Below are 72,089 nucleotides of genomic sequence, written 5' to 3'. Positions count from 1 at the left end.
CATTCAAAAGAAATCAGGGAGTGAGGCATTCCCAGCTCCCAGGAGGTCAAAGCAGGGTTCTTGATTTCTCAGCAATCTGCAGTCACAGATTTCAGTCTAAAAGGCCACTTTCCCTGTGTGTTCTGAAAAAAAAAAAAAAAAAAAAAAAAAAACCTTTTTGGTATATATGTATTGAAAATCACACTGGGCCTGGGAGTGGATCTCAATGATAGAGCACATGCCCAGCCTGCTTGAGGGGCTGGGTTCCAACCCCAGCACCTCAGAAGGAAGGAAGGAAGGAAGGAAGGAAGGAAGGAAGGAAGGAAGGAAGGAAGGAAGGGAGGGCACTGCAGAAAGAAAGAGAAAAGAAAGGAAGCAGGAAGGAAAGAAGATCACACCGTACCCCATAAATATGTGCAATTACTATGTGTTAATCAAAAATTTAAAAAATATTTCAGGAGATGGAGATGTTAACTATCTTGATTTGATCATTACACACTGTATACATGTATCAAATTATCACACTGTACAACATATATTTGTACAATTAAAATAATAATTATTAGAAAGTTGTTTTATGAAAGGGTAATGGCTTTTATTTGCTCTCTTGGCTCATCTTTGATTGTCCCTTGCATGTGGTCGTAATTGCCTCTGAGCCTGGATTCTTGTGTCCCTTGCCAGATTACAAGTTTCTTGGGCAGGGGAACAACCCTGTTAGTTTTTCTGTGCTTAGCATTCTAGACTGAGCAATGCCTGCCAGTACTGATGTGTCGGCCTGTGCATGCGTGACCAGAGCACTACAGGGTAGGTGCCTGGTAATTGATTAGTAACCATGACGGTTACATCGTGGGTGCTCCTCGAGGGTGATGGTGGAGATACGAGGAGGGTGTGTTTGTGGCTGCCCTGCTTGGTGCCTGCCTCCCTTGCCGGACTAGAAGCTCTTTGATCCCCGGGGCTCTGTCTCTTGCACCCAGGCCTTGCTCACAGCTGATGGACCAGTGCCAGTTGAGGGTCAGCAGAGGCAGTTGGGAGGCCAAAGGAGGAGAAGTCCTGATTCCCTCACAGGCTTCTGGAGACACTGTTTTTGGATTATCTGGAAATAGTGATTGCATGATCTTTCACCCAAACTGGGATACTTTTAAGAGCAAAGGGGGCACTATTAATAGCCACATTGGAACAATAAACTGGGACTGCCCTCCTACAAAGTCGGGGAGGCCTACTTCTTAGGCCACCTCTTCAGCCATCTCTTAATTCCCATTCAGCTCATATTTACCGCTTTCTTCAGCAAACATTTGCTAAAGTCTGGGGAAAGGGTGGTTAGTGGCCAGAGAGCCTCAGTAAGGCCATCAGTGAGATCTTCATAGACACCCAGGAAGCCCCTGGGTTCTGCATCTGCTGGGGAAAACATATTCCTGGCTTTCCCCGAAAGATACTAGAGACCTTGAGCAATGACCTTGACCTTGTGAGTGCCTAGTCTGTTGGGAGCAACCCTGACCTTCTGTTGGGAGCTCACATCCTGCTGAGCCTGCCTGGACACTCTTTGACCCTCAGTCCCTCAAGTCCTTTCTCCAGGGATGACCCTGGCCTCCGTTTCTTGTGTCTCTCAGGTGAGCAGGCAAAGCAAACACAAACTTATCCAATTTGACGTGTGTGTGGGGGGAGGGAGTGTCTCCTGCGGTGTGATCAGCTGCTCCATCAAGCACCCACAATGGTATTCACTGAGATGTGCTGACCTCAAAAAGTCATGTGATGGCTGACCTCAGGATTTTCAGAATCAAGATTCTGCCCTGGGTGGCCTTCCACGCTAAGCCCAGACATCTCCCTCTGCCCAAGTCTGGTCACCTAGACCCCAGCTTTCTCCACATCACATGGGAGTCAGTGGAGTCTGAAGACTGCCCTCAGTTCACCCTGTCCTTCACATGTGGCCTCTGCCACTCCCCAGCCAGGTAGGATGTGACAGTGTGACAAAGGACTGCCATCTCCCTGGCATGTCCTGGAAAAATTGCGCAAGGGCCCCAAGATTATCTGACCTCCCATTGCAGCTAGTGGCACCCTAAATGGGACCAGAAGCTGCCCTTTTGGACACTCTTACTATCACAGGGACTTAGAGACTTCCTTTGCTAAAACCAGTGACTCTTCCCTTGGGGCCTGCAGGCGCCTGGTGGGAAATTAAAAGCAGGATAGCGCTTGGCATCTCTGCCTCCATTTTGTATCTATCTTCAGATTCCTGTTCAGTTCTGCAGGTAGGCTTGTCAGTCAAGGAGTGTTCATCTGAAAACTGGCAATATAAGGTTTATCAGCCCTGAACTTACCTGACCTATCTAGACCCCTTCAAGCCTGGGAACCCCAAGATAAAAGGATCTGAGGTAGTTCCAGAGGCGTGGGGACATTCCTGCTCCAGCCTTTACAATGCCTATTCCAGCTCCCTGGAGAGGGGTCTAGTAGTCTCAGGTCATGGCCTCATACCTTCCAGGAACAGCAGAGCCTGGCATGCAGAACATCACAGGACGAGACTGTCTTCCCTCAAGCATGAGCAACTGTCTCCTGCGAACCAAATTGTCCCCTTCCAGGATCACAGGTCTGATGGATAAACATTCCAAGTAGCAAGTGGAGATTGCCTGTCCAAGCGATGAGGGTTTGTCCCTGCACTGGGCAGCCTTCTGCCAGTGTCTCCTGGCTGGCTGCCCTTCTGGCACCAGCGGGGGTCACCCTTTAATCATTTCTTTTTGTCATTTCATCCTCTGTTATTTTATACCTGCCCTCCAAAATTTGACTCTTGAAATATGAAAATCCAGCTGTGAAAGTTCTGAAAAGCACCCCCTTTCTTTTTCTGGAAAGGATGAGTTTTCAAGATGGTGGTTTCTTTCTGATTCTTCTAAATTCCAGAAATCAAAGCTGAAAAATGACTTTTCCTTGTGTTGCATACCTGTAATCCCAGTGGCTCAGGAGGCTGACAAAGGAGGATCACAAGTTTGAATCTAGCCTCAGCAACTTGGCAAGGCCCTATGCAATTTAGCAAGACCCTGTCTCAAAATTTAAAACATGAAAAATACAAAGGGCTGGGAATGTGGCTCAGTGGTTAAGCACCCCTGGGTTCAATGCCTGGTACAAAACACCAACCCATTCTAGGCTGTATTAGCTTTCCCTCATCCCAGGCAAGGCAAGCCCCTACCACAAATCTGGGCTGCAGGCTGAACATCAATGGCCCAGGGGCAGAGGAAGAGGAAAGGAAAAGGAAAGAAGGAGGAAAAGGAAGAGGAAGTTTATTATGACTTAGGAAAGTACATTAGATGATATTTCAAAAATATTGTGCTAGAATAGTGTTCCATTATATAAATGGATCATAATTTATTCAACCTACCTTCTATGAAGGGACATTCGGGTTATTTTCAGTTTTCTTTATAGATACTGCTTCATAAATACCCTTGTACACATGTACAAAAACCTACAACATTAATGCTTAGAAGTGGAATTATTGAGTCTAAATAGAGTTATTTTAATAGATATGGCCAAGTTACTCCTCAAAATAGGTGCAAAGATTTATAGTCTTATCACTTTTGCCACAGAATGCCTACTCTTTTTATCCTCTGCCGATAATATTCTGTCAAGTTATTAATTTTTTTCTAACCTATAGACTTCAGAAATGTAAGTATGACTTATGTTATCAATTATGACCCATTTCCCACCCTACACACTGCCCATTCATGTGTTTTGTTCTCCTATGAAAGAGTTTTATTTATTTCTATAGACTCTTTACATATTATGGAAATTAGCCCTTTTCATAATTTGTTTTAAATATTTTTCTTGTTTTATTCTTTTTAAAACAAACCTTAGTTTTAAAAGTTCGTTTTATTTTCTCCCCACTTAGCTAATTGTAGCTTTTATGTGATCAAACTTATAACTCCTGTGTTTTGGTTTTGCTTGGAAAGTCCTCTATAGGCTAAGTATGCTAAAATATACTAAACAGATTACCTTTTCTGTTTTTTTTTTTTTTCCCTTCTTTTGTGCGTGCACTTTCATCAGTATTTAATTTCTCATGAAGGAGCTGCTAACCAGTTGTCTCAACATAATTTATTAAAAGGTCCATCCTTTCTTTTTCTGATATGAAATCTACCCCTCTTTTATCCTAAATTTCAATGTATATTTTCATTATTTGTGGACTTTCCTCTATCATTGCTATTGCCTCATCATAGATAGACAAAAGCAAAGTTATTACCGTACTTTTTAAAAGCTGGTAGGTAATATTAGTTCCTCTCATAACCTTTCACCATTTTTTTTTTGGTCATTCTTGCATGTTTATTTTCTACACAAACTTTAGAAAGAACTTATCCAATTCCCTTCTTTCAAAAAAGAATTCTGTTAGTATTTTTATTAAGCTTGCATTAGATTCTAGGTTCATTTAGGGACAATTCACATTGTTGTAACAGTAACTCTTCTTATCCAAGACATCTATTCAAGTCTCTTAAAAATGTACTTGAGTAGAATTTCAAAGTTTTCCTCACCTGGGGAGTTGATATTTTTTCTTGCACTTTTTCCTTCATCTCTTTGCCATATTAATGAGATATGTTCTTAATTTATTATATTTTCTAATTTATAGTTATTTTCTCAAGAAAACTATAGTTGTGTGTTTATTTTGTTATCAACCTCCTTACTGAATTTTTAAAAAGTGCTTTTTATTATTTTGTTTTGTTTTTGGTACTGAAGATTGAACCTAGGGGCACTTAACCACTAGCCACATTCCTAGCCCTTTTTACTTTTTATTTTGAGATAAGTCTCACTGCATTGTTTAAGGCCATGCTAAGTTGCTGAGGCTAGCTTTGAACTTGCAATCCTCCTGTCTTAGTCTTCTGAGTTGCTAGAATTAAGTGTGTGTTCGGCTAATGTTTTATTATTATTTTAGCTGATTCTTTTGAATTTTCCAAGTATATGAATACAAATATGCTAATATGATAGTGCCTTTGGAAACTATTGCTTCAGATGTAAGACATCACTAAATTGTCCCTCACCTGATACCAAATCCACTTAGATTCTATACATTTTCACATAAGTTTTAGAATAAGTTTATAATTTTGACTGAGATTGCACTGAATCTATATATTAATTTAGGTAGAAATAACATCTTAACTATATTGAGTTTTCTGATCCATGACCAAGTGTATCTCTCTATTTAGGTTTTTCTTTCAAAAACAAGTTTTAGTCCATAGATCTTATACATCTCTGGTCAGATTTATCCCTAAATATTTTATATTTATGATGCTATTGTACATTAAATAATTTTAAAGATTTTAATTAGCAATTTCTGTTATGGTTTAGATATGTATCCCCCAAAAGCTCATGTGTGAGACAATGCAAGAAGGCTTAGAGTTGAAATGATTGCGTTATGAGAGTCTTCATCCAACTGGTGAATTAATCCCCTGATAAGAATTAACTGAATGGTAACCATAGGCTGGTAGGATGTAAGTGGAGGAGGTGGGTCCATGGGGTGTTCCTTTGGAGTATTTCTTTCAACTTTGATGAGCAGAGCTCTCTCCTGCTTCCTGATGTGATGTCTTAAGCTGCTTTGTTCTACCACACTCTTCTACCATGATGTTCTGCCTCACCTCGAGCACAAGAATGGGCCCAGCTGTCTGTGGACTGAGACCTCGGAAACTGTGAGCCCTCAAATAAACTTTTCTTTGTTTTTGTCAAGTCTTTTGGTCATAGCAACAAAAAAACTGACTAAAATAATTGCAGTACTAGCATATAGAAATTTAATTGCTTTTTATGTATTGATTTTATATTCTGCACTCTTGCTAAGCTTACTTTTCAGTTTCAGTAGTACTTTTATAGAAAACATTGAGATTTCCACATAGATAATCATGTTATCTGTGGATAAAGACAGTATTACTTTTTTTTTTCAATGAAGATTTATTTTATTTATTTTTCTTGCCTTATTTCCTGGCTAGAACCTCTAATACAGTATTGGGTAGAAAGAGGGGATATTGAATGTAGAATTTTCATGGATGCCATCAGGTTAAAGAATTTTCCTTCTATTTCAGATTTGTTCAGAGTTTTCATCAGTAATTGACACTGATTGTCATTGGATTATACCAAGTGCTTTTTGTGTGTGTGATCTGGGTGCAAGTACCTTCTCCTCTAGGTGTCAAGTGTAGCACAGTGGTTATGAGTCTGAACTCTGGACCCTGATGGTTGAGCTCAAATCCTACTCTGGCAGTTAATAGTCAGATGGGGTATTTAACTTCTCTGTAATTTCACAGACTTACCATGAACTTAATTACCTTACAATTCATAAAAATCTCAGAACTGTGCAAAGTGATATAAATATAATATAAGGGCCCACAAATCCTAATACAGAGTCATGATAATAAAAGTTCATATTTCAAAATTCCTCTCATCCAGTCTCTTATCTCAAAGATCTTTGTATATTAGTCTACTTTTAAGAAATGTTATAATTAACACAGTGTGCATATAAATATACTTTTAATTTGTATCACTAGAGTCATATTACTCATTTGCTCTGCCCCTTTTTTTCCTTCTTAATAAAAACTTGCAATTGTCTCCTGATTAACAATCTGACCTGCTACAGTCTTGCTAACTATTGCATGATGTTTCCTAAAGTCTGATTGTGTCCCCTACTGCTAGTCATTCAGGCTACTTGCAGATTTTTGCTATGCCAACAATGCTGTGATGTATCAGGTTCACAGTGCATTATGGGAGTCTCTTCTTCAGGTAAATTCTGATTATGGAAGTGCTGTGTGAGCAATTTCTTTTAGTGGGAGATTGAGGACCTCCAGCAAGGGAAAGACATCAAGAAAGGGGAGGTGGCATGTCAAAGATACACAGCTGTCCTTCGATATCTGAAGGAGGTTGGTTCCAGGAACCCTAAAGTTATCAAACCCTCAGAGGCTCAAGCCCTTTATATAAAATGGCATAATATTTTTATACAATCCACACAATCTTCCCATTTATTTATTTTTTCATTGGAAGTACTAGGGATTGAACCCAGGACGTCATGGATTCCAGGCAAGCACTATACCATTGAGCTATACCCCCAGTTCTCCATGTATTTTAAATAACCTCTACATGACTTATGATACTCAATGTATTAGGGAAGGATGGTAAGAAAAAGTCTATATGTGTTTAATACAGACAGAATGAGTTTTTTTAAGTAATATTTTCCATCCAAGTTTCATTTCATCCACAGATGCAGAAACTGTGGATACCAAGGCCATCTGCATGATGCAGAATTCAGACTTTTCCTGTGGGCTCACTGGCTCCTAATTCTTGTGTTTCTTATATCTACACTATTGCTTCAGGCAAAAATTCTCTCATAAAGGCACCATATAAATAACTCCAGCTTCCCTTCAGTGCCCAGAGACTCCAGCATTCAGTATGACATGGTGGCCACATCTGAGCTCTGTAGTCAGCTGGTCATAGGACCTTGAACAGGTATCTTTTTTTAAAAAAATTATGATATATATGTATATATTTTTAATTTATTTATTTCAATTCACTACACACATTGTACACAAAAGGGGTACATGAACAGGTATCTTTTAATGACCCTGGGCCTCACATTCTTAGCTGTAAAAGGGAAACAGTGACATTTACATGAAGGTGGATTGTTATGAAGAGGGAGCCTGGGTAAATGCCTAACCGCCTGGCCCATGGTGGATACTAAGACGTGACAGTTCACTTTCCTCTTCTGAGGAAATGATTCTCTAAAATCTACTATTCTGGGAGCAAGCCTACAGGAATTCAAATACTTCAGCTTGCCTCCACCCAGCTCTTTAAAACTGCATCAGTACTTTGTGTCCCTCATTTGTATCCTGTTTGCACAATCATCATCAGTTCACTCCCTTCTGCAATCCAAAATGACACAAGAGAGGAAACAAAAGCCTGGGAATTTTGCAGACTAATAATATAACTCCTCACATTTATGTTTTAGACAGTTCACCATACTCAGCAAGTTCTTAGAACCATGAGCCCCTGGATGTCAGCCTGGTGCAGGACAAAGCTCAGGGTCAGATCAAATGGTGAAAGCATCAAAGTGGGTTGCTTCTGGCACACTGAACCACTCAACAAATGTTTAAAATGGGGGAGGGGCAGAATCTGGCTTTGATGGTTGGAAATGCCCCAGTGTGTACACTTGATTTCCCAGCAAGCTCAGGGGAGAGAGGAGATACAGTATTAGTGAAGGCTTTCGGTCTGCTTCTTTCTCCTGTGCATAAGTTTAGTTGATTTAGTCTAGGTTCTGTATTAAAGTGTGCAATTCTTGGAATGTTGAATCTCAGGGTGAGTAATAGCTGTTAAAACCTAGAAGCTGAGGTCAAAGACCTTGAACAATGAATCTCAGGGGTACTTGGCCATCAAATTCCTTAGAGTCTTCATGGGATCACAGAGCCTTTCTGAATGGTCACTCTTTGCAATTCCATCAAACAGTCAGTAATATAGTAAAAGGGCCTTTGTCCTGCCCTTTCCTCCTCTCTCCTCCCTGACCTGGGAACACAATTCTGGGTGCTGCTGGAATTCAGCATGGGAGCAGCTCCTCAGCTTCTGGATATTTCTCAACCATTTCTTCAGTTTTCAGTTTTCATTTCTGCTTGAAGTGAGGTTAAAGAGAGAGCCATGTGTGGTTCCTGCTCTTGGACAGCTCACAGTTTAGGGAAGAGCCCTGGAGATACGAGTGCTGCAGGGTTCTTGGAGATGTGGGAGGTTTTCTGTGCAGAATACACATTGAAGAGAAAGAGGAGGAAGCTGGGGCCAGTTCCGCTTGGCGGTAGGCTTCATGGAAGACACGCTAGGCTGAGTGATGGCATCCACCTGATGAGATGCAGGAATGGGAAAGTGTCTTCAGGCTAAAGGGACAGTTATGGCAAACTGTGCTAATTCAGGAAAGTCAGAGAAATGCCAGTCGGATAGAGGAAAAGGCAGCAAATACTAGTGGTGAGGAGCTTGCACAGAGGCCAAAGAACTCAAAGCTTTTTATTCTCCAAAAACCTAAACATTTGGGCCTCCTGAGGTATGTTTGTTGTTTTACAGATGAAACTCACAGCTTCCTGCCTGCTAGGCAAGTGCTCTACCATTGAGCTTTATATCTCAAGCCTACTGATGGCCACTCTTTCTCTCTGTAGCAGTCTGCAGTATATTGCAAGCAACAATGGATATCTGGCTGATTTAACCTGAGAAAGAAATTACTAGAAGACTATTGGAAGCTCACAGAATTTCTAGAAAGACTGCTAAAACAGGTCTTGGAAAAGGTCAGGGACAGAATGCCAGGCCACAGCCAAAATCATGTCACAAAATTGTTCTATGAGGACCCAGCTGCTATGCCTGGGGTGGGGCACAGGGGAGGACCCTTGGCCTCATCCAGCTGCTGTCTTTTCCCTGGAGTGTGGTGACCCCTGCTTCTCCTTTAAAGGAATATGATGGATGTTTTTGGTGGCCACATGCTATGTGTACCATACTTGAGGAAAAAGAGGACAATAAAACACCATGTCCCTGAAATGCCCCTTTCCATCTCCAGGAACCTAGCCAAGTCAAGAGAATAATGAGGTGGGCCTGGGTCAGAATATCCAGATAAATATTGTTTTGGAGGATGCTGACTTTCTTTCAAGCATGTCAGGAATCTAGGGCAAGTTAGAGTTATCCGTATGGAAGCACTTTGTTGCATACACATTTAGTACTCTGGAATGCTGATCAAATAACAGAACAATTAAGCTAATGATGTCACTGCTTCTGTAGACTAACATATGAAATCCCTCTCCCCGCTGTAAGTGGTGTGGAACAAGCATTGTGGAGAGAATGAGTGTCATCCTGCCAGCCACCATTCTGGACCTTCTGGAGTAGTATCGTGAGGAACAGAGGGGCTATGTGTCTAGCCTATCACCACTGGGCCATTCCCATAAGCTTGCAGTGAACCTTACATTTTGTGCACCATCTTTGGGTATTTTCTTTGACATCTCAGTAACATATGCCACTGTCCTAACACAACCAGGATACACCAGACACTAGACTTACGTGCAAGTGAGGTTGGGAACTCTTCATCCCTTTTAGCAGATATGATTTCTGCCTCCATTCATGCTCAAAAAATGAAAAAGACCCCATACATAGAAAGGGAGCTTAAACGTAGGTAAGGTGAAACTGAACAAGCAGGAAAATGCCTTATCAGCAGCCTGGGGAATGTTCTTGACTTGACACCAAACTTTGAGCTCTAAGAAGGAAGGGGCTGCCTCTGAGTCCTTCCTTGGGGCTCTTTGAAAGAAAGATTGCCAGCTTGTGGTTGTTTCCAGGCTGTTGTTGTCATTTTAGAAGTTTATTGGTTCCTATGATACTATTACAAAATTTGTTCCTTTCAAACATGGGTGAAATCGGGAACTGCCATAAAAGGTCAGTATTTATTGGATTGAAACTGAGGGGTGAATCCAATATTAATCCTGAAAATTGTGAGCCTCCTTTTTCCCTTGAGAGGGGCCCAGTAAAGTCCCTTGAGTGATGGCTGGTGAAGGAGGAACATTACCCAAAGCTACCACAAGTCCAGAATCAGAGGGCACACCAACCTGAGACATGAGCAGAAGGAGGGCAGGAAGAAGGCCCTGGAAGCCCCGGGTGTGGAGCTAGGGGACTTTGGGTTCTTTATCTATAAACAATAGAAATCAAATCTAGACAAGTTAACAGAAGGAAATTAGGATGCTCTTGAAAGGGGAAATGGATGCTGGACAGCTCCCAAATCTGTTACTGTTGACCCTAGTCTCCCTGAGCAACTATGTGGCAAAGCTTTAATCCATTCTAAATGCCTAGAGTTCCTCTCCAATTCCATGAGCTTACCTCAGGTCTAACGAGTCAAGTGGGCACTGATCTCACCCTCTTGCCTGCAGCCTGACTATACCCTTCTTTATTCTGGGAACCACCTGTGCCCCTGTGTGGCCAGTATGGAGACAATGGGAGATCCAAAATCTATTTGGATTGGAGAAAGCAGCTTGCATAGCACGATGTAGCAACCATTGATAGATAATCTAGCTCCTTATCTGATCGTCATACCAAACTGAAACTCATCCCTTCCTCCCTCTCAGCCCTTTAGGTAGCCCCTGAAACACCACAAGATTGCATGAGAATCCTGCGTTTCCAGCACACATGCCCACTCAGCCCTCTCAATGCCAGAGTCTCTGCTAGCAGAACCCAGAAATGAAAGTTAAAAGAAGAGAAACCTAAGCAAGTGTCCCAGTCCTGGGTCCTCTTTCACAAGGACTCACTTCCCTTTTTAGGTCAGATCACTCCATTCATCCTTGGGTCTCCCAGGGAGTCAAATGACACTGAGCAGCGAGTGAATGAACTCAGCTTTTCCCCAAAGAGAGTGTCCCTCTGAACTCAGGCTTCTAGGGCACAGTGGGCAGGGACAGGTTCAAAAGTGGAGAAAAGGGGAAGATAGATGTCATTTTTGCCACATGTGCGAGATTTAAAGTCTTGTTACTCAGCAAGGGATGGGAATAGACCTTTTTGGTCCATATCATTTTCATATTTTTTAACCTAGTAAAATATTACAGAACATTTACAACCTTAACAATTTGTAAGTGCACATACGTATGTGATATTTTCAATTTCATTCACCTCTAAGCATTTTCTAAATTCCCCTGTGATTTTTTTTCTTTGACACTCTGGTTGTTTAAGTGTGCTGTTTAATTTCCACGTACTTGTGAATTTTCCATTTTTCTTTCTGTTGTTGATGTCTAACTTCATCTCATGGTCAGAGAAGATACTTTGCATGACATCTACCTTTTAAAATCTATTCTGAGTTTGTGGCCTAACATGTGCTGCATCCTGGTGAATGTCCCTTGTGCACTTAGGAACACAGAATGTGTATTCTATTGTTGGATGGAGTTTCTGTATGTGCCTGTTAGGTCTAGTGGGTTTTATTGTGTTGTTCAAGTCCTTGATTTCCTCACTTATCTTTTGTCTGACTGACCTATCTGTTACTGAAAGTGGAGTATTGAAGTGCCTGTTTCTCCCTTGAATTTTGTCAGTTTTTGCTTCATGTATTCTGAAGGTTTTCCGTTAGGTCTATTCATGCCGCTGCAACAAAACATCCAAGACTGGGTAATTTGTAAAAATCAGAAATTTATTTTTTCACACTTCTAGGAAGTCCAAGATCAAACACAGTTGTCTGTGGGCTGATCTCTGCTTCCAAGATGCTGCCTTGTTGCCACAGCCTCCAGAGGCTGAAGGTCAGCAAGCCAAAGGCAGCTGGAGCCTCTTTTATAAGTCTTATCCAATTCATGAAGGGATGACCTAATCACCTCTTAAAGATCCCACCCCCTAATACTCAATACCACTGGACATTAAATTTCTTCCTTCCTTCCTTCCTTCTTTTCTTTTTTTTTTTGGTACCTGGGATTGAACCCAGGATAACCACAGAGCCACATCCCCAGCCCTTTTAAATTTTTTTATTTTGAGACAGGGTCTTGCTAAGTTGCTTAGGGCCTTGCTAAATTGCTGAGGCTGGCTTTAAACTTGCCATTCTCCTGCCTCAGCCTCCCCAGCCGCTCAAATTACAGTTGAGAGCCACACGCCTAGCCGGCCATTAAGTTTTGACATTTGAAAGTTAAACGGACACATTCAAATCATAACATCTGTAAACATTTGTAATAGTTATGACTTCTTGCTGTATTGAACCTTTTATTAATATATATTGTCCTCTGTCTCTGGTAACCATTTTAGATTTAAAGTCTGTTTTGTCTTAATATCACCACATCACCCCTATTTTTGGTCACTATTTACATGGAATATTTTATTCCATCCTTTCACTTTCAATCTATTTGTGTCTTTAAAACTAAAGTTAGTGTCTTATAGATAGCATGTAGCTGGATCATATGTTAATCCATTTACCAAGCTCTGTAATTTGACATGAATTCATTAATATTTAAACTAATTACCAATAATAAAGAATTGCCATTTCTGCTATTTGTTTTCTACTTGATTTATAACATTTTGTGTTTTATTTCCTCTGTTACTGCCTTCTTTCTGCTTAGTTGATTTCTTGTAGAGGAACATTTTGATTTCCTTATCATTTCCTTAGGTGTAAATTCAATAAATATTTTCTTTGTGGTTACCATGGAAATTCCATTTACATCTTAAAGTTTTAACAATCTAATTTGAATTTATACCACCCTAGTAGGATACAACACCTATTGTTGAAGTGCCCTATCTCCCCTTTCTGTCACTGATATTTTTCTACATTATGTGTCCAATAGAGTAGATAAGAAATGGAATTTTTATGCATTTATCTTTTTGTAGTCTATAAAATTAAAAGTACAGCTGTAGATTGAAATTAAAATCAGACCTACTTTTATAATAACCCTGGAGTTGATCTTTTTTGGAGATCTTTATTTCTTCATCTGACTGCTAGTTACTATGGCGTATGGTACTTCCTTTCATTTTATCCTGAAGGACTGCCTTTAAAATTTCTGTGGAACTGGTTTAGTGGTAACAAACTCCCTCAGATTTTATCACAGACTATCATACTTTCTCCCTTACGTCTGAAGGACAGTTTAGCCCAATATTGAATTTTCAACTGACAGATTTTTTTCTTTTAGCACTTTGAATATATCAGCACACTGAATGGTCTCCAGGGTTTCTGATGAGAAATCATTTGAGAAGGCTTGTATGTGGTGAGTGACTTTTTCTCTTGCTGCTTTGCACGTTTTCCTTGTTTATAGAAAATGTGATTCACGTCTGATTCATGTCCATTGTCATGAGTCTCCTTAAGTTTATCCAACTTATTTATTAAATAAGCTTCTTGAATTTGTAGTTTCATGTATTTCATCAAGAATGGGATATTTCCTAGCACTATTTCTTCAAATATTTCTTCTGATCTTTTCTCATTCTTCTCCACTGGAATCACCACAATGCGTATGTTGGTCTTCTTGATGCCCCACATTTTCCTTAGACTCTCCTCACTTTGCTTTATTCTTTCTTTCTGTTCTTCAGATTCAGTAATCTCAATGGTGTAGCTTCAAATTTGCTGACTCATTCTTCAGCTTAATCAAATCTGATTTTGAACCTCTGTAGTGTATTTTCACATTTTATTGTACTTTTCCACTCCAGAACTTAGTTTTGGTCCCTTTAATACATCTTTATTGGAATCCTCATTTTGTCCATATATTGTTTCCCTGTCTTTGTCCAATATCTACCTTTAGCTCTTTGGTCATCTTTAAGACAGTTGTTTTAAAGTCTTTTTCTAGTAAGTCTGATATTTGGGCTTCTTCAAGCATGTTTTCTGCCCATGTATTTTATTCCTTTGAATGAGTCACACTTAACTGTCTTATTGTATATCCCTTCTTAATGTTGTCACTGAGAGGTAGACATTAAAATCTTATTATACTTCAACTCAAAAATAATATTCTTTTCTTTTCCCCAGATTTGCTCTTTGATCATTATAATGTGTCTCTATGCTGGGAATCTGTCTAAGATGAACTTGAGAGTGTCTCAGGTCTTTCTTGAACCTGCCTCTTTCTCTGAACATGCACAGTGGCTTTTGAAATGTACCCTTATGTGGAGCCATTTTTGAATGTCCAAAACAACAAATGCTGTTCCTTGAAGCCTCCTGGAAGCCACTCAGTGGTTGGGGATTGAGACAATAGCAAACTGTCTCCATATTTACCCACCTCTCAGTGATCAGAAGCAGCAATTCATACTCGGAACACAGAACTCCAAAATTTGTAGGGCAAGGTCCTTATTGCCCACTGTAGCTACAGCAAGCCATGAAGGAAACATTGGTTTCTATTCCCATAGCTGCCTGCCACAGGGCAGATGGGTTGGAGAAAGGCAATACTACTGTGCTGATGGCTGAAATAGACAGAAATTAGCTGCAATTTACGAGTCAAGCTGTTTCCTGGAAGATGCAATTATTCAAACAAACACCAGAGTAACAAAATACTCATTTCAGACTATTCATGACAGTGCAATTGCTGTCTAGGTGAAGAATCAGATTCCTGCAATATCCTACACCATCATTATCTCTGACTTATATAATAAAGGATCACTCTAGCTGCTATATTAAACATGGACTGTGTATTTTCATGGACCACTGTATGGTCACCAGTTAGGAAGCTATTAAAGTAATCCAGGCAAGAAGTCATGGTGGCATGAGCCAGGAATTTGGTGATAAGTTTCAAATTTTGGATATATTTTGAAAGCAACCCAATATATTTCCTAATGAATTGAATGTTAGGAAAGAAAGAGAGTGAGAGAGATAAAAGAGTTTTAGGCTGACTTCAAGGTTTTTGATTGAAACAACTGCCACCAACTATGATAGAGGAAATATCAAGAGTTCTGTTTGGACATATAGAGTCTGAAATGTCTACGTGAGACATATGTAGAAATGTGAGTATGGAGTTCAAGAGAGAAGCCTGATCTAGAAATATATTTATGATCAAGACACAGGTGGAATTTAAGACCATAGTATAAGGAATACCATCAAGGCAGTGAGTGTAAGTGGAAAAAGAAAAGACGACAGGATGAAACCCTAGAGCACTCTAACATTAAGAGACAGGAAAAGGAAGAAATCAGCAAAATAAACCCAGAATGCTAGTGAGGTTGAGAAACTATTAGGAAAGTGCTGTGTCTAAAGAGATCATTCCAAGGAGACAGTGGCCAACTCCATGAAGGGCTTATTATAAGTAAAGTGACTAAAATCATGATCATAGAGTGTTGCATGCAGAGTTCATCAGAGATACTCAGAAGGGCAGTTTGGGTTGAGTGAAGGTGGTGAAAGCTCCACTGGAGTTGATCTAAATGAGCATGAGAGGAGAGAAACCAAAGGCAGAGAGCCTGGGGAAGTTCATAGAAAGGGGAGTAAAACACTAGGTGGTAGGTTGTAGGGAGTGAGTCGAGAGCCAGTGTGTTAGGATGGGGGAAATAGCGATATGGACGTTCAGCAGCTGGGAATGCTCCAGTAGAGACTATAAAATCAATGCAGTAGATTTTAAAGAAGGAAGAATGGCTGCTGGGGAAATGCCCTTGAGTAGATGAGAGGGGATGGGAGTTGGTGCCTATGTTAAGGGAATGGCTCTTTTGTTGTTGTTGTTCTTTTTAGATATACATGACAGTAGAGTATATTTTGGCATGTTACATATACATGGAGTATAACTTATTCTAATTAGGATTCCATTCCTGTGGCTGTACATGATGTGGAGCTACATAGGTCGTGTATTCATATATATGGATAAGAAAGTTAGGTTGCATTCATTCTACTCTTTCCCATTCCCATCCGCCTCCCTTCCCTTCATTCCCCTTTGTCTAATCCAGTGAACTTCTATTCTTCCCTGCACACCCCCCTTGTTGTGGGTTAGCATTCACATAGAGGGACTGGCTCTTGATCACACTCGGAAAGTTCATCTACATAATGTGGAGATGGCAGAATCTTTGGTGCAGATGCTGGAGGTGGTGGGAGTCTTGGCATTTTCTCAGTAAAGAGGAGGGCAAGGTCGACAGCTGAGAATGAAGACAGGAAATGAAATGAAGACAGATATGAAGGAGTTGCTTGGGAGAGTGAGTTGGACAAAGAACCATCATACGATTACCAGAGAGGATTAATTTTCATTTACAGTTTGTGTCATGTAATTAAAATGAAACCATCAGCATGATCACATTGATTGTTTTCCCCCAAGTCACATTCAAGCATAGAGCAGGATCAGATCTACTGGGGTTGTGGGGTTTTTATTTCCTTGTTTTTGTCCTTGTTGTTTGCTTTTGCAGTGCTTGGAATTGAAGGGGGCCCCAGGCACACTAGGCAAGCACTCTACCATTGAGCTACATCCCCAGTTGTGGTTTTTACCAAGTAAAGGGGGGAAAGGAGTTGAGGAGGTGTGCAAGAGGCGATTATAAGGGCTGACCTTGAATTTAAGCTGAATAGGTAGAAGACTGGACATGAAGTAGATGATGGGCCTTGGAAGAGTGGCAGAAAAATATTTCAGAGGTCCTAGATTCAGGAAATTGCCAGAGAGGGGAATGGATGAACAATTCAGAAAGACTTAGAGTTACTAAAAATGACTAGGTAAAGCCTGACCCCAGGAGGATGTGAGTAAGTGTTTTAGTCAGATTTTCATTTCTGTAATCAAAATGCCTGACCAGAACAACTTAGAAGAGGAGAGGTTTATTTTGACTTATGGTTTCGGAGGCTCAGTCCATGGTTGGCCAACTCCATTGCTCTGGGCCTGAAGTGAAGCAGGACACCATGGTGGAAAGGCAAGGCAGGGGAAAGCAGCGCAGCTCATGGTGGCTGGGAAGCAGAGTGAGAGAGTGCAAGAAGCCAGGGATAACACGGTCCCCAAGGGCATGCCCCAGGGACCTACTTTCTCCAGCCATGCCCTACCTGCTGACAGTGACCACCCATTGCTCCATTCAAATCATTAATTTGTCAAATGGATTAATCCACAGATTAGACTTCAGCTCCCATCATCTAATCATTTCACCTCTGAACATATCTGCATGGTCTCACACGTGAGCCTCTGAACATACCTGCATGGTCTCACACGTGAGCCTCTGAACATACCTGCATGGTCTCACACGTGAGCCTCTGAACATACCTGCATGGTCTCACACGTGAGCCTCTGAACATACCTGCATGGTCTCACACGTGAGCCTCTGAACATACCTGCATGGTCTCACACGTGAGCCTCTGAACATACCTGCATGGTCTCACACGTGAGCCTCTGAACATACCTGCATGGTCTCACACGTGAGCCTCTGAACATACCTGCATTGTCTCACATGTGAACTTTTGGGGAAATACTCATATCCATAACAGTAAGGAAGGATGAAAGGTGTATTAGTCAGGGTTCTCTAGAGGAACAGAATCAATAGAAAGTATGATTATAAAAGAGAATTTATTAAATTGGCTTACACAACCAGAAGCTGGATAGTCCACAATGGCTGTCTGCAGGCTGGAGAGCTGGAAGAACCAGCAGCTGCATGGTCCAAGATGCAGAAGCCCCAGAACAAGAAAGATCAACAGTGCTACCCTAGTCCTGAAGGCTTCTGGAAACTCCTTGGAGAATCACTGGCAGAGTCTGCTTTGGACAAGTGAAAAAAGTAAGAGACTGATATCCTGAGACAATGGAAGCAGCAATCAAGCACCATTCGAGCTTGCATCTGCTGCTGCTTCCTTGTTCTTCCAACTCTTATTCCCTCCAAGCCACCATCCTATTGGATGAGGCTGCTCATGCTTAGGGAAGCTCTCTACTTCAGTTCACCATCCCACTTGCCAGTCATTCCTAGACACACCCTCACTGACAGACTCAGAAGCCTCTTAATCATCGGCATCTCTTATCTAATCAAGTTGACAATTCAATTTAACCATTAAAAATAGCAAGCTTACTGGGTAAGGAAATGAACAGACACTTCACAGAAGACGATCTACAAGCAATCAACAAACATATGAAAAAATGTTCAACATCTCTAGTAATAAGAGAAATGCAAATCAAAACCACCCTAAGATTTCATCTCACCCCAATTAGAATGGCGATTATCAAGAATACAAGCAACAACAGGTGTTGGCGAGGATGTGGGCAGAAAGGTACACTCATACATTGCTGGTGGGGCTGCAAATTAGTGCAGCCACTCTGGAAAGCAGTGTGGGGATTCCTTAGAAAACTTGGAATGGAACCACCATTTGACCCAGCTATCCCACTCCTTGGCCTATACCCAAAGGACTTAAAATCAGCATACTACAGAGATACAGCTACATCAATGTTTATAGTTGCTCAATTCACAACAGCCAGATTGTGGAACCAACCTAGATGCCCTTCAATTGATGAATAGATAAAGAAACTGTGGTATGTATATATATATGTGTATATATATATATATATATATATGGTATGTATATATATGATATATATGGTATATATATGTGGTATGTATATACATATATACATATAATGGAATATTACTCAGCCATAAAGAATGGTAAAATTATGGCATTTGCAGGCAAATGGATGAAATTGGAGAATATCATGCTAAGTGAGATCAACCAATCTCAAAAAACCAAAGGACGAATGATCTCACTGATAAGTGGATGATGACACATAATGGGGGGTGGGAGGGGTTAGTGTTAGGGTTAGAGTTAGGGTTAGGGAGTGGAGCAAGAATGGAGGGAGGAAGGACTGTATAGAGGGAAAAGAGGAGTGGGAGGGGTGGGGGGAAGGGAAAAAATAACAGAATGAATCAAACAACATTACCCTATATAAATTTATGATTACACAAATGATATGCCTTTACTCCATGTACAGAGAAACAACGTGTATCCCATGTGTTTACAATAAAAAAAAATTTTAAGGGGGAAAAAATAGCAAGCTCACTGGGGAGGGTAAGGGTGTTTGCTTTTCTTGCATTCACAGAGCTTGGAACACAGCGGGCATTCCATAGACATTGACTAAGCGTTTTAGTCAGGTTTTCATTTCTGTAATCAAAATGCCTGACTAGAACAACTTAGAAGAGGAAAGGTTCATTTTGACTTGTGATTTCATCAACTGCACTGGTGCTCAGGTGGACAGTAGCACTAATGACCTCACTGTGAGGCAGTGATGATGGGAGGCAGGAAGAGGTGTGGAGACTTGGTTTGCCTGTTTGCTGTGAGTTTCATTTTGGACCCTTAGATTAACAATAACATGGTTGCCCCAGTTTTAAGCTGTAATGAGGTTGCTCAAGGGTCCTTCTTACTGATTTTCCAGGCAACTCACTCACTGAACTAATTTGGGACCCACTAGTTGCTAGAAAATGAAAGTCTGCAGAGGCTTCTGAAAGTGGGGTCACACTCACATGGGGTCCTCCACCCCCATTTCTCCTGTCTAATAAAGCACCGTGAGTCACTTGACTGTCACTTCAAAGAACATCAGAACTTGATATAACTGCATTGTGGCCTCTCCGAACACACACTTCAATACTCCAATCCAATTATATTCACTCTGCTAGAAAAATAAAGCCAAAACCTGCATTTCTTGAACAACCTGGTCCCCAAATGCAAATCAACTACTTCGCCTGGGGAAGAAACAGCCAGATCCTTGTTCCAGGAGATAAGAGTGTCTGAGTGGAACTTAGGAAATTAGGAATTGTGGTATAGAGTTGTGTGATTTAGGCTTGGTGGCAGGTTTAAGGGATTTTTCAGGGTGACACTGACAGTGCAGAGTGTCACATTGACACAGACCTGACATTGAGTGCTACTCTGCACAGAGCCCTTTTGTTTACAAATGTGCTTACAGTTGGGTCACTTCCTTCAGTCCTCACGGTCACCCTGTGGGCACGTGGGAAACTCTTGCTCTTGCCTGTAATGGGGACACTGAAACCCAGGGCTAATGAGAGGCCAGGACCAGAGCGAGTGTGTGATCAGCACTGTTATAAGTGTTTTGGGATGCTAACTTTATTTCAAATGTTTCTATTCAGCTCATCAAAGAATTTTTGTATGATTTTGATTAAAAATGACATGTTGAATTATTTATCTTGAGAACTGCATCTTCTGAACTCAAGGCTATTCTGGTCCAGGCTCTGGGTCTCAGGCCCCGCAGAGTGGATAGATTAGCTTAAATCATATAAAATATCCATTTATTGCATGAGAAAAAGGGATGAACATCAGTAATTTCATATGGTTCAACCTAAATGGATACTCCCAGAATGGGGTAGGGGCTCCCAGATCTCTGTGCTGCATGTGAGCATTTATTACTCTGCTTAGCTGTCCTCAGCCTGGCTGCACATTGGAGTCACCCAGGGAATTCATCAAGACCTGTCTTAGGCAGGAGGTGGGAAGCTGGCGTTTGTGTTTTCCAAAAGCTCCTCTGAGGTAAACCTCAGGATTGGAGCTCCTGGATTAAACCAGAATTAAACCGGGTGATAGAGGCAAGGTATTCCTGGATTCCAATTCTAATGCCGATGCTTCCTAACTGCATGATTCAAGCAAGTAATAAGTTGGGAGTGTTGAGTATTTTATGCCTAGAGCATAAGTAACAATGAATCCTGGATAACAATCCATGCACCGGGAGCTATGACTTTGTACTGAGGTTCAGAGAAGTTAAGTCATTTAACCAATTCCACACAGCAAGCATGAAAGAGTTGAGTTCAGGACCCAGGTGCATCTGGCCCCAGAGCCAGAGCTGAAAAGATTGTATTTGACAGTCACTAAATAATCCCTCCAAAAATAAAGAGGCACTTGATAATTAGCCCATTTCATTTCTAATGATCCCTGTCCCCACACCCATGTGGGTCAGCACTAAGTCAGAGACAAAGAGGAGGTACTGGGATCAAAAGTGAGCAGGTTTATTTGCCAGGATGTTTACCTCCCCAGGGGAAAGCCCCCTAAAGCCTCTATTATTGGTCTCTCTCTGCCCCAAACTTCTGGCCAGCTGCCTGAACTTCCTCATCCCAATTCTCTCCTTCAATCTTCTCATTCCCAGCTTCTGCACTTGGCCCTCTGCCAAAACAAATGACTTCCTTAATGTTGAAACTGTGGGACTGCCAGGGATGCCTGCCTTGCAGGGGACTTCCAGTAACTCACTTTTCTGAATTTCATTCCCCTTTCACTTTCTGCCGTGCCACAAGCCAAAGAGAGCGACTTCCTCTGGCTCCCGCCTCATCTGCTGTGCACTCTCCTCCTTAGTGCTTCTGTCCCAAATGGACTCCACATCTCAAGGTTCCCTCACCAGCTGCCCTGCCTCAGTGAGTCTATACTTCTTTTCTTTCCTACCTGGGAGGCCGTCACCTTTTCTTGATCTCCAGATCAATCCCCACCATCCCTCTACAACCAGCTCCTTGATTTAGAGAGTGAAACTTTTTGTGCCATGCCTGTCCTTGCCTCCCTTGCATCTAGGAAGCTGTCCTCTTGCAATATCTGTCATTGCTCACTGCACAGCAACTTTCTGGAATTTCCTTGTGTCCACATCCATCTTGCATATGGGACTGTGAGCATTATTAAGACAAAGGCACATCTTCATCTCCTGGTACCTGCAGCTTCGCCGCTTCTCCAGGGAGGGTAGTAATATGGCCACAGTGTTTGTTATGTACCAGGTGCATGCTTAGCCACTGCCCTTGATTAGCATCTTCTTTATTTTACAAACAAGCAAAGTGAGGCCTCGAGTTTGAGTAAGTTGCCCATGGTCACACAGCTCCGAAAAGGAAGAAAGAGAATTTGAAGCAGGCATTCTGGTTCTTAGCATCTGCATCGGAACCACCATGTTGTATACAACATTCCTGGTAGGGTTGGTGACAGGATACAGAGAGGGAACAGCATTCTCCCCTCAAGGAGCTCAGATCTCACCAGGGCTAGAGCAAGAACACATATGCATACCCAAACACAAAGAACAGGGGAAAACTACAAGAACTCTAACCAGGTACTCAAATGTGGTACAGAGCAGTGCTTCTCAAACTTTAATGTGCATATAAATCACTTGGAAATCTTATTCAAATATATTCGGATTCAGTCTTTATAAGGTGGGAGCCAAGACTGTGCATGTTACAAATTTCCAAGTGACACTGATGTTGACGGTCCAAGAACCACACTTTGAGTAGCAAGGATGAACTCTCTAAGGGTTCAAGTAGGTTAGAAGAGGGAGTTTTCAGTGTGGTCTGGAGAGATCCTGGAACAGCTAGCTGGGTTCAAGACAAACCTAGGACTTAATTAAGGAGAGGGGAGGAAGTGAACCATCCTTGCCAGGGTCATCCAGGGGCCTGAGAACAATGCCCCAAAGTTCCTGGATCCCCCTTAATAAGCAGCTGCACTAAGCAGAAGCTCCATATGTGAATGACTTGCTTTTGAGAAATACCCAGTCCCAATCAAGTCAGGAAACATTTTGAGAATTTAGAAATTAGAGCCAAAGGGAAGTCCTACGTGAAGCTAAGAGATTACATGGGAACAAGTGGTTCCTCTTAGGGGAGCATTTCTGCTGGCTCCAGGACTTTGACCACCTATAAAGCTTAGCGATGGAAAATAAGGAAGCCTTCAAGGAGGAAGCATTCTTGGAGACCACTGAAGAAGGAGAGGCTCTTGACCAAACCATGTTCCCTGCGATGGAGACCTTTGAAATCCATGGTAAAGTACCACTTCCCAATAACAGAATTACCTGGTAATTCAGTCTTTCTGCTGTTGAACTATAAGAAGACACAAGTTGATAGAAAGTCTAGGTTTGCACCTTTATAGCATTTTGCACCCGACTCTCATTATGCAGGTCTGCAATGTATCAGACTGAAATTTCTGGAATGCTAATAATAGATGCTGTATCTTTAGCATTTAGGACTTTTTTTTTTTTTAAGCTTTACCATTTCTTTAAATTATAATTAAATATTTTGCCTTGAATAAATGCCAATGCTTATTAAATGCCTGCTTTTTTATGAGTATCTTATTCTGACACACTGGTTGTGTGTTAAATGAATATGCAAAACTGAGGGAGTTGAAAACTTCCATTGTGCTGAAGCCAAGCACCATATGTTTTTTGTACAATTTCTTTAAAATACTTTTATGGATTCTGTTATAGCTGAGGTGTTGATCCAGAAACACAGTCTTCACTTCATGTTGGTTAGGACATGTTCATAGCTTCAGAATTAGTTTGTCTTAGATTGAACACAGTTTTAAAATTCAATCAACCTCATTGTCTTTATTTTCTCCCTCCATGCTACACAGATGATATATTTTTTAAATCTCCTAGAATTCAAAGCCTTTAAAGTCAGGTGGTACTTTCCACAGATAATCTCTGATTTCCCATCCTAGAACATTCTCCTGGAATCACCTTCCAAAGGGATTAGGCATTTCCACTCCCAGGTTTTTCTGGACTTTGTATATGTAGAAACAATGACAACTCTGTCCCCTGACCTGGTCTGTGAATGTCCTTGGTTGGAATTGGTGGGTGCAGGAAGATGAAGGGTTGGGGTATTGCCTTTAGGAATTTATGGTGTGATATAGAGAAAGGCAATTGGGTGGCTCACTATAACCACTGTTGGCTGTCAGAACTTTTCAGAATATGGTGTTCTGGCTATGTAGCTTTTTAGGACACAGAAAGTGTTCTAGAAAATTCATCTAATCAAACATTCAGTACCTGTTACAACCCAGACACTGTGCCCAGGAAAGAGACATGAATAAACAGAACCGTAGGCTTTGAGGAGTTCACACTTGGTGGTGGCGACATGAAGGTTACCCATAAGCTGAACTTTTCCATACAGTTTGTCACCAATTGTGAAAGAGATTTTTATAGGACATTGTGGGAGTACTACCTGGTATTGGACCTGGAAGTAGAGTCACTTCTAAAGTTAAAAGGGAAAAGGAGGTTAGTTACAGAAAGGGGAGTTTCTGGGGTGGGGTGGGGGACCACATGTCTATATATAATAAGAAATACAAATGGCTCTACCCTATAGGGCCAACATTGGGAGGGGAAGCTCAGGGGAATTGAGGCCGGGACCAAGGAATGTGGAGTTGAACCTGAGATGGTGCAGAAGGTTGACCTGGGGCTGAGAGGCATTGCTTTGCATCTGAGGTTGCTCACTGTATAAAGGGGAGACTGGGGAATGGGCTGGAGACGCGTGAAGACAGAGAGGAGCGTGAGAGCAAAGGATGATGAGGAGCAGGGGCTCAAGGAAAGAAAAAGGAGAATACCCTGGGGAAATACTAGAAGTCAGATCAGTAAGACAGGAATGGGGTGGGGGTGGGGGTGGGGCTCAACAGGGTGGCAAGGGCAATGCAGGAGTCAGCAGAACATCCTGGATTTTGAACTTGAGTTGTGGGTGCCATGAGCTGAGTGAGAGTCCAACTAGAATACCAACACCACTCCAGGGTGCATGGAACATTTTCATAACGTGTGGACAACTTCTGGCCTTCTCATTCAAAGATCATGGAACATACAGAACTTTCCAAATGAGTATCTTCATGAACTGTAAGGACCAGGAGTCTTCAAAACACAGTGACCCCTCAGGGTTCATAATATGGATTAAAATTACTTATTTCAAAACTGAATGTCTCCCAACAACTTTATTTCTGTTTCATCTGCTAAAGATCTTTCCTACTTCTCCCTTTCTTTCTTTCTTTTTCTTTCTTTCTTTCTTTCTTTCTTTCTTTCTTTCTTTCTTTCTTTCTTTCTTTCTTTCTTTCTTTCCTTCTCTCTTTCTCTCTCTCTCCCACCCTCCCTCCTTTCTTTCCTTTTTTCTTCCTTTCTCTTTTTTCTTTCTCTTTCTGCCACATATAGTTTTTTGTTTGTGTTTTTCACCTTCAATTTCCCAAAAACATCACTGGAAAACATTTGCTATATCATGTTCTCATTTATTTTTGTCCATTCTTGCTAGGGTTGAAATATAAAAGACTACCTTCCCCTGCTTGAAAGAAATATTAAACTTTTTTTTTAACAACTCAAGGATAGCATTAGGAATGTTTTAAACATACTCTGCAGCAACTTTTGAAATGTAACCATTTTTATCTAAAATTAACCTAAAAATGGTGATGACTATAAATTTCACAGGATATTCTACAAGCAAAATATTCTGTCTCCCTCTCTCTGGCCTTCCCGCTCTGGGCTGCCCAGTAGCAGCAGGCCCCCCACCCTGTTCCTTTATCAGCTCTGCAATCAGGGTACGCTTTTTTTTTTTTTTTTCTTAACAACTTTTTGAGATATAATTGACAAATAAAAATTGTATAGATTTACAGTATACCTGAATGATTTGATATACGTATACATCGTGAAAGGATCACACAATGATTGTTTTGTCCTTGAAGGGACCAGACATTCCCTGTGGCTCTTAATAGATTCAACAGAAACCCAGGATTTTTCTGGGACTGCTGTTCTGCCCCATCTCCCACCTCAACCATGGAGAATATGAGCTTGAACTAGAGAATTTCCATTTGTGTCTGTGGACAATATATCTTTCTCAGATATGCCAGTTTCTACCGTTTTGAAAATTAGGAACTCTTGTCTGGCTTGGCTCTTCCCAATACTCCTGGTGTGTCTGTTCCTCAAGGAGGACTGTGTTTCAGTCATCCTTTTCACCACTGTGACCAAAAGACCTGACAAGAACAATTAGAGGAGTAAAAGTTTATTTGGAGGCTCGTGGTTTCAGAGATCTCAGTCTTTAGACGGCCAACTTCATTCTTTGGGAACTGAGATGAGGCAGAACATCATGGCGGAAGGGTGTGGTGGAGGAAAGTGGCTGGGGACATGGCACCAAGAAGCAGAGAGAGAGAGAGAGAGAGAGAGAGAGAGAGAGAGACCTTTTCCTCACCAGGACAAAATATAAACCCAAAGGCATGCCCTCAATGAGCCACCTCCTCCAACCACACCCCACCTGCCTACAGTCACCACCCCATTAATCCCTACAAGCGCATTAGGTACACTGATTAGGTGCAGACTCTCCTAACCCAATCTTTTCACCTCTAAACCCTCATGAATTGTCTTACACATGAGCTTTGCGGGGACACCTCATATCTAAACCATAATAGACGTGTTTCCACATCTGTGGGCTCTTGTGAGTCTAGCACACAGAATATCAGGACCTCTCAATAATTTCAAGCTTCCCATCTTTCTTTACAATATTCTCCCCACCCCAACTTTTCAGTCTGAAGGAGAACATTTGTTATTGTTTATTTTTGGCAAAGAAGTCTCGAACAAAATACCAATAGAAAAATGGAGGTTTCATTGTTTGCCGTCATTGATATTATCCATTTGCTCCCAGTCCTGTCCCTTCTTCCTACACTAAAGATAATCTAAAGACACTTTTAAACATTCCCCTAAGTCATCCTAACCCTGAAGTCCAGACAAATCAGTTCTGCTGTCACTTCATGTAATAATTCTGACCTTGTTTATCACGCCAATATTTCTCAATATCTTTTAAATATCTGGCTTTACCACACAGACATTTTTTAGCTTTTTATTGTGAAATAATTACATAGATTGACAGAAAGTTGCAAAATATTTAAAGGAAGGTCTTGATGACTCTTCACCCAGTTTCCTTCAGCAGTTACATCTTACATAGCTTTGGTATGTCACAGCCAGAAAATTGCTGTGATCCACAGTTTCTCCGAGCCGTACATGAGCTCATGTGTATGCCTATAGTTCTATGCATCTCTGTGTTTTATAGACACACATCCCCCTCAGTCCTCCACAGAAATCCTTAACCCTGGCAATTACTAACGAATTTCCCATTTCTTTAGTTTTGCTATTTCAGAACTGGTATATGAAGAACTACACAGTATATAACTTTTTAAAGATTGTTTTTTTCACATAGGATAATTTTCTTGAGATCCATTTAAGCTGTTGGATATCAATATTAGGGTTTTTTTTTTTTTTTTTTAAATTAGTGAGTCTTCATTCCATGGTAGGAACATACCACAGTTTGACTACTCATCCACCGAAGGACATTTAGGTTGTTTCCAGTTTTAGGATCTTATAGATAAGACAACTATAACCATTTATGGAAAAGTTTTTGTGTGAACACGAATTTTCATTTCTCTAGGATAAATGTCCAAAAGTATGTTTCTGGGTTCTAAGTATATGTTTGGTTTTACAAAAACCAGTCAAAGTATTTTCCAGTGTAACGGTACCATTTTACCTTCCTACCTGCAATGTAAAATGGAAATAGTTTCTTCAATCCTTTCTAGCATTTGGCATTCTTTTTTTTTTTTTTTTTTTTTTTTACTTTTATCCATGCTCATAGGTGGGCAGTGTTCCCTCATTGTAGTTTTAAATTACATTTCGTAATGGCTAATGATGTTGAATATATTTAAGTGCTTATCTGCCATTTGTACACTTTCTTCATTGAAATGCCTTTCCATGTCTTTTGCCTGTGTTTTAATTGGATTGTTTGTTTTTTTATTGTTTAGTTTAATTTTGTGTGATTTTCCCCCTGTTGGGGATCGAACCCAGGGTCTCACACATGCTGGGCAATGACTCTGCCACTGAGCTGAATCCACAACCCCAAGGGTTCTTGATACAGTTTAGATACAAGTTCTTTGCCAGATATGTGATCTGTGGATATTTTCTCCCAGTCTGTAACTTGTGTTTTTATCTTCTTAACAGGGTCTTTTGCACAGCAAGCATCTTTTATTCTGATGAGGTCCATCCAATTTAACAATCTTCTCTTCATAGATTATGCTTTTGGTCTGATCTAAGAACTTTTCACCAAGCCCTAGTTCTGATTTTCTCCTATGTTGTATTCTAAAATGTTTATAGTTACATTTTACAACTAAGTCTATGATCCATTTTGAATTGTTTTTCAATTGAGGTATCAGGTTTTTGCTGTTGCTGTTGTTTTTTGGTTAGGAAAAATCTTTATTTTTTCAAATTTAATTTAATTTTATTTTTTGATTCATTGTACAACTTTTCATTTCTCTGGTTGTGCATGATGTAGAGTCACACTGTTCATGTAATCATACATGTACACAGAGTAATGATGTTTGTCTCATTCCATTATCTTTACTTAACCTGCCCCTTCCCTCCCCTCCCCTCATTTCCTTCTACACAATCCAACCTTCCTCCACTCTTCCTTTACCCCCATTGTTGTTTTTTATTTTTGTTTTTGTTTTCTTGGCAATGGATGCCCAGTTGTTTCAGCATCATAGGTTGAAAAGGCTGTTCTTCCCTGCATTAAATTGCTTTAGCATCTCTCTGGGATTTTGATAGGATTGTGTTACACCTGTAGGTAAGCATAGGGAAATTGGCATCTTTACTATGTTCAGGTTTATCCATGAACATGGTATGTCTGTTCATTTATTTAAGTCTTTGCTTGTTTAAAGTCAGAATTTTGTAATTTTCAAAAATCAATAGAGCAAATTTGTGTCAGTCTATTTTTGGGTTCTGTATTTTGTTCGATTGACCTATGTGACTATGCCAGTACCATTATCAACTGTCTTGATTACTGTGGCTATATTATAAGACTGGATGTCAAGTAGATTTATTCCTTACATCTTATTCTTTTATTCAAGATTATTTTAGTTATTCTAGGACCTGGCCTTTCCATATAACTTTCAGTATCAACTTATCTATACCAACAAAAAAAGCCTTGCTATGATTTTGATGGGAAATATACTACTACATCTATACATAAATGTAGAGAGTATTGACATCTTTACTATATTCAGGTTTTAATCTTTGAACATCATATGTCTCTTCATTTACTTAAGTCTTTGATTTTTTTTAAGTCAGAATTTTGTAATTTTCAGCATTCAGACCCTGTACATGTTTTTTTTTTATATTTACATCTAAATATTTTATTTTCTTTGTAGTAACTATCAAAGATATTATGTTTTAGTTTTGGCTTTAATTTTGCTAGTATTTAGAAATGCAATTGAGTTTTAAATGCTAATCTTTATCTTACAACTTTGGTGAACTTATTTATTACTTCTAGGAGGTTTTTTGTAGATTCTTTTGTATTATCTATATGGACAGTCAGTTCTTCTGCAGATAGTAATATACTTATTTTTTCCTTTCCAATAACTTCTCTTTTTTTCCTTTTTGCACTGGTTAGAACTTTCCAGTACTACATTGAGTAAGAGGGAAAAAATGGACATCTCGCCTTGTTTTGAATATGAAGGAAGAAACATTATAATCTGCATTTCATAATTAAGCATAATGTTAGCTTTAGATATTTTATACATGCTATTTTTTTTAAGTTCCATGTTTGTTTAAAGTTTCTAATCAAGTTTTCTAAGAGTTTTTAATGTTTATTTTTATGTATAATATATATGAATCATGAGAGTTTTGCTATGAGTTATATATTGTCAGTGCCTTTTTTACTTTTTAGTTATAATTTTTCAAGTTAATTTACTGATCTGGTATATTGTTTTGACTGGTTCTCAAATATTGAACCATTCTTGCATACCTGAAGAGATACCATCTGGTAATGACATGTAATTCCTTTTATAGATTTCTTGATATGATTTATTAGTATTTTGCTGAAGATTTTTATGTCAAAGTTCTTGAGTCACTTTGGTATTTAGATTTCTGAGGACTTTCTTTTGTACTACCTTGTTTGATTTCATATCAGAATAATTCTGACTTCACAAAATGATTTGGTAAGTATTTCTTCCTCTTCCATTTTCCTGTGTAAAATGGATTCTAATTCTTCTTTAAATGGTTATTAGGACACTTAAGTAAAACCATATGGGCCTGAATATTTCTTTTGGGGAACTTAGAAATTAAAAAATAAATTTATTTAGTGGTTATAGATATTTGGATTATCTATTTTTATCTTGGTTGTATTTTGGTAGTTTGTGGCTTTTGAAGAATTGGACAATTTCCTTTAAATTAAGCACAAAGTTAGTAATAGTATGCTCCTACTTTTTATCAATGGTTACATGTTCTGTAGTAAAATCCCATCTCATTTTTTATATTAAGATTTGTGTCTTCTTTCTTTGTTATTATTGTAAGTCTTGCCGAAGGCTTGTCAATTTTAGTGATTTTTTTCAAAGAACTAACTTTTGTATAATTTTTCTTTTTTGCTTCTTTTTTGTATTCCTATTTAAAATTAACTTACATCTGCTCTTATCTTTAATATTTTCCCCCTGGTTGATTAGGGTTTACTTTGTTCTTCTTTCCTAGTTTCTTGAGGTAAGAACTTAATCTGTTGATGTGAAATCTTTTTACATTTTTAGTGTAAACAATTAATGCTATTAATTTCCTTCTCAGTGCAACTTCAGCTATATCCCATAAACTTTGATCTATTGTATTTTCATTTTCATTGGGTTCTTAAAATTTTTCTTTGAGACTTTCTCTATGACTTGTATTTTATTTAAATGTACTTTTTTAAAATTTTCCAAATATTTGGAGATTTTCTTCTTGTCTATTATACAATAGTATATACAGGGCCAAGTGGACAGCCTGACATCCACTAGTGTGTGTCTCAGGGCAGTAGAACACCTATCAGGGTCCTTCTGTCATGAGGAGATGGCAGGCCTTAAAGACTAGAGTTAGTATGCAGCCATTTGTTTCTACATTGGGATTTTTATGGGATTGAAATACTCTTGTTTTCCTCTGGAGGCATATCTTCATTGTGTCAGACAAGAGAGCTGTTAGATTTCTGAAAACTGCTTCTCTAAAATCCCTGCCTAGACCCCCCTGGATTACTCCAGGGAAGCCCATTCTGATTTACCAAAGGCTCTTCTCATTCTCTCATCTTATGCAGCTCTTCCTTATTGGCCAAACCAGAATAGATACTTCCTTTGTAGTTTCTTCCACATTAGAGAGATGAAATGCTCGGTGTACAGGGTGGAGGCTTCACTAGATCCTTCACTTTGTACAGAGCAAGCTAGATAGACCCACAGATCCTAAGTCCCCAGTTCCCAAAATGCCTCCCCCTAGTCCAGGTGGTAGCTCTGAGTTATAAAACCGTTCCAGGCCTGTGTGGACAGCCAGGCGCTACTTCAACACTGCCACCTTTCCTTTCCCCCTCACTTCATCTTTATTCAAATGCCTTCCCCATACTCCCACCATCTTGTTTTAGAATAGATTTCCATGATTGCTCTCACCCCCCACCCCAACCTCTGTAATACCTGTGTCCATTCTCACCGCATGCCTCATTTCATCAGGTTTAGGGCCATCCCTAGACAGTACCTTGTGTCAAATATGAGACTCACTTGCACATCACATGCCTCACCATGATGCTGTTGTGGCTTCCCAAGTCCCTGAGTTGCATTCCCAATGTCTTTCCAAAACTTCTACACTGGCTGTGTCCAACTCTGCACATGTTCAGCCCCCAACACTATTCAGGCATTCATTTATTCACTTATCCATTCATTCATTCTGCCATCATCTTCCAGCATATCCTGTGTGCCAGCCACCATGTTGGTGCTGGAATGTAGAACAAGAATCTTCCCAACCATTTGAGGAGACTGAGATAGGTACAGACCCAATTCAGAGTGATTGGTATCATGACAGAGGAACAAACAGTGATGTGTGGAAGCAGAAAGGGTTCCACCCAGCCCAGGAGACCAGAGGAAGAATCTAGAAGCAGAAAAGTCTCTACTGTGCTCACAAAGAATGAGCAGGAGCTGGTCTTATGGCAGGGAGGAGGATAAGTCCTATATTTAGAGGAAGTGTTTAAATTCCAAAAGTCTGGGAGGAGGAAGATTGTTTCTACCTTATTTATTTATTTATTTATTTACTCATTTATGTATTATTTTTATTTTTTTAGTGGTTGATGAACGTTTATTTTATTTATTTATTTTTATGTGGTACTGAGAATCGAACCCAGTGCCTCACATATGCTAGGCAGGCACTCTACCTAACTCCAGCCCTTCCACTTAAACACATGAATTCATTAATTTATTCCGTGAACACCATTGAGCACACAATTTGAGTCAGGCATGGTCCTGGGGCTTTAACAGTGAACAAGATGGTGTGACATTTCTTTTAACATGATACGGAGGTTTGAATGCTCAGTCACACCAGTGAGTGACCAACAGTGGCCCTTACCTGGTGGCAAAAATAAGGGTCCAGGTGAAGATTTCATGTCTTTGCTACATGACTTTCTAGGGAGACCTCTGCTCACATGATGTGGCCTGGCACAGGCTGGGTCCCTTCTTCTGTGCCCTCTGCAGCAACTGTATGCTGCCTGGCTTGTGTTTCAGATTCAAAGCCCAAGAAGAGAAATGGGGTGAACTGCTTCATGGCTATAGTGATTACCTACCTGATTCTGCTCACAGCAGGCGCTGCACTGCTGGTGGTCCAAGGTAAATCCATCGTGGTCCTCTGTGGTCCCTCCTGGGATGGTGGAACTCGCTACTCTAATGCAGGGCTCAGGCTGAGAGGAGAGTCCCAGCACTACTGCTGCCCACTGGCTGACCCATTGTGGGAGAATGCTCAGTCCCTGGGCCACCACAGTGATGGGAAGGAAAAGGTAGTGTGGGGCAGGTGTGAGAATGCAGTTGGGGACTTTGTATGTGAAGCAGTGAAAGATGTAATGATTTCCTCTGGGGTCTGCCACACACATCTGGCACAAAGGATTCCCAGCCTCTGATTCCAGTGTTCATTGAACATGATTTTACTTTCAAAGTATCCAGTCCAAATGTTCAAGTCACAAAGCAATTCCATTCACAGACACTGAAGCCACTCAAGAACTTTGTGTGCACAGTTGTCATAAACACTTGGCACCAACATATGAAGGTTACACTCGAACGCTGCTTGTACATCTTCAGGTCTGACCAATTTAGTTGTCATGCATTCACACCCAGAGTGTCCAAGAAGGTCTGGGTGAAAGTTGGAACTTGACAGTGAACGCTGCAGGCACACTGTTAGGCCATGCAGGACTGTTATGGGGGTACATAATGCCATGCCTGACCGGGGGAAGGACACTTGTTCTAGATGTAGAAAAACTCTGTGCTCACACCAGGTCGTGACAGCACATGGAATTTCTGTTTGTGACTTCAGGACACACATGACACAAGAATGTCAGGGCTGTGTTCTGTTGGCTTGGGCTTTAATGAGGTCTCTAAAGGGATAATGTGGGGTGGGGGTCCAGTTCTGAATCTGCAGGAGCGGCTCTGGGCCCTGGAGATGTACTTTCCCAATAGCACACTGGCTGCTGAGGACAGACCAACCTTCTCCTTGCTGCAGTTGGCATACCCCAAAACACACCTGGCTCAGAGTGCATCGGAGCTGCAAGTCCTGCAGGCCCAGATGGCCCAGGTTCGTGGCAGCCAGGAGCAGCTTCTTCAGAGGGTAGACAACTTCACTCGGAACCCAGGTTTGACCTTCTCCCTTCTGGGCTGGGACTCCTCAGAGGAGGATGAGGAAGGAGGAGCTGTCTGTTCATGCAATGAGGCAAGAGGGCTTTCCAGGACCAGGGACTCTGGGAACAAGGCAGGGGGTGAGAGCCATGTGAGAAGAGCAGGAAAATACAGGCTTCAGGGAGGCTGCATATAGGCTCTGGAGACAGTGGGGTCAGGAACCAGGGGACTAAGGGCACTACCCAGGTGAAGTGTGGCCAGAGACTGCAGCAATCAGCCCAAGGACAATTCTGAGTCACCAAGACCCTAGACTGATCTAGAACATTTAGGAGAGTGGGTAAGATGCAGTCTGGAACAATTCCCACTCTCGTGCAGCTGCCTTCCTTGACCTGCAGTTAAGGAGAGAAAGTTGAAGACTCCAGGCTGCTCTAGACAGTGCGGGGACCTGGGAAGGGAGAGGCCGGCAGGATCCGCTGGGGAAAATGGAAGGGCTTAGATTGTAGGAGAAAGTGGAGCCAAAGGTGGACATGACAGGGATTCCTTCCTTCCATCCTCTCAGATTCTTGGAGTGGCATACTTTATTCTCTCAGGTTGACCCACAACAAGAGGAGCTTTGACCTTGATTGGTTTGGGCAAAAAAGTGCCCAGGTGTGACCCAACTGTCACACAGTTACACTGCGACACAAAGTTCTGAACCCATGTCAAGAGCAAGCAGGAACTTAGGAAGGTGGTCCCATGACTGTACCCTGGACACAAGGTCCAGGGGGTAAGATATTTTAGTCAGTTTTTTCATTGCTGTGACTAAAAGACCTGACCAGAACCACTGTAGAAGAGGAAAAGTTTATTTGAGGGCTCATGATTTCAGAGGTCTCAGTCCATAGAAGGCTGGCTCCATTCCTTTGGGCTTGAAGCGAGGCCAAACATCATCATGGAAGAGTGTGGCAGAGGAAAGTGCTCACATGATGATCAGAGAGCAGAAAGAGAGAGACTTCACTCACCAGATACCAAATATATACCTCAAAGTCACGCCCCCCAGTGCCCACCTCCTCCAGCCACACCCTGCCTGCCTCCAGTTATCACTCAGTTAATTCCATCAGGGATTAATTCACTGATTGGGTTATCTTCTAGACCTTCTTACATTGTTTCACACATGAGCTTTTGCGGGACACCTCACATCCACACCATGACACATACTGTGGCCTCCCCAGGAAATGAAGATGAAGGCTGAGTCAGGATGTAGGAGGAGCTAGTGGGAAGATAGATGGAGTCTAGGCTTGGACATTCAGACACCATGGGAGTCCCTCCCTTAAAATGTGAAGGAGCTTGTTTTGACTGACATGAGGAGATCCTTCCGAGACCCCACAAACACTTGTGAGCTGGTTTGGAGAAGTGCTGGTGTGTGTGGGTGGCCTCCACCCCTTTTCCACACTCCTGTGGCCCCCCAGGGATCTGCTCCCTGGGAGACTACTAGTAAGACACACACTGCTAGCAGACTACAAGTGTCAGCTCAATACTTGGCTCTTCCCAAGAACATTGTCCTGAACATACCCAGGGGTTTGGATCCTCTTATCCAAACACCCCTACACTGGTTGAAAGTTTTGCTCCCCGTGTGGGTGGTCCCACTTTCTATAGCGGAACATAGGAGATCTCTGGGGGAGAGCCAAAAGGGCCCTTCTGTTGGACCTCCAGCCTTCTCTGCTTCCCTTGCAGAGCTGTTCGGGATTAAAGGTGAACAAGGAGCCCCAGGTAAGTTCATTTCCTCTCTGACCCATCCTTCTCCACCCACAAACCTGCCCTCCAGAGCCCTTGGCCTGCGCCATTCTGGGGCTGAGTCTAGCCTGACCCTAGCTTACCTCCCACCAGTCCCAAGGCTGCGTCCACTGAATTGCCTCTCTGGGCCTTCACCACTCTTGGACTCCCAGCTTGTGGGCCTCGCCCTCCTCCTTACCTAAAATAATTGCCTTTTCCATTCCACCCACTCCAACCTCACCACCTCCAGGTCAGCTGCTTCCCCCAGCTCCCCACCCTCCACCCCCAGCCAGGCGCCCAGCTCTCAGAAGCTTCTCATCTCCCACGAATCCTTTCTAGGCATCTTTTACCACTTATCACGGGAGGTGCTGTGCTGACGTCCATGGTGCTCAGCTCAGCTCTCTCAGAGAGCTATAATGATGTGTGTGTGTGTGTGTGTGTGTGTGTGTGTGTGTGTGTGTGTGTGTCCGTGCGCGCGCACGCACGTGCTTGCGTGCCCGCACATGCCTGAGCCTGAAATTTCTAATGCCAGGTCTGCTGCTTGTTAGCGGTGTGACTTTGGGCCTGTAACTTTTCTGGAATCTCAGCCTCTCGTCTGTGTAGAAGATAATGAGATCGCTTGGTTCTCCTTGCAGGAAAAGATGCAAGTGAGATGATGCACGTAAACATGTGGCAATAGCAAGTGCTCTTTAGGACAAGGCCTGGAGCTAATTTGCCTTCACTTCCTCCCTCAGCCCCCTGCGCGTGCGCACACGCACGCACACGCTTCCTTTTCAGCCCTGTCCCATTCCATCAGCTGAGCTGTTGAAATTTCACTCTGAGGATAACTATTCATAATGTCCTTGGGCAGAACCCTTTGGTCCCTGACTTTCTGGACACAGCCCACATCACACCTCTGGCCAGGGAGAGCTGTGGGGCAGCCTCTGCAGCAGCAGCAGCCTGGCTATGGGCTGGCAGACCTGGGGACAACCCAGGCTCTGCCCTCACAAGCTGGGTGACCTTGAGAACTTTGCTTAAGTTCCTGGACTTTGTCCTCCTCTGTAAGATGAGGATAACGATAGGGTGTGTGTGGAGAGAAAACAATAAATATGAAAGGCTTAGTCCCTTGCCTAACTCAGGGTCAGCACTCAATAGTGTCATTATTTTTTGCTGTTATTCTGTTGTTACTGGAAAGATAGAGTTTTCACTTGAACAGCCCCCACCCTGATACAGGTCAGTCTCATCTAGGGAGGGGATGTCCTGGCAACTTCTGTCTCTTTAGCTTAGAATCAATGTTTGCACCTCTTCTCAACCCAGTGGGTCTAGTCTGACTTTGAAACTCTGCCCCATCACCCACCAGGGATCAGCGCCCCAGGTACAGACTGGGAGCCTTCCCACCCTCAGGGTACCAAACAGGCTTCCTCCTCTCTCTCTGCATGAATATACAGTTGTCCTTTTATACCCCTGGGGAATTGGTTCCATGACCCCCCCCCCCCCCCCCCCCCCCCCGGTATAAAAAGTCTCAGTTACTCACATCCCTTCTATAAAAATGCCATAGTACTTGCAAATAACCTACACACATCCTCCTTTACACTTTAAAGCTTTTCTAGATTATTTTTTACTTTCCTTTCAGGTAAAATTTATTTATGTATTTATTTTATTTTATTTTTTGATTTATTGTACACAATACCTAGTATAATGTAGAAACTACATAGATAGTTCTATTTATGCAGAACTATTGAAATTTCACTACAAGGATAGTTCTATGTATGTAGGTCAACATAATGTGTTAAGAGTTTTCTTAGGGGATAATGAAAAGGAAAACTTCTACATGTTCAGTACATTTTTGAGTTTTTCCCCAATATTTTATATCTAATATTGCTATCTAATATTTCTAATATTGGTTAAATCCAGGGGTGTAGAACTCAAAGATACAGAGGGCTGGTTGTATAGAATCTCCAGCTCTACGTACCATGTCCCTCAATTGCTCTCTGTCTCCTCCTCCTCCCTTCCTACCCCCTCCCCCTCTCCTCCTCCTCCTTTTCTCCTTTTCTCTCCCTGCTCTCTTTTGGAGCCACCAAACCGAAGTCAGGACACTGCCATTCCAGGGCTGGGGCTGCAGAGGTCTGCCTCCTTCTCGGGCGCCACCTACCTTCCAGGTCTCCCACCACCGCTCTGGCCTGCCCAGGGCAGGCTGTGGTCTCTCTCCCCTCCCCATGGCTCGCCTTGCCAGGTCAGGACTCCCCAAAGGTTCATTTTGAGGCAAAACTCCCTGGAGACACACAGGAGGACAGGAGAGGGGAGCTGGGTGTGGAGCTGAGGCAGTGGCAGTTGCCACAAGCAGCTCTGTCCTCATTCTGTGCTTCCTGGTCACTGGGGAGACTTGGTCCTTAGCTTGCTATGGAGAGGGCATCATGGAACCCACCTACCCCTCTTTACCCCTCCCTCTCCATCCCAGACCTTCATGCTTGCTCCCAATAAGTATTAATTAAAAGACGAGGTACCACTGTAGAAATTGGGACTCCAGATATGAAGAAGACAGATAAGACCCCACCCTCACCAACCTTTCAATTTAGGAAGCAGCTCCATGTGGTCACAGCCCTAGGATGACTCCACAGATTGTGGCAGGTCTCTGTGTAAGGAAGCATAGAGGTAGTGACTCTCCCAGGCCAGGGAAGCCTCCTGGAGGAACTGCCTTTCAGCTGGGTGGATGGAAGTTTGCCAAGAAATGAGGTCCTGGGCAGAGAGGGTCACCTGGGGTGAGAAGGGAGTTTGGTAAGCAATAGAATGCAAAGAAGGAATGTCTGGGTGCCTGGAGCCCTAGAGCAAGAAAGCAGAGATGGGGTACGAGGTTGGGCAAGAACAGAAACTAGGCAGGCCCAGCATGGAGTGAGGTTGATGGGGCCCTCTGGAAAAGTTCAAGGCACTTTTCCTCTCTGCTCTACTGACTCCTCAGACTACCTCTAAGCAGCTATTGACTATCATCCCCATTTCACAGATGAGGTAACTGAGGTTCAGAAGTACACTGGCTTGCTAAAGATGATGCAGGCAGATTTGAAGGAGCTGAGTTAGACTCCTGAGCCATAAGGGAGCAGAGGCAGACGACACTGCCTGCGAGTGGGCAGAGAGAGCCATACTGAGGCACACAGGCTCCTAGGGGGCACCCCTGGAAAATACCTCCTGGGGCTTGGGCCCAGCCTGTCAGGAAGCGGGCACTTTCCCCAGAAGGCCCAGGGACAGAAACCTTCAGCCTTGATCTGCCCAGAGGAGGGACACCTCTGCGGGGGCCTGTTATCCCTGAGGCCTGTGAGGTCTTTGGATCCCTCGCCTCTACCCTTTTGCTAATAAAACATAGTGAGCACCCGCTTGCAGTGGGGTCTGCTGTGTTCCATAGCCCATTTAGTCCCCCAGAAGACCCTGTCAGGGGGGTTTTGCTATTCCCATGTTACACATGAAGAAACGGAGACTGAGACAACTGGAGACACTTCTTCAGGTCCCATTGCTGGTCAGTGAGAGCTACCTGTCAAACCCTTGATGGATTCTTTTTCCTGAGACACATCCACAGGGACCCTGAGTCAAAGTGAGGTGTTCTAGTCCCCGGTTCTGCTCCATCCTTCTGTGTCCCAGTCTTGTATATTAAATGACACAGCACTCTGGATCTTACAAAGTGGACTCAGAGTCTACTCTGAAATAGAAAGCACATCACGGCCTTCCTGCCCCAGGTGCCTGCAAGGTGCAGACTTTGTCCTTGGGAGTTCTGGAACCTACCAATCTCTCCAGATGAGTGACCCTGGGCCAGTCCCAAGCCGCTCAGAACACCATTCCCCTCCTCGGTGATTTGAGGACAAGCAGCTCTGTGCTGCCCCTCCGATGTTCTGAGACTTCAGCCAGTCCCTGTCTTTAAAGCAATCCTTGGCAATGGGAGAGGACCATGTGACTTGTAGAAATCACAGGTCCCATTTATCTAGAGCTTGCATGGTATGTTTTCTGTGAAGGGTCCCACATGTGACCTCAGAACAGCCCTGCAGGAACGGGCTCATTAACTCCATTTTACTGACAAAGAAACTGAGGCTCAAAATGACCTGCACAAGGTCCCCCAGTCAAGGGCAGCGCGAGCACTTGAACCCGGGCCTGGCTGACTCAGCCTCCCTCAGGAAGCTCCATCTCCGCAATTTCTTTTTCTTTTCCTTTCTTTTTTGCCTTTGAGGCCACTGGCTTCTCAGAGGAAGGAGTTTCTCCTCTTTTCTTCTGCTTTACCCTACATACAGTTTGGTTTGTCCTTGGGGCTTCATTAAAGTTCGTTGAGTGAATGGCGTGATGTGAGTGGTGTTATCATCCCACATCTTTTGGTCGCCTCATTGATATCTGTGCTCCTCTTCTTCTGGTCTTCCAGGTCAAAAGGGAGCCCCGGGTGTGCCTGGCTTGCCCGGCCCGCCAGGGCCACAAGCCGAAAAGGGAGCCAAGGGGGCCCCAGGACGTGATGGAACCCCAGGTATGAGTCTCCTGACCCAGTGACTTTTTTTCTGCCTTGTCTGGGCTATGCTCTGAATTCCCTTTCCCTCCAGGTCTCCTGGGACCCCAAGGCCCACCAGGCATCAAGGGAGAGGCAGGTGAGTCGGGCCAGGGTACAAAGGAGCACATGGCAGTCTTTCTCAGAGTGACACTCGGGCTACAGACTCCGACCCATGCCAGAGTCTGATGCCCCGGAGGGGTGTGTGCAGGGGGAGGTGGCTGGCAGGAGGTCCCGGCTGGGCTGAGGCCAGGAGGCATCCAGGGAGGGTAGGACTGGGCAGCAGCCTCAGGGCAGTACAGACAGATGGAGCCTCGGCCTGGGCGGAGCTGGAGGGGTGGATGCTCAGCTTGCCCTCTGTGCTGAGTCCAAGCCTGTGGGCATCACTAGGGAAAGTCAAGCTCCCTGGTTCAGCAGGAACTTAAGAGTCTGGCATTTCTGCCTCTATGGCCTTGGCAATGTCCCCTTATCTTTCTAAGTCTGCTTTTGTTTGTTTGTTCGTTTATAAAATAGGGTTGAGAGTGCTTCAAAGTGTTGCCAGGGGATTTGAGATAATGATATAAAAATCATGGTTGCTGCTGGGAACTATTAGGTTCCATTTTTTAGACTGTAGCCTAGACTTGCCCAGCTATCTTGCAAATGGCATGGCATGTGTGTTAGTCAGTTTGCCATCACTGTGACAAAAAACCTAAGATAAACAAGAAGTCTGGCTTGAAGTTTCAGTCCATGGTCACTTGGTTTTATTGTTTCCACTAGGCCTGTGGAGAGGCCAAACATCATGGAGGGAGGGAGTGGCAGAGCAAAGCTGCTTAGGGACAGAGACAAAATATACCCTCAAGGTCATGCTTCCAGGGACTTACGTCATCCACACAGGCCCCCCTCCTAAAGGTTCCACCACCTCCAAATAGCCCACTGGGCTATGAATTCATCAATGGATTAATCCACTGATGAGCTCAGAGCCCTCATGATCCTATCCTTTCCCGATGGTCCCATCTCTGCACACCACTGCCTTGGGGACAAAGCCTTCACACATGAGCTTTGGAGCAGGGGCATGTCAGTTCTAAACCGTAACAGCATGGCTGAGTCAGAGATCGTGGGGACTCAGAGATGTCCCTCCCCAGGGAAAAGACCCGACCCTGAGCCTGAGGATGGTTCAGCCTCTCTACTCTCCACTTAGACCCTCCAGTTCCAAATTCCAAGGGGGCTGAGGCCTCTGAGATGTGAAGACACAAAGTCAGTAAGACCTTTCCTAGCAGAGAGCAGGAGCGGAGGATTTAGAGGAAGAGGGAAGTGAACAAACCAAGGGTCTCTAAGCCTCCAGGCTGCTGAGGCAGAAAGAAAACCCAGCAGACCCAGAAAGGAAGCCAGTTAGGAGGGGAAGCTCTGCAGGCCTGACTTGTGGAAGGAATTTAATAGCTGGGAGCCATAGACCCTATTCTAAGTCTCTATTAGGGGGATTTCCTGGAGGGTTTAAACAGCAAGGAGGGAAGTTTCTGGCACAGAGTGGGGCACATGCGTGCACCCTCCACCATATGCAGGTGCTCACACACCCACTTGTGCATACGCGTGTGACACATCTATGCACACACTCATTCCCCACACTCACACAAGCACCCTCACACTCACACCCACAAACACTCACACTTGGCCCGCAGGGAGCTCAGAGTGGGGCAGGCTGGCTGAGAGTGGCATGCGTCTCTCTGCCTCCTCTTCCCTTCCAGAGACAACATACGGGAGAGGGACATGGGTTGGGTTCCCCAAGCTCCCTGGATTGCAGCCAGTGAGCCCAGCTCGAAAGGAGAAGGCAGAAACCCAAGGACCCAGCTGTTCCTTCAAGGGGAAACAGAGCCGGTAGGCTTTGCTCCTCTTTGAGTTCTGACAGGCATGCACACAGGGCTCAGAGCAGGGCTGTGCTACACCTGCTGTCCTTTTTAATTTTAAATTTTGAGACAAGGTTTCGCTAAGTTGCTGAAGCTGGTCTTGAACTTGCAATCCTCCTGCCTCAGCCTAAAATAACTTAAGGAAGTAACTTCAGTGGTGTCACAGAGAGTGTGAGCCCGCCTTCACCTTCCCACAGGGCACTGCTGGTTCTCCCAGGGAAAAGAAAAAGAAATCAGCTACTTGCTTAGAGCCTCCAGCCCCTCCACTAGTCCCTGCCCTCCCTCCCTTCCTCTCTCAGTCTCCCTCCTGGATCCCTCAGTTTCCCATCACATCTCCACTGCCCTGCCCTGCCCTTCCCTGCACCAAGCCACTGGTAACTCATGCTTCCCCTGCTTGGGATCAGCAATCAGTGCCTGAGTCCTGAGGCAGATGCTCCTCCTCCAGAAACACCCAGCACACCACATGCTAGTCTAGGGCCCCAGGGCCACGCAGGAGGGGACCATCATTTCTAATTTCCGCTTTTGTCCTGAGTACCAGAGCACTAGGTACACACCTACTAAGAACCTAGTCATTAGCAGCCCAATTTTACAGAGACTAAATGGAGGTGTGGAGTTCTTCAATGGTTTTTCCATAGTCATCCAGCCTGCTGGGTGTTGGAGTTACAACTCAAATGGACTTGCCTTATTCGGCAGCCTTTCTTTTGCTGCCACTTGAGACACACCCCCAGGCGCTGTCCAGCCTTTGGGAAGGGAGTAAACATTGCCTACACCCTCCTGGGACTCAGCCACATGCATTCCTGCATTTGTGTGTTGGGAGGTCTCTTGCCACCTCAGGGGTGGCAGAATGTCAGCAGACTGAGGAGCACAGACCACAGTGACTGAGCTGGAATCCTCCCTCCCTTCTTCACAGGCCTCCAAGGACCCAAGGGCGCACCTGGAGAGCAAGGAGCCACTGGTAACTCGTGCTTCGCCTGCTTGGGATCAGCAATCAGTGCCTGAGTCCCGAGGCAGATGCTCCCAATGTCCTTTCTCCAGAAGGCCACCCGTGCCCCAGAGGGTTCTTGTCTTCCCCACAGTCCTGTCCCATAAGTCTTGATACATCTCATCAAGACCACCCAGGACCTGAGCTAATGCATCCCCAGACTCTCTGGGACCACTTCCCCCTCTCCTCCACACTCTCCCTGCTGCTTTCCCCAGGAGCCCATCCTCAGGAGGACACTTTGAGCCCACCTCACTGATGTTCTCTTTGCAGGCTCCCCGGGACCCCGAGGAGAGAAGGGCAGCAAAGGCAACGAGGGTCTCCTGGGCCCCAAGGGGGACACCGGTGCTAAGGGTGACAAAGGCGACCTGGGCCTACCAGGTGAGGGCACACCGGGATGGCGGTGCTTGTGGGGGCCCAGAGGGAGCTGGGGCCCAAGTTCTGTGCCACCGCATCTACTCACTGCGCCTGGGGAAGGCTCTACCTACAGACGCCCCCTGTGCGCTGGGTGGCTTCTTCTTTCTAGGTGAGAAAAGACAAGGCTGAAATGGGAGAGGCAGGGCGACACGGTTTCAGGGACACCTAGCGGGGTCAGCCAGACTGGGAGCTCAAGAGGAAGGCAAGAGTTGGGCCTGCGAGGGGACTTGGGGAAAGGGCAGGTGGGCAGCGAGGGACAGGAGTTGACTCTAGGAGAGGGACCACAGGTGGCCAGCAGCCCCCACTGACAACAGGTGCTGTCCCCAGACAGTGGTCCTCAGGCTCGGTCGTGTGTGGAAAGCTGTGGGTGCTTGCTCTAAGTGCACGTTGGGCCTGAGAGCCTCATTTAAAGGCCCCGAGTGATTCTGACCTTGAAGGTCTGGGACCACACTTGGAGAAGCCCTGCCCGAGGGCTCTGGACCTGACGGAGAATTTCATGCTTCTCATCTCTGACCTCTTACAGCCCCATGGGGGGCTCTGGGTGCAGTGGGGGAACCAGGCAGGCCTGGTTTCAATCCCTGCTCTGCACCTGCTCACCTGTGTGATGAGACACCTTCCTTAACCCTTCTGACTTCCAGTTTCCTCACTTCAGAGAAGAATGGCTATTCAATTAAAATAGCAAGTAAATTATACACACTTTGCAGGACAGTTATAAGGGCTAGATATGTTTTCAAGCTGTCCACCACATGATAGGCACTAAATAAATGATACCTATTAGTGTAGTAATAGTTAGCCATGAAGGGAGAAAGGGATGGATTTCAGTTCCAAGATCAGACAGACCTAGGTTTTATATGGCTCACTAGTTCTGTGATCTCAGGCAAATGACTTAACCTCTCTGAGCCTCAAGTTACCTACCAAAAGAGGATAATACTAACCTTTAATGAGGATTAACTACAAACAGAATATCATACATATAGGATGGATAACACTGTCCCTGGCAGATAGCAATGATTTACCTTATGAGAAACGGGACGTTTGACTTCAAACAGAGCCCTGAACAGGGATCTCTCAGCCATCTTCAAATATTTGAAAAGCACTGGAAGGGGAGAAAATACACGTGTCTCTGGGTGGTGCCCAGCAAAAGAATGAGGACCAAGGAACCAAGGTTTCAGGGGGACCAATTAATTCTGCAGAGGCAAGGGAGCAAGAATGACACAGAAATTGGGGCTGACTCGTGATGAAATGGCCAACATGGGTCAGCAGGCAGCAAGCCTGGGAGGATAGAGGGGCTGCAGCTCCTTCCTGGAGGGGCCCACGCAGGCTCCCTGCACCGCAGAGGGTTGGGCAGGCTGTGAGGCTCCTGGGGAGCGGCCGCACGCTTCTCTCTGCAGATGGGAAAGGGAGATGCAGAGTCTCAGAGTGGCCCCAGAACGCCAGGGGAGGGGTGACAGCCAGGCCTTTGCCTGCTCGCCCTTGTTGATCGAGTCTGATCCACCTGGTTTCCCAGCGAGTCCACTCCCAGACCCAGGCCTGGAAACACAGTGGTGGGTCCTCTGGAAAGGGAGGTCCACCCCAGCCGGCCCCTTCCTGAACCCCTCTCTGCAGATGGGGAGATTTTACTTTCTCAGCGCCTGCCCAGTCCACCCATACCGTGGTACTGAGGTTTTACCTCCACTCTTTGCCCCGGTAGACTGGGAATGTCATCTGCATGAACTTTGAAGTTATAGCAACACAGATGCAGCTCCAACCCATACTGGAGAATCAGGACCAGGAAGCTGAGTGCTGTAACTTGATGGCTCCGGCCCAGATCAGTAGGCAGCAACACATTCCCCCAGGGAAATAATCCCAGGCCCTTCTAATAGGTGCCACTGGACCCTTCTCCAAAGGGACACCCTGAATGGTCAAGAACGGCCTTCTCTGCTGTTTGCACATTTGGCTGTTACGAAAGACCTCAACTGAAACAAAGTTTCTTTTTCAATTTTAATTCATTATTTTTTAATTGACAATAAGTGCATGTTTATGGGGTACAGTGTGATATCTGGGTGCAACTCAGAGCATATAGGTTACCCATCATCTCAAACGTTTATGCTTTCTTTGGGATGAGAACATTAAAATTCCTTTTTCTAGTTTTTTTGATTTGCATTAACTCAATATTGTCAGGATGATCCCCCTGCGGTGTGACAGTGCACAGGATGTTTTTCTCCTCGTTAGCTGTGTCTCTGTGTCCATGTAGCCATGTCCCTTATGATTGGCTTATCTCCCATCAGGCATCAATCATTCTTTTAAGTAGCCAAGTATCTCAAAGAATTTAAATTCCAAGTCTTGCACTAACTTCACTCCAAACTCAGGCCCAGCAAGCCTGACTCTTTCTCTTCCCTTGGGAGCAGTGTGTCCCTGATCTTAATTCACTGGAGGGAAGGTTGGAATCCTGCTTGAGACCTCTCCAGAGCCATCTTACCAAAATGATCAAATAGAGCAATAAATTCCAACAAAATCTCCTCTCTCTACTTGAGATCCAGAAAGGCTGTTTGGGGGTGAGGTGGTCCTCCTTAGACCTTCATCAAAGTCTGTCCCAGGGGCGTGGAGCTGGACATCTCACTAACTGACAGGAGAACATCAGCAACTTAATGAACACCAGCTGCCCAGTGGCCCTGCATGGTGTGGTCAGGCAGGGTTGTGTGGCTCACTTCCCAACCAAAAAGCACTTTGGAAAGAAGTCAGAGTCCTGCTCCTGTGAGGAGCCACCCTCAATTGATATGCACCAGGCACTGGCAGGAAAGGAGGAGGGAGAGATGGAGGACTCAGGAGAGGACAGGGTGGATGAGCCCCGAATGCTGATAGTAAGTGGAAAATTTGTAATCTTGGATATCAGGAAAGCCTGTGTCTGAAGTGCTGGCGGGAATATGAGCTGTGGCAATGTTTTTCTCTCCATCAGCAATGCCCCAGAGTTGTGATTCTCAGCATTTGGGATCTGCTTTCTAGAATATTCAGATTGCAGTTTGAGAAGCTTTAAAAAAAATAATTTCCCAAATGTAAAAGTGCTGGTTGAGCCTGAGCTGCGGTCCTCCCCTAGGGAGCCAGGGCTCTGACCAGAGTCCTGAGAGCTGGCTGCAGGGCCTTGTGTCCACCACCAGCCACGCCAGGTCACTTTGACAACCGTTCATGAGTTTGTGTCTTGCCTCTGGGGAAAGGCAGTGTGCAGTCATATCTTCTACCTCTGATCACCAAGTAGAAGGTCAAGGGGTCTTGAATTTGGAATTTGTGTGGATTGGGAAATATCTGAATGGGACCCCCTGGCTGGGTTTGCCATGCCTGACCCTGACTCCTTGTCTTTTCAGGAAGCAAAGGGGACATGGGCATGAAGGGAGATGCAGGAGTCATGGGGCCCCCTGGAGCCCAGGGAAGTAAAGGTGACTCTGGGAAGCCAGGCCCACCAGGTAAGAGGCCGTGTGGTCAGGGCCACTGACCTGTAGGTATGTATGCCTCTTTTCCTTGGCACCTGAGCCAAAGGGAAAAAATTCCTGAAAGTCCTTCTTTGTTTTAGGTTCAGCTGGAGTTCCTGGAGCCAAAGGTGATCAAGGTAAGAACTATGGAGTCTGGGCCAGCTGGAGCTGTGGCCGTCTTTCCAGCTGCAGCTGTGCCTGGGCAGTCACATGGAGGACCAGACTCCACCATCTGTTATTGCGCTGTATATTAACCCAGAGTGCCTGGGGGTTCTCAAAACCAAGCTCCTCCTGGGAGGAACAGAGCAGTCGGTGACAGGCTGGCTTCATTGCTAGTCCTGGTTAGACCTTCACCTCACTCTGCCACACGAGGCACGAGCTGGGCATTCACCCTCAGAGTTCCTCACACATCCACATCCACAAGTCCCAAACTGCACAGCAGTGAACACTAATAGCGCTAGTTTGTGTCTTGTAAGACAGATGGTTAAAGCTGCAGAGGGGACTCTAAGGTGTTAGGAGTCACGTGTCTCTGCTGAGAACTCAGGCATGCAGAGGTGGGGGCAGCCAGACCTTCTGCCAACCACCTCCAGCCTTGTGGTCACCACTTCACTTTCAGGACAACCCGGAGTGCCAGGAGTTCCAGGCCATCCTGGCGCTGTAGGACCATCGGGTGCCAAGGGTGAGCCTGGCAGGACTGGCTTGCCTGGAATAACAGGTGAGGTCCTGCAGCCCATGGTGGGCATGGGGAGTGCTGTCTGCACAAACACCCAGCCCAGCCTTCATGCTGTCTGTGGTGTCTGTTGTCTAGGACCACCAGGGAGTCCTGGGAGACCAGGGAACGAGGGTGCGAAAGGAAGCAAGGGAGACACAGGTAAGAGGGGGTGGGTAGGTGGGGGCTTGCTGGGTGTGGGTGGACAGGAAGGAGGACTGCTTCCAGCAGTCCATGGAAAGAGACAGAAGTTCTCCTGTGGATCCCTGAGTAGGGTGGGCAGAACCCCTTGTGCTCAAGGCCCCTGGGCTATTCTTTCTCTGCTCAAAGTTCCTGAAGGCCATGGCCAGACCCCAGCCTCAGGGAAGAGGGAAAGGCACCTTGGTCTGGCCTGCATTCCACACAGTTTCCACTCCAGCCTGCTGATCTTCAGTGGGGTCCTCTGAATTCTGGCAGGAGGATCAAGACACCCTTACTTGCATGTTCTGGGGGTGGTGGAGAGTGCTGGCCTGCCCTAACCCAACTCACAAAGACTAGTTTACAAACCATCATGCCAACTTTGGTCGAGGTTGTCCACTGTCATGGCAGTGTAGCCATGTCAATTTAATCTTGATTATATGCCCGGTACCAATCTGGTCTACTTTACAAATGACTGTACTAATTTTGTCTAGTCTCTAGGTTTAGGTTTCTGCTTTGTGTCCACTTAGTCTAGAAAGTCCAGACCACTGTGTTGGGTGGCGGCCACTCAAGACACACAAGGTGGTGCCCAAGACAGACTACGGTGCGCTCTGATTGAGGGCTGGCCTGGAGACCTGCTGCATGCCATTTGGAAAGCTAGGGCAGGTGGGGGGTGCCGTGGGGGTGCAGGGTGGAGAGAAAGCGCTGTGTGTCTGCTGGATATGTCTGTGGATGGTCTGCCTTGACCCTCTCCTCTGCTGGAGTAGAACGCATGCTGTGTGAGACAACCTGGTGGCTCACCCAGGCTGAGCATCAGACCCGTACGGGGGCTGGTCTTCCCCATTCTGGTTGATCGGGTAGGTGACTTCTGATTCATTCGTTCATTTCTTCATCACTGCTCTGTGGAAAGCCTTGGACTCTGGGCCTGTGAGCTTTGGCCGTTGGGAGCCATGACAAGGGCACCTTTCCTGTCCTTCTACTCCACCCAGCCTCAGAGCCATTATCTCCTTCATGGATTGTGTGTTGGTGTGGACAGGACCCTGCCAGGTGGTATCCTGTGTAGATGCCACCTGAAGGCCACCAGCAAGTTCTTGCCTTGAGAAAGTATCCCTCTGGGCATGGCAGTCAGATGTCCCTTGCTTCCTGACTGCCCTTTCTAATCTTTTAGTTCCATTGTTTGGTCCCCAACCTTAGGGTCCATCTGACTTGGGCCCAAAGTTCTCTTGCCCAGAGTTTTCTGTGTGGCTTCCTGGAGAGGACTGTTTTCCTCCCTCTGTTGTAACCAGTAGTCACACTCTGCCCCCAACAGCATGGCCGGACTCAGAGCTCTTGGTTAAGCAAGAGCTCTGAATAAATTCAAAAAACATGAATTTATTCTCAGGTCCCTGTGCCCCACCCCTAGGCCCCATGCCTGGGTCTTCCACTGTCTGAAGTGGGGAATTTCACCCTGCACCCTGCATCCTGGGACAGTGTGTGTGATAAGAGTAGTTCATGATAGTGAGCATTTCCATGACAACCCGTGGCTAAGCACTCTAGTTAGTGCTATTTTATGATAAATTGCTCAAAGTCAGGCAGCCAGTAAGACGTGCATCCAGGGTTGGAAATCTAGGCTATGCTGATTCAAAGCTTGTGGTCTTATCCACTACACTCTACCATGGGGTTTTCCTCTCCAGCAATTTTCATCAGGAGACTCACCTTCTCCCTTCTTCCTAGTTCAGAAAGGATCAGAACACAAACAGTAGTAGCTTTTCCCATGCTTAAGAGGAGACATGAAATTCTCTTAGTTAGTCACATTAATTTTAACATTGGATACCACAGTCTGATGATCATCAAGTCCTTGTGTATCTGTTGAGTGCCTTTATGAGTTCCTCACTAATCATTCCTAGTGATAAATACCAGCCAGTCAAACTCGAGGGGTCGTCCCTTAATTCTGGCTATCCAAGTAAACACAATGAATTATATTTCATTTCACATGGTAATTGCCATATATGTAAAATCGAAAAGGTAGCTCACCCAAGTCTAAAGGCTGGCCTCGATCAGCAGGCAGATGATCCATGTAGGCCTCTCAGAGGGGAATTCCAAAAGTGGAATATCTGTTCTGCATATCATGTTAGAGTCACCAGCTACTGAATTTCTGGAGATAAGATTTGCTGATTTCTGAAGTGGGAGAAGGAGGGGTGGTAGGGGATGGGCACCAGAGCTCCCCAACATGAAAGACGATGTATACTTGTCAATGTCAGGATACTGGTATTCCCCAAACTAAAGTTACCATGGTGATTGTCCCATTTTGATACATCAAGCCCAATTTTCAAGCTGATGTATTTCCCATTTTGTAAATAAAATCGTTAATCTCTCAAGAGAATATCTAGGCATTTTGGATGAAAACAGAGAAATTAGAATGTGTTGGCTTGACCTAGTTGACAGCTAGATTTCTTAATTGTGCATTAATTGTGAATAATAAGAGCTCCGTTTATTATGAACAGTGCCTCTGGGCCAGGCACCGTGTGCAGAACTTGACTCCCATGATCTTAGTTCATCTGATCTACACACTCGAGTGTTAGCCTTCCTGCTTTGCAACCAAGGAAGCCAAGGCTCAAAGAGGGTAAAGCCTTTGCTCATGGGCTCATGATTAGCGTATATTGAATCTGGGAGTTAATCCTTAAATCTGATTACAAAGTTGTGCTTTCTAGATTTTGTTATGTAAAATGACATAAAGTTAGTCTAATTTGATGAATAGACTAGCATGGAGCTGTTTCTGAACATTTTATCCCATGATAGGTAAATCCTGGCTCAGTCACCAGACCTTCTTGCCTTAGTCAACTGGCACTAGCCACACTCAACCCTGGAAGGTGGAACGTTCCCCCTTGTTTGCACCACTTCAGGGAGAGAAGCCATCTCTGATTAAAGAAAAAACAGGACATTCCATTTATTCTGCTGGGAAGATAAACTCCACATTTTATTAAAAATTTTCTCTTATGTTAATTTCCTTCACCTGACAGTAACAGGCTTTCATCCAAACCCCTAACTTAGTTTTCCAGCTTTTTCTCTTTCAAAAGATTGCAAAAGAACAACTGAACCCTATCTCTACATCCCTTAGTTACTTTGCAAAGTACAGTTTGGAAACAAGGAAGGACTCAGTTTTGACTTGAAATCATGGTATTACTTTCTGCCATCTCCACTCTGTGACATGATGTGAGGAGCAACCAAAACATTGAAGCTCCAAATCAGAAATTTTTCATCTCAATGGATTTATGTCCACACATAACAATTAGAATTTTCTAGGGCCTTTCATTTTTGTACTGAGGCAAAGCCAAATTGCAAATAACTTGAAATCTATTTTCTCATCTGCATGTTAAGATGTTTTACCGTAAAGATGAGCAACAGAGATAAGCCATAATAGCAATTAAGGCCTATAACCTGAACATAATTTCTCAGTTTATCCCACCCCTCATATGTGAATACTCAGGTAGTTTCAGAATTTACTAAATTTTACTAAGTCAGATTACTAAATGGTCACTTATAAAACTCCTCCTAATTTTCCTGTTTCTTAGAGACATCTGAAGAAGTCGACACACATCCAAAGAAGTCAACACACATCCCAATTTTAGGTTACCTGTCCGCCATATCACTTCTTAACACAGCTCAATTTTTCAGTTGTTAGATTAATTCTAAATTGTTCAGGATGCACCTAGCCTGTAAGTCCAGATGGTATTTACAGAAGTTTCCTAATGTTTGGTGCACTTCGATATTTAACAAAGAATCAGGCGGCCTGACCTTCTACTTGGACTTGCCACTGACTAGCTAGGTAACTGTGGGCCAGGACTTGACCTCACTGGGCAACAGTTTCCTCCTGGTGGCATGGGATTAGTGTAGAGTGTCCAGGTCCCGCCAGCTTGACAGCACTCTGGGTGTGGAACAGCCATTTCCCCTGGGAGCAGAGGCAACCTAAGACTTCCATCAGAGCATTGGCGGAACCGTGAGCAAAGGGAACACATGTGCTCTAACCATTCTGGGCGATCATTTCCCTAAAACAACTTTGCAAATAAACCCTTGGGTCTCTCAGCCTATAAGTTCGGGATTCCCAGTTTGCTGGGATTTGCACCTGTCTGCTTGTGGTTGTGAAGGAAGAGCTGACCTCAATAGTTTTGGAGACTGCAGTTCTAGATCTACTTTTCAGCTCAGCCATTCCTCACTCGCATGTGTATTAGTCAATCTAGTCAGGACACTGCATTGGTAGACAGTGAACTAATTACTGACCCATGATCATGATCACTTAGTCAGTCTACTGACATCCATTCAGCCAGCACCCTTGGAATCCAGCAAGGCCTGGGGAGAAATCATATGAAACAAAATTCTGATTTCCTCCTCTTGAATAGTTCTGAAGATTAAATTGACATTATTAAACAGGTTTCAGAGGGCATGTAATCAGGGAACAAATTCTATCCTGTGAACTGTGGTCCCCAGGAGAGCTCAGGAATGAGTGGGGATGGCAGATCCTGCAGCGACGGGAAGCTGCTCTGAGGAGGTAGGCTGTGAACTGGTCCCTAAGAATGAGTGAGATTTATTTAGGCCAGCGCTACTCAAAGTGTGGTCCCTGGACCAGCAACATCAGCACCCCCTGGGAGTTTTAAGAAATGCAGAGTCTCAGATTCCCAGTCCAGTGCCACTGACTCAGCAACTCTGGGTGAGTCTAGCATGTTGTTTTTTAAACAAGTCCCATCCAGGTCATTCAGATGCACACTCTAGGTTGACTTCACCTCTCTTAGGGGAGAGGGATGGCCTAAGGGAATCTGGAGGTGTCTTAGGGACCAAAGAATAGCCTGAGTGAAACTCCAGGAAGGAGTGAACCTGGCATGCTGATAGTACAAAGCATGCTGGTAGTACAAAAAAAAATTGGAGGCCAAGGTTGAATAACAACCAATTTTGCCATTAAGTCCTGTGTGACTTTGGATAAATCACTCAGCATCTCTGAATGTTGATTTCCTCCTCTGTAAGGGAGGGAAATAGCACTACCATATAGGGTAGGTGAAAGATGAAAGGGGGTGGCATGGGTAAAGCCCCTGGCACCATGCCCATCACAGTGCAATCAGCAGCCAATGCTGAGCCCCCTGGAGGTGAAGGGCTGAGAAGGGAGAGTGTGGGGATTAAATGGGGGTCTCAGATGGGCCTCATGAACAGGGACTCCTCTGTGGCTCCTGTCTTATAGAGGTCGCTTGTTGTACAGTGTTTTCAAAGACAGCTGGAGAGGTGTATGTCTTTGAGTGAGGACAATAGGGGAGGTTACAGTACTCCAGGGTCTGTGAACCTTGCTTCTAGTGACAGGCTCTTGAGATAGAGATTACTGCAATATGGCACCCTCTAGGAAGGGAACAGAGAGTGCCAGGAGTCGAGATGTGGACCGTTTCCCTGTTTAATGACAATCATGGACGTATTTCTGGATGTGGTCTTTCCCCTAGTCTCTGTCTATGCTATTCAGATATAAGTAAGCAGAGCAGAGATATCAGGCACCTCTCTGGGTGGCCTCAGTGGAGCACTTAGAGGTCAACAGCAAAGATTTCCCTGTGCCTATTCAGAGCCTCCACCCCAGTGCCAGACAGAGACACTTGGCTCCTGGAGGGAAGACAGGCATGTACCAACAGGGTCTGTGGGGACCTCATGACCCCATTTCTTCAGCTCTGGCTGACACTCTTAACAAGCATGACTCCATTTTGGCCTCACAATGGCCTCCCAGGGGAGACTCAGAGAAGAAACAGTCTCCAAGTAGAGCCATCTGGTTCAAGGTCACAGAGCCAGGACAGGGCAGATGTGAACTCAACAAGGCTGCATGATCAATGGTTCAGGATGGTGGGACCTGTCTGTCAGAAACTGACCTCAAAGGTACCTCCCAGCCTCAGTTCTGTTCCCATCCCTCTGGGAACCTGCCAGGGCTTCCTGCTCCTCCTGGCTCCAGATACTCCTCCTCAGGCAGCATCGAGCTTCGTGAGCATCATCTGAGATGCTGCTGGGAACCAAGACTTCTCTCACTCATCCCAAGAATCAGTTCTCACGAGGCCTGCGAGACCCTCCGCTGACCAGCACACACCATAGGTGCTGAGGAAATTCAGACAGTGAACTTGGCAGCAAGGAATGTCCCCCAGAAACTGCAAGGAGGGTGATCGAGCTCCCTGGGGCTTCTGGTGTCATCAGAAGGGTGCCCTGTGGTTAGAGTTGGGCTGGGTCTCGGGTGGGAAGCCGATCAAGGGCATGGCATGAGCACAGATGCTTGTGAATAGCTGTTGGCGTCCCCTTGTTACTCTCCAGTGACTGCTGCTTAGTAATCAGTAATGAGCTTGCATTTCCTGAAGTTTGTGCAACTGTCTTGGGACGCCTTGGTTCTCTGAAATAAGTCAATGTTTGCACTGAAAATCGAGCATCCACAATATGGCAAAGTGAATAAATTGTGATCCTAAAGTGTCCCAGCAGGATGCTGGAGACCTGGGTCTTTTATGAAGTTAATTGAATAAAAGGATGCACAGGAAAGAAGGAGGTAGAAAAGTAAAGAAAGAAGGGAGGGAAGAAGGAAGGGGGGAGGGAGGACTTCTCACATTAACCACAAAAAGAACCATTGCCAATGATGTGTTTATTATTTTCCCATTTTCTGAACTTGAGACCCTTTAGCCACAGGACTCATTACCCATACTGGAGGCCACCATGAATAAACCAATAAGTACTTATGGAGCATTCACTATGGGCAGGGACACCCAATGCTCCAGGTGGTCACTAAGTTCCCTCCACAGTCTTTTGGAAATGAAGATAACTTTATTTCCAAACCTTCTCTCAATTCTCTTCATAAATATCTCTCACTAAAATGCAGCATGAAGGGATTGGAGGGAGACCCCATGTCAGGGTACCGGTGGACAGGGAGGGCTAGCTGGTGAGTCTGGGGTCTGCAACCCCAGGCCTTCATCCATCACGCTGCTCTTTCACCCCAAAACCCCCATCTCCATTCATCTACAGCCTGTCTTCTTTTATGTTCTGCTGAAGAGGTTTTAAACAATTGTGGAGAACCAATGTATCTTTCCATATGCATTAATCAGACAAAAAGTAGAGGGTGTCTAAGATTAAAAGTGTCTCATATCTAAGTTTTATTATCTTCTCCCCCTTTTCTTTGTTTTGATCTTAGGAATTCAAGGACAGAAAGGGACAAAAGGAGAATCAGGATTGCCAGGTAAAGGGCTGGCTTCATTTTAATTTCTCAGAAGAATGACTGGAGGGCCCTGCATGCTGGAAGTCAAGTCTGCTGACTTTGAATGCACAGCTGTGACCTTCCCCCAAAGCTGAGGCTGAGACTGTAGGGTTCTGCCATCCAAGCCTCCATTCTTCTGAAAAACCTGGGAGGGAAAGCAACTCAGAATCCTGAGGGTGTAGGGCATGGGGCAGGTGCTGAGGATGGCAAAGGGTGACAAGTTAGCCGATGGTGCAGACGCTGGTCCAGCCTGCACAGCCCCCATGGAGCTGGGCGATCTCCCTCTCCTACCCTGGTTGGGGGCTTCCACATCTCTGCTTTGGTCTTCGTTCTCTCCTTGGCCCCTGAAGCCCCACTGTCCTCCTCCTGCTACATCTTCTAGGCTGTCAGTTAACATCCTTATTGAACCCTTGCTTATAGTTGGTTACTGAGCTCAGCACTTCTACCTGGTATTTCTAGTCTTCTTAACAGCCTGGCCTGAGTGAGTGCTGTTTTAGTCTATTTTATTACTATAATGAAATACCTGAGTCAGCCTACTTTAGAAAGAAAAGTTTATTGAGTTCACAGACCTGGAGGTTCAAGGGCATGGTGCTGGCTTCTGTTCAGCGCTGGTGAAGGCCTCATGACAAATGGTGTCATAGGGTGAGAGTGCACATATGATGGAGAGATTACATATCCAGATAGCTAAAAAAGCCTGGGGTCCCATAATCCCTGGCCTAAGGACTTCTCACCAGCCTCCAGCTCCCAAAGATCCCATGTCTTTTTACATCATCACACTGAGGACCAAGTTCCCAACACGTGAACCCTTGGGGAATACACTCAAACCTTATCCAATCCATAGCAAGTGCTGAAACAAAATTTCTCAGAGCAACTTTTCTTCTTCATGAGCAACATATTGTATTACAATTTTAATTTACTGAAGGAGACACTGTGGCCTAGGAATGTTCTAGCACATTCTCCCAGAATGGCTAGAACTTCCACAAAATTATGTCATCTGTTGAGAACCAACAACCTCTGGAACTCTGCAAGCCATTCCCATCTGCATATTCTCAATAGTATTCATTTAGAATTAGGGAGCCTGGAACAGTCCCCAACTGGACAAAACCACTGACTGAATGGTTAAGGAACCTGTTCACAGGGAACCTGGTGGTCAAGGGTAACTCATGCATTAAATGCCAACATCTTTGGGTCCACCTTGGAAAAGCAGAGCAGGGCATCTACAGGGTGACCTTTCTCCTCTCAGGCCCTGCTGGCATAAAAGGAGAAATGGGAAGAACCGGGCCACCAGGCCTTATGGGAGCACCTGGACCAGCTGGCCTGAAGGGGAACCCAGGACAGAAAGGTACGACTTATCTTGTGATCCATGGGTTCCTAGGAGACAGGCCCTGCTTTAAGGGCGTGGGGGTTTACAGAACCCAAGCTGAGGAAGTTTGCCTAGTCCATTGGCAAGGTACGTGCTAGGAATTGCCCTGGGCACTGAGCACATGGTGGAGACAAGACACAGTCCTCCTTCCAAAAGGCAGAGCCACGAATATGCACTGGAGCCACGCCCAGCCATGCCCTCAGCCTCCCCAGCATCCATGACCCACTGGATCTTCCTGTGCAGGAGTTGCCCCTGCCCCACCCAGTGCCTCATACCTGTCAAATATCAACTGACCTCCACCTCCCTGCCCCTGCATCCCCCAGCCCGGTGCTGGCAAAGGTGGGCAAGGGCATCCTTGCTACATTTCCTTCAAATTGTGTGGGTTTCTCCTCACAATAGGATCTTCTGGGCAGCAAGGAGAAAAGGGAGAAAAAGGTCAAAAAGGTAATTGATATTTCCATTCTTTTTGTGCTTTGGAGTTAATTGGAAAATTGTGTGTGTGTGTGTGTGTGTGTGTGTGGTGGTGGGGGGGTGATGAGAGCTTGGTCCTCAAATTCCTTCTTTGGGGGAAAAGCTGATGGTGTTCTCTTTCGAATAAGACTGTCCAATGGCACAGGTGACCGTTGGCCTCAGTCCCTTCCTCCTTCTCTTCCTTCCTTTCCTCCCTTGTTTTCCTCTTTCTTTTCCCACCCTCCTCCTTTCTTCTTTCTCTCCATCTCTTCTCCCTTCATGTCTCTCTCCAGTCTTTCCTTCCCTCCCTTTTCTCATGACAAGACATGGTCTGTGGACTTTGCAAGACCAGCCACACAGGCATCTGCTTCTGTGGCCTCTGTGCACCGAGGCTGCAAGCAAGGTCGAATGGAGGCCAGGAAGTGAGATTTTTTCAGACTCATGATAGCCAGCCAGGGGGATTCCTTTTCTATAGCTCGAGGACCTCAAAAAATGAACAGGAAGAACCTGCATTTACAGAGGTCCTGGGAGCTTTCTTCACCTCTCCCCATGTACTTTCTCACCCAGGCACATCCTTCACGCATGCCAGAATCATCGGCAGCAGTAATCGTGGTCGGGCTGAAGTTTACTATAAGGATGTCTGGGGGACAATTTGTGATGACTCTTGGGAAGACTCTGATGCCACTGTCTTCTGCCGCATGCTGGGTTACTCCAGAGGAAAGGCCATCAGCAGTTATGGGGGTGGTAAGTGAATTGTCCAGGAGGGGCCTCTTTCTGGGGGTGCTGAAGTGGTGTGTTGACAGCCTTTGGTTGCAGGTGACTCAGTGTGGCTTGGGTTAGGAGAAAAGTAGGTAGTGGCTCAAGCTTCAGAGGCTCAGTGCTCTGGACTTACCTCCTTCTGGCTTGGCCACCCCAGGGAAGAGATACCATCTTCGTTGTCCCAGCAGTGACAGTGAAGGCTTTACAAGCCTTTGGGCTTGCCTGTTGGGTCAGTGTCCATCTGGTCCTGGAATCAGAATGCCACATGGGTGTTTGCAGGAGTTGACTCTCCAAAGAAGGGAGTAAAGATGGAGGCCAGGCGAAGACAGATGTTCGCAGCATCTGTCCAGAATTCAGATTCCCAGCAATCTTTTTTTTTTTTTTTTTTTTTTTTTTTTTTTGCGGTGCTGGGGATCGAACCCAGGGCCTTGTGCTTACAAGGCAAGCTCTCTACCGACTGAGCTATCTCCCCAGCCCCCCAGCAATCTTGACTGTAACTTGACTGGGGGTAGCTCAATGCTTGCCTAGCGACTTACCAATCAATTTGGGGAAGATGTTTTGAGGTGCAAGACATCAGCTTAGCTTATGTCTTTTTTTCTACTCAAAGGTGAAATCATCAGCAAAGAAATTAAGTCCCCTGGCTGAGCCCCTTTCTTTGTTCCTAGGAACTGACTCAGCACAGACACTAGGCTAATTCCCCCTGCCAATGTGCACCCACCCCCACCAAAGTACACCCTTGCTTTTTAATCTGGATCCAATGGGGCTGTACAACTCCTTTAAAATACATGTTTTCCTCATATAGATTAACCTATATAAAGTCATGAGGGAGTATAAATGAGTATAACTGACTGTAATTGAGTAATGTAACAGTTTTCAATCTCAGAAGTGAGAGGGTTTGACAGAGGGGGGATGCTTTAGACCCATGAGATGACATGGTTTAAAAGACTTTGGGAAAGGTGGAGACAGTAGCAGTGAATCAGCAGGGGAGAGGCTAGGGGACCCTCGGGGGAGATTTCAAATAGGACGTGAATGAAGTTTTAGAGTTCTGAATGACGGTTCTATGGAAGCATAGGGAATGAATGGAGTCAGAGTCATTCCAAGAGACCAGACGCGCTGTTAACACGTTGGGCGGACCTGATGTGGAGGACTTGACAGCCTACCCCAGACGGGAGCTTCCGGGGACCAACATGGCAGCTTCGCTTTTCCGTAATCCCTCTCTCCTCTCCACTTTGCTTCCTCTACCTCAAGGAGCTGGGACAATCTGGCTGGATGATGTCGCCTGCACAGGCCAAGAAACGACCCTGTGGAACTGCAGGAAGAGCAACTGGGGCTCTCACAACTGCCAGCACAGCGAGGACGCGGGCGTGGAGTGCAGCTGATTGAAGCCCTGAGCTCCCGGCTCTGTCCCCAAAGCGTCTTTGGGCTCACACACATGTGGACAGGAGCAAGCTCTCCGATGGTTCCCTGGGATTGGCTGGGGAGGGATCATTAATAAAGCCCCAGGCATGACCTGGCAATGCCATGGGCGGTGGATGTACACCAGAGGTAGCAACGCCCACCCCTTACTGATATGCCTGCTCGACGCACCCTTTCTTTGAATTCTCACAGGCCCACGCACACAGGGACAGCTTCACCTGATACTCCAGGAGCAGGGTAGGAGTGGAGGGTGCCTTTTGAAAGGTCACCTGCTGTCCGCCTTGGTCCTGACCATCCCTTCAACTATGGGCATCTCTGAGGGCTCCCTCCCCTCACACTGGGGCCTCTTACCCTATCTTTGGCCATGCAGCAAATGAGAGGCTGGCTGGCAGTTGGCACCAGGTGGCATGATAAATATGAACTGTACTTTTCAGCCAGAAGATTAGTTCTCATTAGGATGGGAGCTCCATATATGCAGGGACTTCTGTCTGTTTAATCAACCCCAGCAGAGACTCTGAAAATATTTATTGAATAAATGACTAAATTAAACCAGGTAGGTAAGGAGCTCATCCTGAGGGCCTGGCTCCCCGCCCCTGCAGCAGTCACCCCCCCAGATGTGAATGGCATCTCAGGGTCGCTGTCTTTTTCGCTGGGTGTTGTCAATGGTCTATCTGAATGTGGAACCTGGGAGAGTGAACTGCATGTGTCACATGACCCCACAGTCAACATTACCTCTTTTTTTTTTTTTTTTCAGTTGTAGATGGACACAATACCTTCATTTCATTTATTTTTTGTGTGGTGCTGAGAATGCAACCAGTATCCCACACGTGTAGGCAGGTGCTCCACCACTGAGCCACAGTCCAACCCATCATCATCTCTTGACCAGTGAGGAGGTTCAGCCTCGGAGCATCATGAACATTGCCCAAAGTCAATTGCAAATGGCAGAACCACGTTAGAAGACAAGAAGGGATGAGAGACGAAGTGACCTAAGTTTATGGCAACCGCTTAGCACCCCAGGCAGAGGGTGAAAAAGTCAACCCTGCAGGAACAAGCTGGGGCTCCTCCCTGTGAGACTTCATCCAGCCCCTAGGACCCAATGGCATTTCCAGAGTTCAGCAACATTGCTAAAGTGGCAGGGGACAGGGAACACTTTGGCCCTTGATTGGGTAGGGCTGCCTTAGCCAGCAGAAGACTCTATAATGGAGCACTTTGGGGGGACACATGGGATGGGGGATTGGTAAGTCAGAGAGGAAGACAAACATTTTAAGCCATTTTGAGGGTCCCTGAATTTATTGCATATTTTGCAAGTGTGTAACTAATTAGGTTTATTAGCACCCATCTCCCCTTAAAACCTGTTCCTAGAAGCCTTTTGTCCACAGGAAGGAAAAAGCAGGCACTGCCTGATCTAACAGCATCTACACCAGCCGAACCTCCAAGCTGACTTCCCGAGCCTCTTCAGAAAGAGGGCCAGAGAAAGAGTTGAAAGTGGAAATAGCCTCCCAAGCTTTTGATTTGGCTCATCAAAAGCTGTGCCTGGTGACTTGATCCTGGCTGTTTAAGTAAAGGAGGTCTGAGCTGAGCAAGCAAGAAGGGCCTGGAAGTTGGGTGAACCCCTCACCCCCACAGTGGATGGTGGGAAGCGGGAGCGAAGAGGCAGAATAGAGGGAGGGTCTCTCCTGCAGGCTCAGGCCCAGCTCCCCAACCTTCATTTCCTATTCCAGGATCTGCCTCCTCCAAGAATGATGGACAGGGGTGAGGGATTGGTTCCTGCCTGGGAAAACCCCTCCCTTCATTCCTAGGGATGCTAACTTGACCTTTGACCCTGACAAGGAACCAGCCTCCCTGATTCTGCCATTTGTGTACCCTGGGGGGGCTCATTCATGCCACCCCACTCCAGCCCTAACCCCACTGAGCACCAAGCTCCCTAATTCTGCCTCTCTAATATTTCTCCTGTATCCCTAATTCTTTCTCTCTTTGCTGCCAAGATGGCCTAGGACACAGCATCATGGCCTGGGTGCTCTGAACATCTCCCAACTAGTCTCCCTCCTCCACACTCCACCAACTGTTGAGTCTTCATACAGATGCATGAGAGATCTTTAAATTATTAAGGCGCTCTGTCTAAAGCCTTCCATGGCTCCCCATTCCCTTAGGTGTGGGCCAGACTTAGCACCATGGCTCACAAGGAGGTATTCCTGACCATCTAGCTCACCCAGGGCTCCAGTAGGCAGAAATGTTTCCTTTCCTGTTACATCCAACACCTTTGTTCACCCGCTTTTCTTATGCAATGTCACACACAATAGGATCTTGGGGAATATTTTTGGATTGATATTTTTTAATAAATGAAGAATTGGATGAACCAATAAAAGAAAGAATGGATGTTGACCACAGCGCTTAGCACTTCCACGCTGGGGCTCCTGCAGAGCTGGGCAGTAGACCTTGTGCCACATGCCACTCTCTCTACATTTATGTGAGTCAGATCTCCATTCACAGGTTCCCAGACTGAAGGAAAGGCTTTCTCCTCTGCCTTTTTTGTTTTTATAGGTGAGCTTGCAAAACAGCATCACGGTGCCAAGTTATATTACACAGAGAGTAAAGTTTAAGACTTATTCCCCTGCTGACTCCACATTCCCACAACAAGCCCGCCCAGGCCACCAGGTACAAGTGTGATAAAGTCGGCTCCTGCCCTAAGTCCCTCCTTGCCTCCTCTGACCTTGACTGAGCAACATTGGAGGGCACCAGTGAAATCCTTCTGGCCCTTCACTTGTGTCCCACCCCCCGGACCCCAGTAAAGGCACCTGTTTGAGGACCTGGCCTTGGCCCACTCCCTGCTCCCCACCTGCTGCATTGAGCAGTCTCCTGTGTGGCCCCCTGCAGATATCTCTCCAGGATCTGTGATTTTCATAAACTGGGTCATCCTCTCTTGTAACTGCACTGAACCGATTGTCCCCTAAACTATCACAGGATACTAGGGCATCATGTGATGCAAATCATGTTATTCCCATCCTGCACACAAGCAAACGGCATTTCAGGGAGGGTGTGTGATGTGGTCACGTTGGCTCCACTCAGCCACCCTGATATGGTCTGTCCTCCGCGTCCCTGTGTTCCATGTCCACAGATTCAACCAATCGCAGATTTGAAATATTTGGGAAAAATATCACATCTACACTAAAAATGTCCAGGTTTTTCCTTATTTTCCTTTTCCTTATTCCCTAAATGGTATAGTATAACAACCATTTACATGGTATTTACACTGTATTAGGCATTATAAGTCATCTAGAGATGATTTAAAGTATACAGGGGGATGTGCATGGGTTATAGGCAAATACCGTGTCATTTGATGTAAGGGACCTGAGCATCTGCAGATTTGGGCATCCACAAAGGGACCCTGGAACCAAACCCCCCATACTGAGGGACAACCACAATAAGAGCCATTGCAACGTGACTTTGTAGCCATCTGAAGCGAGATCTGGACTGGTCTTAAGACTTGTTTTGGCCAATAGAAAATGGCAGAAGTGCCACATCTCCAAGCCTGGGCCTCAAGGGTGAACAGGGCTCAACTGCTGTCACTGAGGCCATCCTCCATCAGCCAGCCCACAGTTAACCACAGGGACACAGTGAGCACAGCCACAACTGGTCACAACTCGCCCACATCAGAACTCACTGCCCCACCCACCCATAAACTCGTGGGGAATCATTCATAGCTATGACTTAAAGTCACTTCATTTGGAGGTGGTTTATTGTACAACAATAACCAGTTCATAAAATTAACTCCATCAGTGACAAACAGCTGGTAAGGAGCAGGGCTGGGATTCAGACTTGGGTCTGTCTGGCACCAATAAGACTGAGAGAGGCACCTGTGCAGGGGGTCCTGGAAAATTCCCCAGGAAATTTCAGATGTTTAGGGGACAATGTAGCAGTCATGGTGTCAGCCCCCTGGGTCTGTGGGGCTGACGAGGAACCAGATAAAATCAGCAAAATGACAACGCCAGTTGCTTGGGCATCACCTCTGCATGACACTGTGGTAGGAGACTTGAAGTATGTTTCCCTTCTCCTTCTCCTGCCCTGGGGACACTGTGCTTTGACTCTGGCCTGCAAGACAGATGCCAGGGCTGAGCACATAGACTAGAAGGGAAAGAGCAGCAGGACCCTCAAAAGACCCTCTATGAGAAGCTCTTTTTCATTTAAAAAATATTTTTCCATGACTGGGGGGTGCCCATTATGACTATATATTTAGAAGCTGAAAAAACCTGTTAGTGAAAGTGTAGAATGCATCATCAAAGAGGTCAGCTCTGCCCCTCCTGAACTCAAACTCTCCATCCTTGTCCCCCTGGGTCTGATGTCACTGGTGAGCAAACCCCTCAGAGAATGGGAGGCAGCCTCTGCTGGGTGGGCTGGGAAGAGAAGCGGGTCTCAACCGGAAGGAGTCAGGTAGCGTGCAGAGGAGGGCTTGGTATTTTATAACAAGTTGTAAAAAGTCCTGTTTGTATGTTGATAGCAATGACCCAGGAGAGAGAGAGATATTAATAATTCAGGAGAGAGGGCTTCATTTCAGGAATCAGGTCCTTAGGAGGCCTAGAGGGGAAAGGACTCTCAGCAATCGGTGGGAGCAGGAAAAGTTTTTCCATTAGAGCAGGAAGGCAGACAAAACTATGAATAAAGATGCAGCAGCCAGTGGATCTGGTGGTGGGAAGACAAGGAGCAAGGGAGTTCTCATCCGATTATTTCAGTATTCTCAGAGGGCATGCACCAAGGGCAGTTGCTGAGTAGAGCCGAGAGGAATAGGTGCTGGGGTTGTTGGGGGAGACGATGTGACTGTGGGGTGGGAAGGCTCTGTGGCTGCCTTTATTGGACATGTCAGGAGTAGTCAGGGGGACACCCATTGAGTACTTACCCTGAGCCAGGCTCTCACTGTCTTAATCCGCAGACAGCCTGCAGGGCACATGCTCCAGGGCCATTGTACAGATGAGCTGCGTGAGAGGCAGAGGTAGACTGCAGACCAGGTGTATGTGATGACAGAGATGGACAGTCCTCCCCGTGCCTGAAGAAGACACCCTGCTGCCTTTCACGCTCTACCCCCCCTTTCTACCCAGCTGGGCATCACTTCATGCCACTGCTAACCTCCTGGCCACATCTCATTTCCCACAAGTGGCAAATCTGGGCCCTTAAATACATCAATGGTTGGGGATCCTTAAAACTCCCACTGCAAGATCCCCTCACCGTGCTTAAAGCAGTGCCATGCTCCTGTCCCCACCCCCACCATTTTATACTTCACCTTCCCCTGTGACTTGCATGTGCCTACTGTGTGTGAGAGGCAAAGACCCAGTTCCTAATCCCCAGGTCGGGGCCACTGGGGAGCACCAGGAAACGAGACCCATCCCAGCACAGAGGAATGGATTGGGCTGCCCAGGGCTGACACTGCTGCCCTCCTCTCTCTTTCATTTTTGCAGTGTCAGGGACTGGACACAGGGCCTTGGGTGCAAGGCATGTGCTCTACCTCTGAGCTATGTCCCCAACACTTTTTTTTTTTTTTTTTTTTTAATTTTGAGACAGGATCTAAGTTGTTCAGCCTGAACTGGAAATTGCAACCCTTCTTCTTCAGCATCTGGAGTAGCTGGGATTGCAGTTGTGTGCCGCCAGGTCAGGCTCTGGGCTGGCCCGGATACCGTTCTGTGATCAGACCACTCACCAGCCCAGATCCAGACAGGAATGCTTCTCCTTGACCCCACTGCCTAATCCATATTGTAAAATTTTAATGAACAATAACAAAACTGCTTTCGGGTACCTCCTCAAAATATTACTAAAGAAAACATGAAATTTGCATGTGCAAATAGCACTTTTCTGGATTTCCTGACTGTAGTCCTCTCTGCCCTTCTTGGTGGGGGCTGGGAGGTACATAGCAGGTGCACCCTGATGCACAGTAGGAGTTTGAGATGAGTTAGGTAGTTGACTCCTGGTGAGAACCTGGTAGACTCTGGATGATGATTGGCAGTGGTCGAGGTGGCAGGGCAGAAGACGAAAAATAGTCCTGGGGTGCATGGGTTTCGACTCGTTGGCCCCATAAACATAATCCGGGCTGCTTGCGCCCTAGAGCTTGGATTTCCTTCAAGGCCGCGGGGGTTGGGGGGTTCCCTTACCTGCAGATCCGGCCGCTGTGGGAGGTCGCCTTCTCTCTCCCGGCACAAGGGGGCGCTGCAGGCCGTGCTCAGTCTGCCAGGCGCCAGCCTCGCTCATTGCCAGGCTTGTCAGTCAGTATCCCGTCCTGGAAAGACAGCAGGTCCCCGCCAAGGTTCTGGGACTGCACCACCCCGACCCAGCCCACGTCAGAAGAAATACTCCCCCTTCATACGTAGATAAGCACCGGTCCTCCGCCAGGCTCCCTCCTTGGAGAGATGTCATAATTCCTCAGCACAATCCCATGGCAGTCTGTACCTCCCCTTTACCAGGAAGAAAACTGAAGCTCAGGGAGGTTAGGTTATTTGCCCAGGACCACAGGGTGAGCTGGTGAGCAGCAGAGCTGGTGGTCCAAGTTCTACCTACCTTCCGTTTCCCATGCTCCCTCCCTGGGATGAGGACTTTGGGCAGGAGGAGGTGACTTCTCCAGCAGGTGTGATGGGGGAGTGTTTGATGAGCTTGGGGGTCATGTTCTGCAGTAGAACAGCATCAAAGAAGTGAGGGGAACTGAATTCTTGTCCCCACTGGATTAAATACTAGCTTGAGATCTTGGATGGTCCTTCTCTTCGCCAGCTTGTTTCCTGTCTAGACCACCAAGGTTGAGACTAGGTCATTTCAAGACCCCCTGCTTTATCTGTGGGCATCAGAGGATCAGTGCTCCCCCAAATGCCCCTCACCTCAGGCCTGCCTGAGTGGGCCAGATGGTCCACAAAAGGAGAGAGGTGAGCACCAAATCCCTCATCAGCAGGGGACCAGATGTGGCCTTGGAAGACCCAGGGCACTGGCCACACCTCATGCCCTTAGCATCAGGAGAGGCCCCTGGCTTTGCAGCCTCCCTTCCCTCTCTCCTCAGGCTCTTTCTCCCAAGAGTGTTTCCAGTTTAATTCCCCTTCAGCAAACCTACCCAGGCTCATTCTCAGCTCCAGGCCCTGCAGTAGGTGCTGGACATGCAGGGGGCATGACCTGTGCCAGTCAGGCCCTCAAGGAACTGCCTTGGCCCAGTTAGGGTGATAGAACTATCAACAGACAGCCCAATCCAATATGGAGTCCAGGGACACAAAAGAGGACAGGGGACCCACGGACTCGTGGGGGACATGGGAACTTTTCCATGGGAGTCCTGCCTGAGCAGGGTGGATTGTAAAGGTCGGGAGGGGAGAGGGCAGACCTGTAGGAAGAGCAGCCATATGAGCTGGGTGTGGGGGAGGCCAGCACTTGATCCAGGTAGGACAGGGTGAGGGCTGGGACAGGACAAGGGGCATAGGAGGGGAGGGACCCTCCACACACAGTGCAGGGAGTTGTCTAAGTTGATTGCCAGGTGGCCGGCTGGGGTCCCCAGGAGTGTGTTGCACTATTTACAGCAAAGAGAATCCAGGAGGGCAGTCCTGGAGAGATCAGCTTGGGTTTGGCCTGTGGACCTGAGAAGAGCAGGGGCAGGAAGGATCCTGTGGGCAGCCCAGCCTGTGGAGGAGGCTTTCCCAGGGCACCTAAGGAGTGGAGTGAAGTTCTCAGAGGCAATTAAAGCAATTCAGTGATGCTGATTGTGGCCCCTGCTGTCATTGATAAAAGAGCCTGCAATTAATTAAAAATGAGCCTACTCCCCTGGCAGACTGCGCTTACTACACTCCCCGGTCTGTGGATGATGCTGTTTATCTCCTGGATGAATGAACCTGCCTCTCCAAGAACCTCATGGTGGATGGCCCAGCAACCTCAGGCTCAATTCCCACTGGGCAAGGTGACCTGGGGGTTACTGCTTGCATCAATTTGTCCTAACAGCCTCCCACTCCAATTCATGCCCTTGTGGAAGGCTTGTCTCAGTCAGAACTGAGGCGTGTGGGGCAGAAGACACAGTGGCCCAGAGGCCAAGCTCCCTTCCTGAGCCTGCAGGCCACTCAGGGCTCACCGAGGCAGGACACCACATGGAGGCACCGCTCACCAGCCAAGTCATGGAGCAGCTCCTCGGTGCCAGGCACTGTGCCAGGTGCTGGATCCATGGGTGGAAGACAGGACCAGGCACCAGGGGAGCCTGCAATCTGGTGGGAGAGATGGAGGCATCAGCAGACAGTCCAATAGGGCATTATCATTGACATTTGGCCAAATGATAGTGACACAAATGCCAGAGGATGAGCATTGGAGAGACTTGAAGGAAGGGAGCGGGTGGGCCATGGGGTGCTGTCCCAACATACTTTCTGGTGCACTTCTTAAGAAGTTCCCTTTTTTAATGAGCACCTTCTGTGTGCTGGGTCCCTGAGATGAAGCATCTTTCTTTGTGGCACCATCTAGAATGCACTTCAAAGAGGGAGAAAACAGAACAGAAGTGGGGGGGGATGGGGTTCAGGCTCACGGATATCTGACTCCAGGGCCCAAACTCTCTACTCACAGTGCCATCTGCTCCAGTTCTCTGCAGGCTCAACTCTACAGGAAGAACTACCAGTACATTGGAGGAATGGAAGAAAATGTAACCAAGGCTTGAGTTGGGGTCTGGGAAGAAATGTACAAAAATAGAAATCTGACTGGGGGAGATTATCGAAGGTCATGACTTGAATTGGGTTCCCTCACTTTAGAGACCATGGAGGTCCAGAGATTGACCCAAAATAGCAAGTCAACTGCTGGGCTGTATTGGAACTCGGGTCTCCTGGGTTCCCAGACTCCTTCACCCCACTGTACTGGGCTGCTCTGTCTAGGAGACAGACATCACACACACACACACACACACACACACACACACACACACACACACACACAGAGCTGACTCCTGCCACAGCTGCAGCTGGGGCAAGATGGCGGGTGCTGGTGGTGGCACCTTACTGGAGAACTTCGTAAGGGCCTTTATGAATAAGATGCAAAGACAACAGTATTTCTCAAAATAAACAAACAATGTGGCCCAGAGGGATGCCCAGAGAGACTCCCTATCCTGGACCTTAGGGGATGAGCAAGATCTCTCATACACAAGCCAGCAACTCGATTAAATAAATTTTATTTAAAATTATTTAAAATTTCTTATAAAAAGTAGTACATTCACATGATTAAAAAGTTCAAAGGACACTTGGGAATATAAAACACATAATCCCAGTCTTCCTGTTACCCTGAGCCCTACTCGCTCCTCCTTCCAGACATACTTTAAACTCAATAGTCAAAAGCCAGACGAATTATTTCTACCCAAAGACCTGCTCCTGCATTCCTTATCTCACTTCTACCATTCATACAGCATCTCAAACTGGAAATGGTGGCTGCTTTCACATGTATCCCCCCCGCAAAAATCATTTAGCATAACTCATATACAGTAGACGGGCTTTTTATTAACACCAACGGCAGCATGCTAAACACGTTCTGTGCTGCGCCGGGTGCACGAGTACCTCGTCCTTCCCCATGCTGCGTGATATTCCACAGTACGGAAGCGGCATAATCACTGCCCCAAACCCTGGCTGGGGAGTATTAGGTCGTCTGAAGTCTTCGCTCTCCCCAGCGGAACTGCCATGAGCATCCCTCCTAGGACACCTTCATGCACCTCAGGAAAGTCTCCTGTGCGGCCCCTTGCCACGGGAGGAATCGCTGGGTTAAATGCATACGGATTTGAAATGCTGACCTACTGCTAAATCACCTTCTGAAAAGCTTATACCCATTGACTCCCAGCTGTACTAAGAGGTGCCTGCTTCCCCATGCCTTCGACAGCCCTGGGTAATAATGAGCATTTAATATTTGCCCATCTGAGATGTGACTAATGATGTCTCATTGTTGTTTTGAATTACCTTTCTATAATTATGAGTTAGGCTGAAGGTATTTTCATACCAGCTTTCATATTTTTAAGAACTTCCTGTTCACATCTGCTCATTTGAGATATTTTTCTCAATGATTCTCTCAAGATAAATTAAGGAAATTGGGCTTTTGTCTCTCATGTGCATTGCAAATACCTTTTACAGTCTGTCCTGAAGCATCCCCTCCCCCTTACAAAGCCTTTTAATTTTTTGTGCAGTTGATTTTATCAATCTTTTCCTTTGTGGCTTCAGGGTTAAGCTGTTATTTAAATATTTTATAGCTCATTCAGTTTTCACCCGTAAAGTGTAAGCTGCTTAGAGTAGTGCCTGCAGATCCCAGCACAACGCCTCGTGCTTGGAAGGTGGGCCTTACAGAGTCTAACTGGATGGGCAGGTAGGTAGGTGGGTAGGTAGGTAGGTATAGAATAGATGGATTGACAGTTCAATGGTTTATAGATAGATAAACCATTATTGATAGTAAGGTAGATGAAAGATAGATGGAAAGATGGATAAAAGATAGAAATTAAATAGGTAGAAGATGGATGATAGATGAGATAGAGGAATTGATAGATGAATTTATAATTAAATAAATTTATAGATAACGATCAACAGGTACGTGAAATATGGATGGATAAATAGATGAATGATAGACATCAGATGGATAGATGATAGGCAGGTTAGATGATAGACAGCTCTGGAGAGATGGATGGAGAGAAAGAGAGAGAGAGAGAGAGAGAGAGAGAGAGAGAGAGAGAGAGAGAGAGAGGAGGTCTTTGACAGTGTTTACCATTGCTCCCTTTCAAAACCAAATGATCTCCATGTTCGATGGATCACGTGCATTTGAAACATTCCCCTGAGGTTTTGGGACACTCTTGGCATCTCATCCACTGTCCCCCTGCCTCCCCTCAGCCTGCTTTTCTGGCTCCTTTCTCTCTCTTGCCCCTGAAGACTGCCATGCCCACTCTTCTTTCTAGAGAACCCTCCTGTTTCCTAGCAGGGATGGTGCCCGGGGATGGGGCCAGCCTCAACTCTCTGCTTCCCCTCCAAGGAGATGATGAGGAAAGAGGAGGAGAGGGAAAAGATAAGCCAGCTGTGTGTCTTCTCGTGCTTTAGCTAAGCTTGAGCAAGCACATCCGCTAAAGACTGCTATTGCTGTCCATGGTACCTGAGGACCGGGCACTGTCCCCCCCGACAGCCAGCCTCCAGCCAAACCCTGGCCCTCCCAGCATTACTATTGCTGCCCCCTCCCTCCGGCTGCCCCGGCCACCTTGCCCTGTGCTGCAGCCGAGGACTTTCTCTGGATGTCCCACAAGTGCCTTCAAGCCAACGGTCCCAATCTGGGACCCGGCTTTCCTACCCCCTCACCACATTCCGCCTTTCCGGTGAAGATGTCACCACTCGTGTGATCTCACAGAAAGCCAGCAAAGGGGCTCTGTCCAGTTCTCCCAGTTCTTCTGTCACCCAATTGACCTCTGACTTCCCAGCTGTCACTGTCTTAATCCAGTCCTCTGCCCCCCACCACCCCAGTCAGCCAGTCTCCAGCTTGTCCCCCGCCTCAGTTCTTGCCCTTTGCAGGGTCTCTTTCTCCCTGTAGGCAGAAGGATTTTCTCAGTTAAAATCGACCCTTATTGTTCTCTTGGCCCAGCCCAGTACCAGGCAGAGCAGGCACCTGACAAACCCTTCAGGACCTTAAGTGAGACCTGGGGACCTTAAGTGGTAGAGACTCTGGCAAATACTCCCCACACCCCAGGGCCATGCCACGCTCTTTGTCCCAGGGCCTGCATGTGGTACTTCCTGTCTGTATTTGTGGAGTGAATGGCTGTTTCCTGGCCTGGCCTCACTTCCTTCAGACACTGTTTCCGGGCTCCGCTGGCTGCCTTGGCCCAGAGAGTCCAAGCGCTTTGGGTCTCTAGGAAGCCCTCAGAGTGGGGTGTCTGCTGCTTCAGGCCTGGGCAAAAACCCCTAGGAAGGGAGGTCTGGTAGGAAGAGAGTTGGAACAGGGTCTTCAGAACATGATGGGGTTGCAGTAAAGACTCCAAAAACCTCATTTCCATGTTGAAGAAGCAATTCTCACAAATGGGGAAAGTGAAAGCAATATGACAGAAAATATTGAGAAATGTCATTCAAACCTCCCTCACACCCCTGATTCACATCCCTGGTCTCGGTTAACAGTTTCTTGTGTGTCGTCTCAAATGTATTCTGTACGTATAAAAGCACGTGTGCTTATCTTGTCTGCTTCTGAATCATCTTGGCTTGCTTCAGTCAGCTTTTCCATCACTGTGACCAAAAGATCTGACAAGAGCAATTTTAAAGGAGGAAAAGTTCATTTGGGGCTCATGGTTTTAGAGGTTTCAGTCCATAGACAGCAGGCTCCATTGCTCTGGGCCTGAGATGAAGCAGAATATCATGGCAGAAGATTATGGAGGAGGAAAGCAACTCAGGACATGATGATCAGGAAGGAAAGAGAGAGAGAGGACTCCACTCTCCAGGGACAAAATATATACCCCAAGGGCATGCCTCTAACGACCCACCTCCTCCAGACACACTTTACCTGCCTTCAGTTACCACCCAGTTAATCCCTAGCAGGAGATTCATGCACTGATTGTGTTAAAGCTCTCACAACCCAATCATTTCACCTCTAAACTTTCTTGCATGGTCTCACACATGAGCTTTTGGGGGGCATCTCACATTCACACCATCACATGGTACACATCACTTTGCCCCTTAGTAGCATATCTGGGAGATGGATGCCTGTGACCTCATATCACTCTACCCTGCTCTGCTCCTTGGAGGCCTGCTATCTGCCGAATGGGTGTGTCACAACCAATTTAACTAGTCCTTTATCAAAGAACAGTTAGAATTTCCAGATTCTTTGTCCTTACAAATAATGCTGCTGTAAACATCTTAGCATATCCATTATCACTAGAAGAGGAACTCCATCAGGAGGGCACAGGCAGAGCCATGGACACCAGAGATGACCAAGTCCTGGTCCCCATTACTGGTGAATGAGTTGCCTCACATGGCCAAACAAACTTTATCTATATCATGATCAACAATCTTGAGGTGGAAAGATGATCCTGGATTATGTAGGGGACCCAATGTCATCACAGGGTCCTACAAAGAGGAAGGGGCGGAGAAAACATGAAGGGGCCACAAGCCAAGGAATGCTGGCCATCTCTAGAAGCTGGAGAAGGGAAGGAAATAGATTCTTCCTGAGAGCCTCCAGAAGGAATTCAGCCCTGCTGACAGCTTCACTGCAAGACATGTGACTTCCAGAATTGTAATACTTGTACACTGTTTAAAGTCACTGGGTTTGTGGCAATTTGTTACAGCAACAACAAATTGAGTACTAATACTGGTGGAACTGTAACATGTACCCCCACATTACAGCTCCAGTGCTAAGGAGAGTGTGTGGCACACTGTAGGACCTGCTGAATGAATAGAGGCGCGTGTGC

The 72,089-nt window shown here is 45.6% G+C and overlaps 1 protein-coding gene across 1 annotated transcript; it reads left to right on the top strand.

The window, feature by feature from the left end:
* The first annotated feature begins 22,851 nt into the window (after positions 1-22,851).
* MARCO (macrophage receptor with collagenous structure) lies at positions 22,852-61,075 on the top strand. Its single transcript, XM_079132960.1, has 17 exons — positions 22,852-23,050; positions 32,558-32,659; positions 33,448-33,672; positions 35,366-35,401; positions 39,777-39,875; positions 39,949-39,993; positions 42,684-42,728; positions 43,026-43,133; positions 46,508-46,606; positions 46,714-46,749; positions 47,229-47,327; positions 47,421-47,483; positions 54,661-54,705; positions 55,967-56,065; positions 56,486-56,530; positions 57,104-57,280; positions 58,544-61,075. The coding sequence occupies exons 1-17, from the start codon at positions 22,942-22,944 to the stop codon at positions 58,672-58,674; spliced, it is 1,563 nt and encodes a 520-aa protein (XP_078989086.1). The 5' UTR covers positions 22,852-22,941; the 3' UTR covers positions 58,675-61,075.
* The last annotated feature ends 11,014 nt before the right edge of the window (positions 61,076-72,089 follow it).

The sequence above is a fragment of the Sciurus vulgaris genome (genome assembly GCF_902686455.1).
Source record: "Sciurus vulgaris genome assembly, chromosome: 3".
In the NCBI taxonomy this organism is placed as follows: Eukaryota; Metazoa; Chordata; class Mammalia; order Rodentia; family Sciuridae; genus Sciurus; species Sciurus vulgaris.
The sequence above is the reverse complement of the archived record's forward strand: the minus strand, read 5'-3'. Positions and strand labels throughout refer to the sequence as shown.

Bases quoted from the DNA above. Each gene is read 5' to 3' on its own strand.
- MARCO (XM_079132960.1), top strand. From the start codon at position 22,942: ATGGAAAATAAGGAAGCCTTCAAGGAGGAAGCATTCTTGGAGACCACT. The intron at 47,328-47,420 runs GTGAGGTCCTGC...TCTGTTGTCTAG, and splicing joins TGGCTTGCCTGGAATAACAG to GACCACCAGGGAGTCCTGGG. The intron at 56,066-56,485 runs GTACGACTTATC...TCCTCACAATAG, and splicing joins GGGGAACCCAGGACAGAAAG to GATCTTCTGGGCAGCAAGGA.